Below are 72,089 nucleotides of genomic sequence, written 5' to 3' on the forward strand. Positions count from 1 at the left end.
ATCTTGGTAAGTTCATACATTTTCACATATACTTTATTAATAATAATAATAATTAACAGACAACACCAAAACAGTTGAAATGTTACAAATAATCGCCAAAATGTTGGAATGGTGATAATAATCATAATAAACTTTATTTATATAGCAAATTTCAAAACACAGTTACAAGGTGCGTTACAATAAAAATATATATTTAAAACAAAAAGAGAATAAAAGAAACTAAAAGCCATAAAACTAAACACACTATAAAACACAAAGAGAGTAAAATGAAATTAAATGTCATAAAACATCAATGAAAACAATGAAAAGTAAGGTTTTTAAAAGTAATTTAAAAGACAAGACAGAGTTTGCAGCCCTGATCTCCTCAGGCAGGTCATTCTGCAGTCTTGGGGCCTAACTGCAAAGGTTCTATCACCTGTGAGTAGAAATCTAGATATAGGAACAACCAGGGATGATATAGCCGAGGATCTCAGGAAGCGGGAAGGGACATAGGGCATTAACAGATCTGCTTAATAGCTTGGGGCAAGGTCTCTCAGGACTTTGTAGGTAATCAATAATATCTTAAAATCAATTCTGAAAACAACAGGTAGCCAGTGTAATGAAGCCAGGATCGGTGTGATGTGATCATGTTTCTTGAGTGAAAATCCTGGCAGCAGAGTTTTAGATGAGCTGGAGACGGGAGAAGGATTTTTTTACTGATGCCAGAGAGTAAGGAATTACAGCAGTCTAATCGACTAGTTATGAAGGCAGTTTGGTGGATGACAGTTTTATGTTATCCACCAAACTGATTTTGATAGAAAGAAATGGTCTAATCCTTGAAATGTTTCTGAGATGATGAAAGCAGGATTGTACCGTTGAATTAACATCTTTGTCTAAGCTGAGGCTTTGATCAAAAATGACACAAAGATTTCTACAATCCTGAGTTGTTGAATGGGATAGAGAGCCAAGACTGTTTGATATTTGCGTATTTACACTGTCATGACCTATGATCAATATCTCTGTCTTATCAGCATTTAGCTGCACGAAATTTTGTGACATCCACTTGTGTCATGAAGGCAGTTTAGCAGGTTGACAGTGTTCTGATCTTGTTTGCAGAGTCACAGCTTAGGTAGATCTGAGTATCGTCTGCGTAAAAATAGAAGCAGATATTATGTCTATGTATCAAGTGGCCAAGAGGGAGCATGTAAATGGAAGAGGATTGGACCAAGCACTGAGCCCTATGGCACCCCACAGTGAACCCCTGTCGCGGCTGACCTGGCATCAGTGATGCAGACGTGAAACAGCTGTCTGATTGATAGGGGGAAAAAAGTGGAAAGGGGAATTTTTATTTAATCACAAAATAAAAGAAAGAAAGAAAGAAAGAAAGAAAAAGGCAAAACAAAGAGTGACATTTTAAATGTAATAATTTCATTAATTATACTTTATTTGACAGTACAAAACAAAGTCATACAGTCATAAACACCACAAGGCACAGTACAGCAGCACAGGCATACAATTTGGGACACAATTAACCCTTCAGTGTGTAACATGTACCACAATGTGAAAACAAGTCATTGCTAACCAGTTGGAAAAATGTTTTATTCTGATTAAACAGAACTGATTAAACAGAAAGTTCATGAGAAGAAAGTTTATATGGATTTTCCAGGTAATTCTCATCAAGATCCTTAAGGCTAATATATATCAACTTCACAGTAACAAAGCAATAATCTATATATTATATATATATATATATATATATATATATATGTGTGTACATATATAATCTTGTTAGTCTTGTTATTCAATATCATACAGTACAATACGATACAAGCCCCTCTACATTACATTTACTTACACAGATATTTAACTTAAATTACTTCATATATTACATTACACACTATTCATTTGCAGTTCAATAAAAATGAGCTTTTTAAACAGTCTTTAAATACTGAATAAGATTCTGTAAACTGTAAAATTAAAGCTTTATGCTTTCTGCAAATGTGATAGTCATAGCTTTCAAATAACCACCTGAAACTTTGTGGGAAAAACACACAACAAATCTTCACTTAAACAAAAATGAAAAAAGAATGTGCATTGGCACTCATTTGTTATAACGGGAAAGAGTGATTAACCTATGATAAAGTTAACAATCAAGTGGTCTATTGATTAAAAGAAAGAAATTCCCTTGGCAAAATATTCTCATGTGAGAGTAGTAGCAGTATCTGAATTTCTGAGTTAATATTAGTCTTTGGTTGATTAGATCAGCAGTGTGGCTGATGATGTTGTTTTTGTAAGTGATATATTTTTGGAAGTTGTCCAGTCTAGGACAAGATTTAAGTCTGATTACAGGCAGGTTCAGTTTTAGTATTTTTTTTACAATATATTCATACCCATGTAATGAAATGAACCAACATTTGATAACACTACCCAACTGCACTACTGGTCATATTGTGTTTTTGTTGGTCCATCCAACATAACTAAAGACAAGAACATGGTAAGCAGAAGTGACTTTTATTTTCAGACAATCAATTCTATTGATTTGTAACTGATGAGTCATTTTTGTTTATTAAAAAATTGGACCCACCTCAGTGAGAAAGCTCAGGTAATGTACATTCAGAGATAGTTTAAGTTTATTCAAATCATGTTATTTTGGTCTGTTGATGTAGCAACTGTTCTTTCCTGGAAATTGTTTTGATGTAAACAAAAGTAGTTGTCTTTTTCTCGAAGTCTGCAGGAATTGTGTGTATTATAACAGTATTTAAGAAGAGCAAGTAAATAAATAAATATTATAAACAAGATATGGACTGGGATTCAATAAAACCTGTGGCATTCATTACATGTCTGACTGCTAAAAAAAAATTAATTTTTTTTTTAATCAGTTTTAATCAAGAATGACACATTGGAAAGCAAAGAAGCCACCTTAACCTTAATTCCAAAACCAACTGCATTTTGGAAATAAACTCTTCCACAAGTGTGTAACTTAACATCTCCACCCCATGCACATAAACAAAATGTGGAATCTTTTTAATTGCACATCTTACCTCAAAGAAATACCATGCCATTTTGAGTTTTACTATGCATTATGCACTTGACACAATGTAAAGTAAACCATTGATTCTTTCACCTGTGGCTTTTCATTGCTCATTCTTATGAATGGGTTATGCCAGCAATTCTAAGAACATTTCTCATACTGTATCAAGTGCAAAGTAAAAATAACTGACAGGCTAAAACTTGCATGGTATTACCTTCAGGAAGCATATTTATGGAGAAAGCAATGTTACGGAGCCCCCTAAAGATCATGTCAAGAATTTTTTTGAGGACTACTTTTGCATTCCCTTGCAAAATATTTAGCATTCCCTTGCAATATATTTTGTGTTTGTGCTTTTCTTCTTCCATTCCTTCTGAGCCGTATGTCTATTTGGAATGGAAGGTAGTCTGGAGATTCTCAAGTTAATGCATTTAGCATTGTTTATGGACACCTCGCCTTATATGATGTCCACTGCAAATAAGTTATCAGATAGAACATTATCAAACTTCTGGGTATGGGAACTGTATGTATAAGAAACATCAGTTATTGCTTCACATGTATGAGCAACAAGCCTTCTACCAAAACCTGTTTCAGCATTGAAGGTTACTTTAATTTGTTTTGTGCAAAGAACAGAGGACCCAGTGCCAAAATGCAAAAAGCTTTCCAACTTGCGTTGGTCTGCATTCCTGATGTATCTCTGCAAGTGGTTCAATGTTGTCTGTACATATTCTGTGACGGAACCACAGACTCAGTTTGCAGCATTTCAGTGACCTTCTTGTTTGTTGCTTTTATTGACTAATACAGCACATTAGCTTTATGAGGTAGATTCAACTGCACATCTGTAATTCCTCCTCTGGAGACGTCCCCATTTTCTTAGTGAAACCCCTCTGGGGTAAAGAACAGTACAGAGTACACTAACTGTTCACCAATGAAACTAACAGCACCCTGCAGATTAACATACTGCTTTCTTCTGGAGAGACCTCTTGATCTAAGAATTCGTTTAATTTACTTTCACTAATTACATAGGCCTAACCATCCATGCCTATTGAGCAGTAGTACTATATCAGCATACTTAATGCCCAGTTCAAAGAAAAATTCAATAAGCTGATATACTGTTGTGTTGTGCTAGGAGCAGCTTAGCAGAAATAGACATATGGCTCTGAAGGAATGGAAGAAGAAAAGCATTGTGAGGCAACGCAAAAGTATTGCGAGAGAACACAAAATTTATTGCGAGAAAATGCAAAATATTGCGAGGTAACGCAAAACATATTGCGAGGGAATGCAAAAGTATTCCTCAAAAAAATTCTTGACGTGACCTTTAGGGTGCTCCGTAGAATGCCACATTACCTGTTTGATTGAATCCCATTCACCAGTGTCAACACAATGGTGGAGAGGGTCAATACACACAGCTTCAAACACCACTGTTGAAATTAAAGAACATTACATTTCCTATGGGTTTTTTGTCGGCACTTTTAAACTGCTCCCACCACCACCACATCATCGTGATCAATTTAAATGGCTATTTCTTTCTTCTTCTTAACTCTTCAGACCTTTGCTGTGCATGCATTCATCCACCCATTCTTTCTCTCTTTCTCTCTCTCTCTCACTCTTTCACTCTCTCTCTCTTTCTCTCTCTCTCTCTTTGTATTTTTCAGACCACCAACCAGTGATGCAGCTGTGGGGAAAATGGAATATGCACATGAAATAAAACACCATTTTATTCTAATGTACTACTCATAATGGTTGAGTTAATTGAAATAAGCTAAAAATATAGTAAGTAAGTAATATCATTCATATGAATATTTGTCTAAATCCTGCAGACATGTGACGTTTCAGTAGACAACAGCAACAAACAATTCTGAGGATACGATAAAAATAAATCATAATTAAGTCAGCACTTACTGTGAACTGCCGAACCTCCCCATTGTCTACCAAATGATGCTCTGTCTCTGGGGTGATGGCATAAGCCAGTCTCTGTTTCAGCAGAATGGGAGAAGAGCAAAAAAGTTCTAAATTAAATATTTAAAAAATAATTCTTGATCTTTAATGAAATGTCCTTGTCATGACAAAGCTTACTAAAGATGAAAGATTAACATTTATACTGGAAATTACAATAACTCCCCTCACTTCATTTTTGCCAAGATGTCATAGCTCTGACTTACATCGCAAAACTTTCCAGGCAGTGTGCAGAGTTTGTATATGGCGTAGAGAGGTACCATGGTCATTGAGGAAATGGCCAGACACCACCCGACCATGTTAGCCCATGGAGGAAACATGTAGGAGCCGTAGTTTGGAGGGTTGAACGTGGCAAAGCTCACCACCACCATAAACTATAGAAGAAAATTATTTGAATACAAAAGACTTAAGAAACCATCAGTTCAAAAGAAATGCACTGTTAATTTCAAGTCATCTTAAAGCTAATTAATTCAGTGGTTCAATAGAAGTTTCTGATACAGGATGTTAGCAATGGGATTTTTATTAGCAGTAAAAAAAAAAAGGCAATATTTCTGTTAAGAAGTGGTGGGTGTGTTGAATGCCAAGCCATATGTTCCAACTATCCTTAAATCACCCATCTCAGCCTCCTGGGGAAATACATTGCAAAAATACAAGCATAAACAGGCGCAGACAACAATCTGACTCATTGCCAAAATTCAGAATCTTACCTTAAATCCTCTCCTTCCCTCAAATCAGGGGTTGAAGAGAATTTCTTGATCATGTCTATGTGTCATGTATGGACAAGGAGTGTTTTCCTAAATGTATCTTTTGGCCAGAGCCAAAGCAGCTCAGGCATTTAGTAAGAATGGCCGTTACGATGTGTCTTCTTTTATACCAGAGATATAGCTGTGTATGTGTACTCAGGACGCACTAGAGGAGTTACATTAAATCCTAAGAGCACTTGAGGAGATGCTGAAAAAAGTTGTTGGGGGAAAAAACTGGGCTGTTTGTCTTTTCCTCACTTTAACCATTGGACTGATAGATTATCAGATACAATATACAGTGGTTAAAAAATTACTTTTTTAATGTCTGCCTAAAAGTAAAAAATAATGAGAAAGGTTCCAGTAAGTACAAGGGAGACTGGAGTCATAGTGAAAAATCTGCTGATTTCTTTTGGCTTTCACTTTCTACATGTTGTGTATGAGCCATAAGCATATATTGGTGAGGTGAAACTCAGACTCAATGCTTTTATCTTGCTATCTATTTTTAACTTGTCTTGGTTAGGGTACCAATGTACAATACATCTGTGCACTGACTCACTAGGAGAAAGCAGGGGCTGACAAACTTCCAGCACAGCCTCCAGTACATGCCTGGTCGCTGGCCAATCATCTCCTCAATGTCATCACTGAATCGGTCCACTCCTGAAACGCATGGAAATACTTGATATTATTTCCAAGAAATGGTTAAATACAGCCTTTGCTAAAATTGTCAAAGGCACATACGGTTTACAGTCCTTGTCTTTGCTGCTAGGTACATTAATTCTATTTGAGAACATCAGGTATTGAAAATATATTCAAGGCAGTAGGTGCTTTTAAATATGGTCCCCATGCATAAGTTGAAATCAAAAGGTGGCCATGCAGAAACCCATAGACTCTCATAGACCTGGCAGTACATTTTTGTCTCTTGCCTTCCTGCCTGGGAGGCATCTCTCGCTGCAGAGGAATATATCCAGACTGAAGACCAGGTATTCAGCACAGCTAAATGTACTTATGTAGTGGACAGCAAAACGGAAGACCACAGTAGCCATGGGTCAAGGGTTCCTGTCAGCAGTTATGAGGATGGGAAAAAAGGCCCACTGAAGCCTTAGGCTTGATTTATATGGCTTGCCAAGGTCGGGACCCACCAAAGTGGGGCAATATGATGACCCCACCGCCAGGGGCCTGGTTAGTATTTAGCCCTTTATGGATCTCTCAACAGTCAGGTTCAGTAGACATGAGACAAGAAACTCAATACAGAAGTTCAGGTCAACCGTTTTCCCTGACCTTAAGATTGTTTCTATAATATTTTGTGTTTCAAAATGGGGGTGAGTTTTTCACACTCTACAAAGAGTCAGTTTTCCTTGTTTTCCGTTGGTGGTGCTGTAGCCGAAAATAAATAAATATATCCACCATAAAGTAGTTGCTCTTTAGCTATTAATTTACAAAAAAAAAAAAAAACAAGAAGGAAGGAAGGAAAAGGAGGAAAACCCAAATGGCTAACTCCACAGTAATTATTTACAGAACCATAGGGGGTCACTAATCAGCTCATCAGGTTGAATTTGAGGCATAAACAAACAACATGTAGTATAAAGAGGTTATTTACTCCTACAGAACTAAAGTATTTCTTTCAAGTTGTGCTGAAACATGTCATTCACTCTCATTTCATGCAGAGATAAACAATAATTTATAAAGATTTGGTGTGGTGGAAGAATTAGATCTAAAAAAGAGTTGTGTAAAATTGAGTGTCAACAGAATTTGGACATCTGGAGAGAAACTGACTTTGAGCTCCCCACCACTTGCCACCCACAACAATCTACAACCTAGCTATTAGACAGCTGACTCCTGTCCATGACAAATGGGAATTGCCTGTTCCTCAGCTGCAATTTTCTTTATGTGGTGGCTCACCACTGCTAAATGAACACAGAGGTAGCACTGGCACCGGTCAAAACTCATGTCATTAAACCTCACTGAGCTCTTATGAGTACCACAGCTACAGTATGTCCTTGTACCTTAACATTACATACATGCAAGAGACTGAAGAGGGCAAAACCGTTGAAACCGTGAGAATAGTCTCTCTAGCTGCACCATCCTTATGTCTAATAGAACAATGTTGTATTGAGACACAGCACACCTATACCAAAAGATTTCTCATCAAACCCTTAATATAGCATCAGCTTTGCTGACCATGAAAACATGAATCATCTGTTTTTTCTTCCTCTTTTCTTCTGTCCCTCTTTCTCACCATAAAACCATGCGATGCCGATGGCTTCAATAAGCACTCCAAAGAGAATCGATGTTCCTGCCGCAAAGTGGTCGAGCAGAGTGAACACATACATCCCACCCTGGAGAGAGAGAAAAAAAATAACAAACGTAAAATAATGTAATTGTGTTATTATATTAAGTTTTTTCATACAGGTTACAGTAAGAACAAAGAGAAAAAAAGTAAATTCTAATGATTCACTTCATTGCATTTGCAGAGTTGTCCTTTGATCAGTAGGATGGTGTTACAACCAGAGTTTGTGGAAATGATAAATGTATGGAATTGCTGCAGTCTAACCAAAGGGCAAAGATGAATATTAACAATCACACAAAAAAGACCAACATGCAGCAACAGACAGTATGATACTTACATTTGTAACACAGAAGAGGGATATGAGGAAGGTAGCAACGACGATGAAGAGGGTGAACAGCTCTCTGTGCTTGTGGAGGAATTTAAACTCATCAATCAGCCCCGTGATCACTGATTCCATCCCACCCATCTACAACAGAAGACACAAGCGATGAAGTTCCAAAACTAATCAAAAATCGCTAAATGAAAATTTTACGTTTCACATTTTGTCCAATGAATGTCTGAAAAGCATTTCATTCAACATTACAGTACATCAACTAAAATACCCACAATCACCAGAAATAATGCAGCAACAACACAACCTATCTGACACAAATTATATCACAAGTAAGGCAAAGGCACATGTCACCTGGCTGAAATAACAGGTGTGTATGTGAGTGTGTATGTGTGGGTGCATACTCACAGCACTGTCAATGCCCAGTGTCAACAGCATAATGAAGAAGATAACCGCCCACACTGATGACCCAGGTAATGTTGCAATGGCTTCTGGGTAAATGACAAACACCAAACCAGCACCTAAGGAATAAGAAGGGAATGTAGAAAACAGCACAAACACAAATTAGCGTTTGGAGCATTTAACATGGAAGCAAACATAAAAGCAGCCTCCAAAATGGATAGCTAAATAGCTAAATGCATAGTTAAAGAGTAGATATAACATACATGTTCTGAAAAAAAAAATCAGGAGAATAAAGTATGTTATATTAGGGAAGAGTTTGTCCAACATGTTTAATTTTAATCGACTTGTAAGCAACAGTTCCACTAACAGCATTGGTGACATTTGAATCCAATCATTGGGTTCATGTTGGTTTTCTTCATTGATTACAGTGCTGGCAGCTAAAGATAGCTCATCTTAAATATCGTTAACTCATGGAATAATTAAAGAATGCACATGATTCTGCTTCTACTGAACTTTAACAAACTGATTGAGCTCCAAATTTACTTCAAATTTATAAAAAGACAGGTAAGCGGGAAAACTAATATATTTTTTGAAAACTTTGTTTCTCATCATTCATCAAATGGCTTAACTTGACGATAGTGTCTACCTCCAAATATCTACACCATATAAACACCATATTACAAACAAAGACAAATAATACCATACCGTCTCTGGCAACTTTGTCCAGGGCTACATTGTGCTTGTGAGACATGTACCCAAGGAAGGAGAAGACCACAAAGCCGGAGAAGAAACTGGTTAAAGAGTTGATGGAGCTGGTAATGATGGCGTCTCTGGAACAATAAAATCAAATAAGATGAAAAAACAACAGTCCAGAATGAGAGTGTAAAATAAATTGACAGTTCATCAGTCAGTCATCAGCCATTACAAAGTTAAAGCAACACAATTGACCAGCCAGTCAATTACAGAGTATGTCAGGGGGGGTCAAGGCCCGTTTCCTCTTGGCATCCCAGCTCTTTTCCTTGTGTTTTCTTGTGTTTTTGAGTTCCTACCCCAGTATTTGGACTTTCTGACTGAATTGTTTGGACTACAGATTATTTACCTGTTGCCTTTGGATGTGTTTGGCTGATTTGGACTGCCTTTTGGATTTGATCTCTGCCTGCGTCAGTAAGCCTGTCAGCCTTTTTGTTCTCCAATAAATCAATGAACTTTACCAGCTCTGCCTCTGTACCTGCGTCTGGGTGCAACCCCTTGTATTCCCAGTGTGCCCTCGACTGGAAAACCCTCGACAGTGGTCAGTGTTTTGCCTGTTACGTGACAGACTAGTCGTCCTCCTGCCTTCTATTGGAGTAGAGTTAAACTTGCCTTAATTGCAAAAATGATTTAGTAAGTGGAGAAAATTAACAAATAAATGAGTTGGTCAGTGTTGAAAAAGGACAAAACCTCGGTGCGTGAAAGGGAAAGAACATTGTCCTAAAAATAATTTACAACCCTTCATTACTTTTAAGTCAGACATTTTTGGCATTTTATATATTTCCAGTGATTTGGTGTTACGCTCAAGGAGGAATCAAGGTGGACAGTGTCATGTGTCAGTTATCAGAAACATTAAAAAAAAAAGAGATAAAAGCCACCTGCGGGATGGTGATGATTTTCAAAGCGTGCGACAGTTTTGATTGGTGTTACGGCTGTCTGTTGCACAGCATGGTGTCAAAGACATCGCAGGTTTCAAGGAGCTTCAAAGGTTATTGTAATTCACCTGCTTATGTTGCGTGCACATATTTGTGTGTGTGTGGAGAAGAAACTCCCCGTCCTGTGTCTTTACCTGTAACAGTTGTTGCTGAATTTGTTGTAGCTGGAAAAGGCAATTAGCACACCAAACCCCACTCCCAGAGAGAAACAAATCTGTGTTGCTGCCTCAATCCAGACCTGGGGACCGACAGAACAAGCACACTTGTGTGAAGCGGCAAACAAAAGGCACAGGAGAGGGAAAAAAGCCATTATTAGGGATAATTGCAGGAAACTCATTCAACGGCAGTAGATGAAAGACGCTAGTGAATACGGGGGGTAATTTTGCAAATTACTGCTCCATGCATCTATCTAATCTAATTCTCCAATTGCTGCCATGCATCTCTCGTTCTCTCTCCTTCTTGCTTTCTCTCTCATTCTCCATAACTGAGTCCTTCAGTCCTGCATGCTTACTTATTGAGCTCTTAGTGCCTGCTATTAAGATAAATAAGATATTGTTGTAAGATGTGATAGCTGGTTTTACAGTTAAGGAAAATATTTGAAAAAAGGTTCCACAAACAATTTTCTCAATTTTTTTTTATGCCTTGAGGAAATGCCTCTCTAACGGAACTTAACATTGTAAGTAAGGCAAGACAAGTTTATTTGTATATCACATTTCAACAAGGCAATTTAAAGTGCTTTACATAAAAGCAACATAGGGCAATATAAAAATACCTTTAAATACAATTAGAGTTAAATAGAAAATATAAACAAGATAAAACAGAAGAGTAAAAGTTGCAGTGTACGAAATGAATCATTACTTGATTTGAAAAAAGGCAACAACAAACAGAAACTTCTTCAGCCTTGAAGTACCGTAGTGTGTGCTGTTTGTTGTGTCACCCAAGCATACTCTCTCACAGCTGCCTTTATTTCTGTCTTTTAAATTTAGTTTAGTTTAACTCTCTCCTATCTTCTTACAGTTCTCCGTTCCTATTTGTTTTGTTCCATGCTCATTGTTGTTGCGGTTTGCCCGGTATGGGATACATCTTTTTCTTGAGCATGTAATTGTGAAACACTTAGTGCACAATCAAAGTTGAAAATAACTTGTCAATATTGCCTTTGTTTCTCTTTAGGAGTAACTCCTTGTTGATAGCAAAGCCCTGACCACAGATTGTTATCTGCTTACAATGAAGACTGTTTGCAACCCTAAAAGAAGTGTGAATGCAGAAGTTTAACTCTAAAGATCACTGTTGATACTGATTTGTCACTGTTACCTAGTTCAATGACTTAATGTTAACATACAGTACTTACTGTATGTACTGTATGTTAGTACATACAGTACTTACTTTCTATTACTGTTACTGGTATGTAATGTGCATATGTCATGATGTAATGTTATGATGTGCCACTGTAAGCCTAGCTTGGCACATTAGCATTATATAGTCAATCGAAAATGTTCCTAGATACAAGCCTTTTTAGAGAAACCCCACTTTGTCAGTTTTCAGGTTTCTTTACACATTGTAAACACAAGTGCTAATGTTGAAGAAAATTAAACTAAAACTCCAAATGTCATTCCTTCAAAGTGTCTTTCACGCACAGTTACCTCCCTGTGCCTCCTTTTCCTCTTCTTCTGTACCCCCACCTCTCTCACCTCACTCCTGTCACCCCTCTCTCCCGCCGACACTCACCTTGGCGTCACAGAGTCTCAGGAAGTCCACAGAGAGGTAGGCCTTAATGCCATCGATAGCTCCGGGCAGAGTGACTCCGCGGAGCAGCAGCACAGTCAAGACCACGTAGGGCATCGTGGCTGTGATCCACACAACCTGAAAGGGTTGCACAAGGTACACACAGATACACACCAGCACATTTACACAGAAAGAAGGCAACACACACAGATTCAAAGTCAGATTGACACATACGCATGCATGCCTGAGAATGAAAATGCACATACACATTTATTTATACACTCAAACAGTGGTCTTGAACTGCTTAGTCGATTTTAAAACTGGACTTGAAGACACAGCATTTCCTTATAACACATAGCCTTGAAGTAATGCCATAGCTTACATGGAGTTATGACTCACTGAAAGATTCTTTGGTAGGAGTTATAGTACTTTCTGGTTTTCACAAGAAACATGGCAACTGTGTCATTTCCTACCTTGCCGGAGGTCTTGACTCCCTTCCAGAGGCTGAAGTAGAGCAGAACAATCACTACAGCTAGACAGGAAGTCAGCTGCCAGCGTGGACGGCCTAGATCATCAATCCCATTACTGTCCTGGATGTGGAGCACCCCACGTCTAGGGAAAGAGAATATCCTGATCTTCACGATCACCCGGGTCACCATTTACACTGTACGTAAGCTCTTGTATTCAACACATTTTCACCTTCGAAGAACTCACTTGGCAGAAGCCTGAAGTGAAGGGAGCAGTTCAGGAATATTGTGAGAACTGTATCAAATCACAGAGAACTAGCCTAAGAACCTGTTACCAAAAACCTCTGATCACTTTACCTGTTTTTTAGTCCAAATCCTTCAGAAGGCCTGTGCTTAACACTAAGTGCCACAGCTACAGATACTCCCCTCTTGGTTCATGTTTCATGACCATAGCTATACAACAGATGCACAAGAGACTAAAGGTAAGTGGCAGTGCCTCTGTCTATCCCGTCCAAATGGTAATGGAAGGATGTTTCATTAGACTAGAAACAAATTTGGAAATAAACAGCTGAATCCTGTGTTTCAAATGTTGACATACAGTATAAGGCATACAATACATGACACATATGTTGTCCCTGAGGAACATTCAGTACAGTAGGCAACAGAGTCTAGGGCTTATTCTTTGACCCCATGTGTGGCCAGCAGTCAAACGGATGCTGGATATTGTCCTGGAAAACATGGAGTACCACCCATTTCCCCATTGCACTGTGCTCCAATAAAAGAAGCATAGTATGAAATCTGGCCAGATAAGATGGTACATGAAGTGTTGGCACAACTGTTGCTAATGCTGCAAAATTTTTCATTATAGTAAAGTAAAAGGTCTCAAAGATCATGACAGCCTGCCAAGATGGGAAAACTGCATTTCCAGTGAAAGGTAACAGCTTTGAAAGTGTACTTTTATATTGCATTCTGTAAAGTTGAATGACATGTGTCACCTAAAAGACTATAATATTGTTGATGCCTTGATTCAGATCATTTCAGAGACAGCCTAAGATGAGCCAGTGTTCAACTGATGTGGTCAAATTGTCTGCAGGTGGTTCTGTGTAAATAACACACTTCCATTTAAAGTAGCATGGATGCAATGCCTCAACTGTCACAACAGAACAACCCATCACTTGTTGGAACAGGAGACACCTGGTCGGCTTCACGGGGAGGGAGTCTATATCAGCTAAATGCAGCCAGATTGCGGATCCATTTTGAGGAAAATATACCTGATGTTCATTTTTGAATATTTTATAATTTCTTTAGTTATTCATAATTAGATATTCTAAGACATTACTAAATGTAGACAAACGGCAGATAGTGATTACAGTAACTGTGACAGATAGTGATTACAGTTAATCTGTAGACTGACAGCATCGAGCCAACTCCACACCACACCACACCATTACACAGAACTACTAGTCGATTACTAGACGATTTGCTGCTTTGCATCAAACTTTTTTTCTTGTGCACTTCCTGCAGTGGAAATGTGTAGATGCTATACAGTAAAGCTTATGTTCAGTCAAAGCAAAACACAAATGTTTTACTAGTTGGATATATACATAAAGTATGTTTGCCTTTAACTGCAGTGACTTTAAAGTTTCCATATTTGCTGTAGGTTAAAAGACCTCAACAAAAGAGAGAGATTTTAGTTTTAATTTGAAAGCATTAACATAGTTCTGCTTCACTTGATTTTGGATATTATTGTTCTAAAGACATTTTACTGGTAGATGTTATATCCTTATAATTACTACACTGAATACAATTGAAATTCAGTTAGATTTATAGAAATTTTCACATTGTTGTAGAACCACCCTACAAATAGCGCTAAGTTGTCGTATAAGCTTGACTATAACATGCCTAAGTATTTTCAAGAGCATGGCGAGGCTCCTAACTGACTATTGATCTATGTAATTGTATTTTTTTATTTTTAGAACTAACTCTATCAAACAAATATTAATGGGTAAATGTTAGAGCATTAGTTCAGGCCAACTTACTCAAAGTACTCCTGAGCAGGGGTGGCCTTGTAAATATCACTGACTGAGCTGTTGTCAGCCCAGTCGGAGCAGTTCGGACTGTTCCAAGTGTTATTGCAGTGGACCCATGGTAGCTCGCTGGTGAACGAGGAGAAGAGGTAGAACAGCGCCCAGGAGATGATGACATTATAGTAGAAACCAACGTAGAGGGAAATGAGGATCACTGTAAAGCCTACACCTGTTAGGGGGACACAAATTATTAATATTTATAGGCATTAAAGACAGAGATGCAGAGATAGAAAGAGAGGGAAATTGGCTAAGCTCACTGCACAAATTAACACCTGAGACATTGAAATGGATCACCTCAGTGGAATCTAACATCCCACATGCCCATCAGTGCCTTAGCCCTTCTACGTTGCTCCTGAATTACAGAGTAGTGCTTTTAATTGCTGACTTACATGGCTGCAAAGATGTCCAGTGGTGGAAAGTATCCAAGTACATTTACTCAAGTACTGTTATTTCTATGCAATTCTGCAGGCGCTGAACAAAAATTGCAACAGCACCGGTTTGCGTCTGGCCGGTGACCTTTGTTGCGTGTGTCATTCTGCATCTATCTCTTTTTCTCAGCATTTTCTGTAATTTTTCTACTGTTTTTAATTTTTCTACTGTTGGCTATCAAATACAGGCATAAAACATACCCAAAAACAAATAATTATTAACTTTGCAGATGGTTACATTTAAATAATTGTTTGAGGTCAAATGGGGTACAATTATCCAATATTTCACAGAAAAGGTAAAAAAGAAATTTCAGCATTAATTAGATTTTTCCTCTTTCATTACACAACCCCTCAAAATGATCTTGTGACCCTTTAAGGGTCTGTATATAAAGTAGTTAAAAAAGCTAAACCTTGACCAGCTACAATAGTAAACTGCTGATTACACACTGATATATCAGTAACACTAGTAGCTGATCAAGAAATTGTTTATTGTCTTGCTCAAGGGACCAAACCTCTGGCTTCTCTTGGATGGTGACTACAGAGTCACCTTTTCACACTTTCATGCAACACACACCCTTTAGCATTCTGTATGTTTTTATCATGCACCATACAGTGAACCAAACCCTTGGCAGTGGCAGTGCTAATCTTAGGTTTTTACAAAATGCTCTTATTTGTCTTAAGCTAATAATAATAATGAGTTGTAGGTATTTTGTCAGGAAGAACCCATTGTGAATCAGTAGAAAAAGTAGTATGTACCATACACAGATCAAACTTGCTGTACTGAACAGTGACTGCATTCTGACAGATCCCACCACCAAAGCACACACAAGAGAGCACAATCTCTCGCTCAGTATGAGTACAGTAGCCTATGATACATGCCTGCGGTCTCACACAAAGCAACATGACTTCTAAAGATTGCCTCTTCATGCCTTAATTATCAACACATCTACCCTTTCTATAAATCTGAAACAGTGTCCACTCTTCTAAGGCTGAATTTAATTGTTAACCTTTGCCAAGAGGCATGACCACAAGTGTGCCTTATTGATTCCTTTGTAATGTGGATGTGATATTTGTCCAGGGAGCGATGCCTCTTATTAGCGCCACATGCGGCCATGTTATCTCTCCATCTCTCTCCGTCTCCCGTTCTCAGTTGTTTTCTTCAAATGCATTGATCCTGAGAGGAAACCAGCTTGTTGATCAGAATAATTACTGTCAATATGGGCATGTGTATGTGTGTGTTTGAATAATTACTGTTATCCCCCCGCTGAGAGACAGAGAGAGAGAGTGAAGCGTGTGATTAGAACGTCAACCTACTCAGTGTGGTCCCTGATAGACGGCACATGTTCACACACAGGAGGCACACCCTCAGAGGCACACACACAAAAACATATGAAGGAGCATGCATGCACTGTGGGCCACCTTCAGGCCAACAAGGACATGATGTAACAAAAGACAGCGGTATGGCATCATACTCTGAATCAACAGATGGTCTGCTGGTTATAATGGTATTTGAGGTTGTATTTCTGTTGCATCTTTATATTCATAGTGATGTGTTAAATATGGATTTAAGTGAAACTATAACTTTGAAAAATTATTTTAAAATGAAAAATAATTAATATCAGAGCAGGGCATACAGTACAAATACAGATATGGATAAAAACACACAAATCACAGTTTGTAAATTGTATAAAAACCATAAAAAGTTGCACCAAGCAGAGTATATTATTATATTTCCAAACAATGACTTTGCCCAGAAACGTGACTTGGTCTTAATGTTTGTTTCTCCATTAGTGTACGTTTGGATGGCATTCTCCTAAACTGCGCATTGCTTATCGATGTGTTGAAAAGTACCCCTACAGAGTGTCAGCCAGTGTTCCCCGCCATTATTTGACAGAAGGATTTGGACAATCAGGACAAGAGTCTAAAAGCCCAATTTTCATTTGCTTTCCATCTGAGTGCCAACAGAACTTGATGTTATGGGGAGGATAAACAATGCCTGTCGCTTCTCAACACAGAGACAAGTAGACAAAAGAGATTGGCATGTGGACAGACAAGCAGACAGAAAGACGTGTAGATATTAAAGCAAGTATATCATCAGACAGACAGGCGTGTAGGCAGATGGACAAACAGCCTCATATATTGACAGAAAGATTTAATATACATGTGCAATATGTGTCATATGATGCATCACTTCCAACCTTTAAATATGGGACAGATCTTCCAGACCCCCGCTGCCCCCTCTCTGTTGTACTGTCCCAGAGCCAGCTCCATGTAGAAGAGAGGCATGCCTGCTATCACCATGAAGAACAGGTATGGCACCAGGAACGCACCTGCACACAAAGACACAGGTAAAACTTTTGAAGTTTTTTGAAGAGTTACATTTCCAAAATGGTATACACATACAATTCAGGAGAAAATAAAACATTTTCTGATCACATATCAATTCTAAAAGTTACCATTTTGTAATTGAATTTAGTGATATTTGTTAGCTAATTAGTTGAATATGCAATTTCATTTTATATTATTTTGAGCATAATTATGCAAACTTAACCCTACAACACATGGTAAAGACTTGCATTCATTGTCCATCAAGGCCTCACCCAAATATAATGTTTTCATTGGTTTCATTCTCTTATTTGACACCAAATGCAAATCATTAGATGTCATGGTTGATGCAAGAGCCCACTGATGAGACACTCCAAGCAGAGTGGTGTCGGCTGTGACTATACCTTTCATTGCATTACTACTCTATGTTAAACGGCCTCTGTGAAACTGGTAAGGTCCTTTTTTTAGATTATGCATAACAGCCTACGCAAGATTTAAGGAGATATTATAATCGACCACAAATGATTGGATTACATAGCACAGTCACAGAGTAGGGAATATGGTGATTATCAACACTCTTAAAAATAGTTTGGGCTCGGGCACCTTGGATTATATATATATATATAATTTGGGCTAATTGCCTGAAATTAAACTCTGTAATATTTTCCCTTAATACAGGTACGATAATATGCAGGATTTGGGGATGTATAGTCAGCCTTGACTATGGCTACAGTATCATTTATAGCTCTTAGATGTAATGAGAGCTCTATGTTAAACAGCCGTAATTAGTGACAGTGATTGTTAGAGCTAATCTATTCGGAGCAGCTGTGGTGGTTTTTCCCCTATTTTGATCTCTGTAAAGGGTTGAAAAAAAATCTCAAACAACAACCTGTGAGCACAAGGAGCTGAAACACACGCACAATATCACACACATACACACACATCTGCATACATGTGCATGCACATGCATCCACGTATAGCACACGCAGGTAAAAAAAACAACAATAAGCAAGCGTGTATGAATAAATTCCACCTTCATTTCACCTTCTTCTCTCTTTTTTTTCTCCCCGTCTTTCCTTTCAACACAACCACGCACACACTCCACCATCAACCCTTCAAGTACTTCCTTCACTAATCTCACAGGAGAGGAGATCTTATTCTCTCACATGAAACACACCCTACCTTCTTCCTTCACTTCCTTACTCCCTTTTCTATCCACCTTCTGGTAGACCGTTTACACATGGGACAACATCAGCGTCCTCCCCTCACTCCGTTAATCCATCTCACCTCCTCCATTCTTATAGCAGAGGTAGGGGAATCTCCAGACATTGGCGAGGTCCACGGCGAATCCGATCACAGACAGGAGGAAGTCGATTTTCTTCCCCCAGGTCTCCCTCTCCTCCTCCCCACTAGGGTTGGTCTGAGAAGGAGTCGGAGCCACTAAGGTGGTTGAGGTGAACTGAACCCCATTCTGCTCCTTCACCAGGATCAGCTCCACCTAAAGAGTCAGAAGTCACAGAGTTAATAATCAGTCAGACGCAATAGGTGTTACTAAGGTACACACACACACAGACACACACATGCATTTACATTCATTATTTTTTTATATTCAATTCAGTTCAATTGAATTCAATTTGTGCAATGAGATAACTTCTGTTATGAAATGGAGCTCTGTAAATAAAATTGAATTGAACTGAACTTTGACTGTATATTTATCTCCTAAAGGTCACACAGTAACGTTCAGTCATGTTAACTTACATTTACCATGCATTATCTCTGTAACATCTTGCACATATGTAGATGTAAAGAAAGACAGATGAAGTAGATAGGTATGATAAAACGCCAAATACAGCAGACAGATCACATTTACATGAACAAACACGTACATGTCATTTAAAGACTGAGCACGGGGTGAACCAGTCTCTTTTAGTCTCACACTCATTTTATTATTCTGTCACTTCCCACACATGACAGACAGTGACAGTCACCCTCATTTCATCAATGCTTCATGCACGAGCTGAGGATTTATATTTTGCCCTCTGAGTAAGTTAAGTAAATTGTAAATCATAGAAACTCTGCTCTAGAAGTCATTAAGTCCATTTTACTTTGTAGAAAATTTGGCTGCCATTACCATTATGGTTATTTTCCCCAACCCAACACTTTTTAGGTCTGCATAAACTGAGCCAGACAGACCAAGTTAGAGAGAAATGCACTTGCACCATGCTGTGATTCAATTAGGTTTTCTTAATCAGACTGAATGCCATGCCATTAATCCACTACAGTTGTGTCAGATCTGCATTGACCTCTTTGGGGCCCATGATGTTGGAGGTGGGTTTTTCCGGGGCTACAACTGAGGACATCTGGCCGACAGGGACTCTCTCTGTCAGCATGGAGGGGTGCACAGCCTTTGGGAGCGGAATGCCGGTGGTTGTGGAAAAGGAAGGAAGGTAGATGCAGCTGAAGATTCTTGAGTGCAGAGTGACAAAAGCATAAGATGGAACTTTATTATTCCCTGTTTGTGAAATTGGGTTATCACTGCAAACATAACAGGGTTCAACACAATAGTGGGACAAAACCTCTGCAATAAAAACTGCAGTAAAAAATACCTTTTAAACACTGAAGCAATGCAATATGAAAAATTATGGTGTTTTACAAAACCATGTTAAACAGACTGTATGGGAGGGAAATACATAAAGAGTATGGGTCGTTACATATATTAATTAATATTTAATTTCAAGCTTATAGAAATACAGAAAGAGCAAGAGGAGAGTGGAGAAAGGCAACAGAGTGATGGGATCCAGACTGAGAGTAACAAGAGGGGGCGTGGGGGAGCGTCTCTACAAGGCCATCACAGCGTGCTCATTTCATTTTACACTTGTTGAACGCCATTTTGCTCACAGATTTTGCTCAGTGTCTACTAACCCTGTCTCACCACAACATGTTGTCCACCAGATTTAGTTCAAATTTCCATTTATAATTTTTCACTAAAATCATCTTTATTAGAAAAACTATCAGTATTAGGCCCAGTTATTTCTTAAATATAAGGAAGTGATCATAAAAAAAAACATGTTTTAAATTTCTTCAATAGAAAATGTATTTTGTGTGTAAAAGGCAATTTTTTGGGCTGTAACAGAGCTGTAGTTTTCATTGAGACTGAGTCTAAAAATTGTTGTTGAAAACTGAGCATCCATCTGCTCTTGTAAAGGTCATTTTTAACATTAAACAGTTGTAAAAACCCAATCTCTCAATCTATCATATTTTAAACCTTTGTTACTCCACTATATTGCTAAAAATGTTTATGGCAAATTCAATCATTAATTCTGTAAATTTCCTCTCACCGTAAGGCAACAGAGGAAACCATAGGTTACAGCCAAATGCTGTATTATTACAAATAAAATGACTCTTCAAATATGCAACACGTTACAACAGAAGAAACATTTTCCAAGAAATAAAACACTCACCTTTGAAAAATCAATTCTTTGAAAGCTGCTCCAGTTGTCAGTTTGGACAATTTAATTCCAATTGTGCTGATGTTCTTCAGTGCGCAGCAAACTGATGCTGACCATATTTATGCAGATTGTCCTTGATAAGTTAGACTCGGTCCCAGACTGAAGCAAAAATGTTTAGAGAAACAAAAAGAGTAAAAGAGTAAGAGACAGAGTCACAGTAAGACAGGAGATGAGGATAAAGACAGGATCTGGTAATCTATGAAGAGTTGTAGAAAGCCCTCCCACACTCCTTGGCTCCAGTGACAGACACACAGAGCCCAGAGTACCCTGTGGTCTGGTATCGAGATCTGTCTGCGATACCTCTTGTATGAGAAACAATCAACAACTCCCCCCATCCCAACACACACACACACACACACACACACACACACACACACACACCATCACCGTCACTCTACTCCCTCCCTTCTCACCCGAGCTTTGTCTGTTCCTCCTCCTCTCTATCTTCTCACCTGATTGAAGCATTTTTCCTGGATGACTTTACTTTCTGTGTAGAGGTAAAACTGTGGGGTAAACACAGGATACAAAAAAAAGTATATATATCTTACATCTTCCCTATGGAAAACTATGGTAAACAGTGTTTGTTATCTTGTATTTTTTTCCTAAAATCCTTTTGAAATTCTAATCCAAAATCCAATTTTTTTTTTTATTACTTTGATTGCTTTCTGGATTTCGATTCAAACATATGAAAATATATCAAACGTAATTGAAACAAGGTTATAATATCTTATTCAAAACATTATATTTGATTAATTATCTTATTGATTTGAGTGGAGGTCTTGATTCTGCATCCATTCTACTGTCAATCCTGTGGGTGGTACAATTGTGGGACACCTGTGGCCATTGTGTTTAAGTGATTCAACTAACATGTGTAACTGTGGCAGTGTTGGCAGTAAACTAGTGCTAACTCCTCAATAAATAATCAAAGCAGTAAGATGTTGTTTGTGATGGTTATGCCTTCAGCCATAAATGGTGCAAGAAAAGATGAGAAATCAAGTAAATTAAAGCCCCTGAAAACTTGGTTTGAAGTTTTCTCAATGACATTAAATGTTTATGACTAAATTAGCAGCAATCAAAGTTAAAGAAAAAAAAAAAAAACTTCCTTAGGTATTAATCAACAGTGAAAAAAAATCTGCCTCATCAGGACTGTGTGAGTGTGGTTTGCTCGGATTTGTGAACTGGTAACATAAGCAAACAACCCAACAACTGTCATCACATTCTACTTCAAATATTGCTAAATCCTGATTGGTTCATGGGAGTAAGTGACATCAACTTTTTTCCAACCAAACAATAAGTTGTCACGGCCTTTAAATCCACTTGTTCATTTTGCTCTAAAACTTTTAAGTCCCTCCCTGCCGTTCTCCATAAAACCAGTTGCCCTTTTTCTTTTCCTCTCTCCTTGCTCCACCTCATAATAGACCCCGATGACCCACCTACCCACCCTGTCAATAGGCAGAAATCTCATTACCTGTAATGTACGACAGGCCTAAACACAATCAGCCCTGACACCCAGACCTCTCCCATTCAAAGTCAACCAAAACAGGACCGGGATATAAAATAACACAATCAGCCTGCGCCCAACGGACAGATTTATGACCCTCATGTCCAGAATGACAGCTTGTTGTTTGCAAGCCAATCGTAATGATCAATCGGCCACTAATCCCAAACACCAACACTGCAACCACCACAACGCACACACCTTTAAAGTGCAATCATCACTCAAGCCTCGGGCCTCATATCAGAAATTGTTGGGTCGATGTAAGCTGCGCTGGATGTATGAGGTTTCCGATGGAGCTCGAACAAAGATGAGTTGAACATAATCGAGTGTCTTGTTTTCATAAATGCAACAGCTGAGACCCAGAGAGAAGAAGGGAGGTGGAGGCGGGGGGAAGAACAGGAGACGGGTAATGCAGAGGAGGAAGGGGGACAGGAGAGGGCTGAGTATGAGGGGAAATGAAGAGGAAGGGCAAACAAGTGGTGGCAAAAAGGGGATGGAAAAATGAGGGTCCTGAAAAAGAAGTGACAAGCAGATACAATACATGCTATCTGACAACAACAATGTTCCACCTTGCCCTGGAAATGTATTTTCCATTCTAAGAAGTTCTGTTCTGCTCTATTCGAGATGTTAGAACTGGATCTTAAAAGGCAGAAAATATCCTTTGAGAACCAGTGTAGAACCACAAGCTTTTCTTCCACCGGTCTTGCTTTGTCTGAGGCCTGTCTGCTTACTCCTCAAAAAAAAACAAAAAAAAAAACACAAAAGAGGAATGAGGACAAATTCTTTGTCTATTAAGTCCAGTCATGACCATAACTACTGATTCCAGACAATGAAAACTTTGCCCCTAAACACAGGCTACCATATTACCTGTTAAGCAACACAGTGGGGACTCTATATGGAGTCTCATTCAGTAATAAATGATGCATAATAAGATCTGCAATAGAGAATAGTCCTTGATTACAAGAAAACATTTCATTAGTAAGTGCTCACTTTAAACATTCACTTTATTGTCTGGGGAGTTAATGAGAAAACACCACAAGCACTTTGCTTCAAGTTACATACCAAGAATGAGAGCAGCTAAGCCTGTTATACACAAGGGTATCAGTAATCCTTACATACACTTAGAGTTGTTGATTTCAGTTGACTGACTAAGGGTCTACCGCCATGCTAGCAGCTCTGTGAGGCTGTACACAGCAGTGCTTTGAGCTAAGTGCCACTAGTATGGCAACATGCTCACAATGACAATGCTAACATGCTGATGTTCAGTAGGAATAATGTTTCACCATCTTAGTTTAGCGTGTCAGCATTCAAACATTTTCGCGCTAAACACAAAGTGGCTGAGGTTGATGGGAATCTCTTTAGTTTTGCAGGTATTTTGTCATAAACCAAAGAATTGGAAATGAATGATGGCCTAGAGGAAAAGTCAGGTGATGACCGAAGTCATTTAGGATACATTGTCTGGGAACCATGAATGCCTGTGCAAAATGTACTGACTAGCCATCCAACAGTTGTTGAGATATTTCAGTCTGGACTAATACAAAGTTTAGAATATTGTGCCACAAAGTCTGCCAATCAGTCAGTCAATCTAATGTTAATGACATGGATTCCTGCTGTCATGGTCTCGCTAATACCACTTGCACCATGCATCTCCTGAAATAGGAATTATGTGCAACACAGATATTTGGAAAACGTAGTTATATGAAAAACTTCAATACAGTATAACTGATGCAATTGCACTCAACACTCAACTGCATGGCCACTATGTTACCTCAAGAGGGAGACATTTATGCTATAAGCCAGCAGGTGAGGAAGGGGATTTGTTTGATAGCAGCATCACATCCTGTCCTTAAGACCTTTCACTGCCTGAGGGGATGCAGAATAACTTTGGTTTTAAGCAGTAAGATCACTGCTACATGATATGGATATGGCCATCAATGGCAGTCAAGACAAATTTCAACTCAATGAAGAATGATTGGTTTAAGTTGAATACTTGCATCAAGTGCAATCTAAGCACTTTCATTAATATTACACTTTGACCACACTACAGAAAATCTAATTTAAATTTGAGCAGCATGGGGTCATTTTCTTGCAATGTTGTGGTAAAACTCCTCATACAACACACTCACACAACACATTCTAGCTCTATATCATGCTACCAAACAAACACACTTTTAATTATCATTGCGACAGTGACACAACAGCGTGTTAACGTTTTTTTAATTCGATCCAAGAGTCACATTAACAAGTTATATCATAGCAGTCCTGAAGAGACAAATTCAAAGTAGCTTGCAGTAATGACTCTTCATCATCAAAATGCATTAATAAAATAAAACCTGTTGAGTATAGAAAAAGACATGAAGTAAAGCCACAGAGAAAACAGAGTTCAGTTTCTTGGTCCACAGACAATGAGCCATCAGAAAGATTCTATCGCTCTGTCCGAGTACACAAGTCTTTCGTCCTAGGCTCACTGCTGGACAAACTGCGGTAAGCAGGCAGCAGTAGCATACATACAAGTTTATCTCTTGCAGGTTTATATTTTCTCAGACTGACAACAAGTAGAAAAATTGAGATTCTCCTCTACTGAGGTATTTGAAATAAAGGGAAGTGAAACAAGTGTGAAAAGAAATCGAACCAGTATTTTCATACAGCGCCAATGTGGAATTGTTCTTAATGTAACTATTGAATATATAAATGTACATATTTGACTTGCTGATGAAATATATCCTTTAGACCTTCAAATGGACATTTATGTTTAAAATAAACAAACAAAACTGCATGAGGAGTTACTGTGGCTCAATACATTTCATTCTGGGTCAGGTATTGAATATCAATTCTTTGTTTCAGTTGTAATTCATAAATCAGATTCCCCACCTATGTACAAAAACAGTATGGTTTCTCTTGTACATACAGAGTGAATTGTGTAATTAACCACTTGTAAAATCACATGACTTAGGAGCACATTTAATACTTATCCATTCCACGGTGCAAACTGTTTTTTGTCCTTCAAATCTATAGGTTGTGGCTAAGTCCTGCACATTTGAAGCTACAAAATTTCCACAATCCTGATATAAAAGGAGAAAAGTAGGTCTAAAAAGTGGGTTTAAACTAACCAAACTCTTTCTTACAGTACAAAAACAAATGTGGGGCAAGGGGTAGCTTCCTTTAATGTGTGATTCTAAATTTCCTCTGTGCTCCCATTATTGCAGCAAATGAACAAATGTAAAAAAAACTATACACATTAACAAAACTGAGCTACAATACTGTTACCTACAAACTTAACATGCTTTACAGCAATGTGGTATTTCTTTAAAAAATAAAGAAAATAATCTAAAGTGCAAGCACAAATACGCATAATTTAAAAAATACTAAGGGGGGAAATACTCAGACTGTGATTTAACATATGTTAGTTTATATGTGCGTCTGGAGTGTTTGTGTGGTGCGGCCCGTCATGTGGTGGCAGACATCACCTCAAGGCCTGACACACTCACACTTTGCTTATTTCAACCTGCACACCTTAAGCATAAAACAGTCAATGGAGAGAGGATTCTAACAGGATAAAAATTTGAAAACCATGATTTCTTCGTAAAATATCCACTGGAGATCAGCGCTTTGAGTAGCTTCTGATTGTGACAAGATTGTCTATACATTCTCTTTTTTTAGCATAAAAATTCTATAGATTCAAGGCTATCGGTTTCCATAAGAAATCTGCATTTTGTTTCTAAGCAGTCATAAGTAATAATAATAGTAATATAACAACAATAAAACTTTACACTGTTTAGGAGGAATACAGCACAAAACAATTGCAGTATTATACAAAGGGAAAAAGAAATGTGGCTCATTTTTCACCATCAATACAATCTGCAGAGGAGAGAAGATCACAGATCTTTGTCATGGCAGTGAAAATAAAAATCATTCATATACGTATATCAAAAATTCACAAAATGTCCTGCATTTGGAATATTCAAAATACATATCAGAACTCTTCAAAAGCATACATCTTGAGAAGGCTTAAGAGATGTGAAATATTGCTTCACTGAAAGCTATAACGGGGATACTTGTATAGTATGCATGGTTATGAATGTGGTGGGAATGTGAGGCTCACCGACAGAAACAAAAAAAAAAAAAACCCAAAACATTAAGTTGTAAAATCCTTATGTGATATCCATAACTAAAAATGAACAGAATCAAACCATGAACCCAGGTACAACTGGCTACAAACAGATTCTAATGCATTTCATCTGTTCAGGATAGGTATTCCCTTTAACAAATAGTTGCCATAAAATGGCATGACCTAAAGCACTGTACAATTTGAGAGAAGTTGCAGCATAATCTACCTTTCATTTTGTGTTTTTTTTTAAGCATTAGGTCATTTTGTGTGCTTCCAGAGACAGAAAGAATATGAAAACCAGCCAATTAATTGTTGGCAAATGATTGAAATGAGCATCATTGTGTGTGAAATGTTTTGTCAACACGTCCAAAAGTTGATTGTAATTTCAAGTTTGTTGAATTAAGATCAGACATCAAAGAACAGAGTAATGGACAAATCAAAAAAATGTTAGGGGAGAATTTCTTTCCCATATTAATCAAGGTAACTGGGTCCTAAAACCAATCATTTAAAGACCACTAAAGACTAATGAACAGCTCTACTATTGGCCTGATTTGAGATAAAATGTGTAGTCTTAAATATCCCTTCATTTTAATTCAATATGAAATATGTTTAATGATGTTAAACACATTTTATGGTACTAAGAAGTAATTAAAACACATTCAGCAACAAATATTTTTGTGCCAGTTATACCACCATTAGCGAAAACTTATAAACAGGGCATACATATGACCACAGGTGGATATTTTCCAATTCCAGTCTGGTCCCTCAAATGTGATTAGATGCAAAGGTGCTTGGATCTCTTTTAAAACATGATTGTTAGTGAATAAAAACATCACAGTTTCTCCCATGCACATCTGAAACATAGCATGAATGTCAAATTTACAGGTGACTAAGGGGGCAATGTTTAAGTGTTACATCCTTCCAACACATACTGGAACAGACTGAGGAATAACATGCTGTGAAAAGGGTAGGAATGATTAAAAATGTAGCAGTGTACAGCAGAAAGGGAAGTAGTCTGACCTTGCCTTTAGAATACCCAACAAAGCCACCTAACTGAATGTGCTTTCACTGGCCACACATTGTGACTTTCCCCCCTTTATAGCCATTACACTGACTGAGAAGGACAGTACAAACAAGACAGGTGACATTAAATCACCCAATGCATTTTTGGTCCACGTTTTGTAATTTCAACAACAACAAAAAAAAAAAAAAAAAAAAAAAAATAGACACTTGAATTTGCCAACCTGAAAGAAATAACATTGGTGAAGTTAATGTGAATGAGGAATAACTGGGCAGAAAAGTACTGATGTAAGAAAAAAAAGCAATGCACATAACCCAGTGAGCGTCAAAAATGATGACATCATACAATTTTTCATTTTTGTCACTAAACCCTGAGCTAAATCAAATATCATTGTATATACAGTGCATCCGGAAAGTATTCAAAGCTCTTCACTTTCTCCACATTGTTGTTACAGCCTTATTCCAAAATGCATTAAATTCATTATTTTGCGCGTACAATACCCCGTAATGACAACGTGAAAGAAGTTTGCTTGAAATCTTTGCAAATTTATATAAAAAAACCCACAAACAAACAAAAATAAATCACATATAAATAAGTATTCACAGCCTTTGCTCAATACTTTGTTGAAGCAAATTTTGCACCAATTACAGCCTCAAGTTTTTTTTTTTTTTTTGAGTATGATGCTACAAGCTTTGCACACCTATTTTTAGGCAGTTTCTCCCATTCTTCTTTGCAGGACCTTCAGGAGCCTGATGAAGCTCCATCAGGCTGGATGGGGAGCATCAGTGCACAGCCATTTTCAGATCTCTCCAGAGATGTTCAGTCGGGTTCAAGTCTGGGCTCTGGCTGGGCCACTCAAGAATATTCACAGAGTTGTCCCAGACAGTTGTCCAGAGCACTCTGGAGCCGGTTTTCATCAAGGAAGTTCTCTGTACATTGCTGCATTCATCTTTCCCTCAATCCTGACTAGTCTCCCAGTTCCTGCCGTTGAAAAACATCCCCACAGCATAATGCTGCCACTACCATGCTGAGGTGATGAGCGCTGCCTGGTTTCCTCCAGACATGACGCTTGCCATTCAGGCCAAAGAGTTCAATCTTTGTTTCAGCAGACCAGAGAATTTTGTTTCTCATGGTCTTAGAGTCCTTCAGGTGCCTTTTGGCAAACTCCAGGCGGGCTGTCACGTGCCTTTTACTGAGGAGTGGCTTCCGTCTGGCCACTCTACCATACAGGCCTGATTGGTGGAGTGCTGCAGAGATGGTTGTTCTTCTGGAAGGTTCTCCTCTCTCCACAGAGAAACGCTGGAGCTCTGTCAGAGTGACCATCGGGTTCTTGGTCGCCTCCCTGACTAAGGCCCTTCTCCCCGATTGCTCAGTTTGGCCGGGCGGCAAGCTCTAGGAAGAGTCCTGGTGGTTCCAAACTTCTTCCATTTACAGATGATGGAGGCCACTGTGCTCATTGGGACCTTCAATGCTGCAGAAATTTTTCTGTACCCTTTCTCAGATGTGTGCCTCAATACAATCCTGTCTCAGAGATCTACAGACAATTCCTTGGACTTCATGGCTTGGTTTGTGCTCTGACATGCACTGTTAACTGTGGGACCTTATATAGACAGGTGTGTGCCTTTCCAAATCATGTCCAATCAACTGAATTTACCACAGGTCAACTCCAATCAAGTTGTAGAAACATCTCAAGGATGATCAGTGGAAACAGGATGCACCTGAGCTCAATTGAGTGTCATGGCAAAGGCTGTGAATACTTATGTACATGTGATTTTTTCGTTTATTTTTAATAACTTTGCAAAGATTTCAAAACAAAACTTCTTTCACGTTGTCATTATGGGGTATTGTTTGTAGAATTTTGAAGAAAATAATGAATTTAATCCATTTTGGAATAAGGCTGTATCATAACAAAATGTGGAAAAGGTGAAGTGCTGTGAATACTTTCCGGATGCACTGCATAACAGGCTCATAGCAATTATAGCCGTCAACTCACAGAGACCTGAGTTCACCTCAAATGTGGCTGCTGTAGCTAAACACTTAGAGTAGTCACAATTGTCACTGGTACTCTCAGGCATTCCTTCTTTAGATAAATAATCCTCAGTACTGCTCAAAATGACATGAGCCCATGCATTCTGCACTTTCAGTTAAAAAGGCAGCTACCATTAAAGAGAGAAAATACATAACAGTTACAAATAAAAGAGAATCGAACACTGATTTCACTAAGAATTAGGTATCTTCACTGTTTTTTTTCTTGCTTCCCTCATGTTAAAAACATGCACAGTTAGTACTATGTTGGAGGGAAAAGCAAAAAAATAAATAAATAAAACATTTGCTCCAGGATTTTTTTATAAATGCTTGCCCTTCAAGTATTCAAGCATTGTTTCTGAAACAGCCATTGTTTGGCATTTTGACAATCCTTGCTATGAAAAAATAAAAAAAAGGAATTTATAACAAAATAAACAGGCTGAAAAAAACCTCAGGAATTTCATGGACACAATACTAATAAAAAAGGGTAAGGTAAACTTCTTCATTTTTGTAGTTGTGGTTACTGAAATGTAGTCCCTTACTGTTCAAACAAGTTACTAACTAACAAGTAACTAACCTCCGCCCACCCACACACAACACCCTCTCACCAGGAGAGGTGTTAGTTTGCTCCCACTACATTTTTAAACCCTTTTAGTTGTGTTTCTTGAGCAGTCCATCTATTGTGCCATGGTCATTGGGGCTGAAGTCAGGGCAGATACCATTGGCTGTTTTGGTGGTGGCAGTGCCTTGCAGGTTCGGGGAAGACAGGCTGGGCTTTGTTTGGTGACCATGGCAGGGACTGCTGTGGAGTCCTGCGTTTTCCATGTACAGGTACTCCTCAGCAAAGTCTGGGTGCTGCTCCACAAAGCTTCTGAACTTGTCTGTGGAAAGACCACAAGAGGGCGCCAGAAACAAAGGCAACATGAAAACAAAGGCTTAAAATTGCCCAGAAACAGACTGCACATAAACTGAAGTGGCCTGGTTGTTGAATCTACTGCTCCTCGTGGGGTGAGTGAAAAAAGCCAGGAAAGAAGACTACTACTGTGATGACCAAGCAAATTTCAAAACAAAGATTCGATTAAGAAATATTTAGGTCAATAAGTGATCAGGGATGGTTTATTTTATTAGGTCTCTTACCAAATGTGATCTTCCCCGTGTCTTTAGCATCGATGGCAGTAAACAGACGTGACACGCTGAGGTGAGTCACTCCTAAAGCCGTCTTCAGGATAACTGCCAACTCCATCTCTGTGATGGCACCGTCCTCCTCTGCCTCAAACATCTGGCGAAAATACAATGGGAAAAAAATGCAGATGTCATCTCAATGACTTTAGTCATTCCACTCTGGCAGGGTTGTTAGGTTAGGAGCCAGTTAAACTGTTAAGTGGGTTCCCCTTTTTCTGAAATAACTGGTGGTATTACAAATAATAAATATGTACTCAATAGCTTTAGTGAACCCTAAGGTCACAAAAATTCAACTCAACATCAAGAGGTATGAGAAGCAATTCAAGTGAAAACATGAAGATGACTCAAACTCAAGCTATTTGGTTTTATGCAACCACAAGAGATTGGTTGCAACAGATTGGTTGCAATGATAACCCATGATTGCACATTTCATGTGACGATGTCTGATGTTATGAAATGCAGATTTGAGCATGGACATGGGGAAGAAAATTTGTGTAAACAGTGTAAACACGTGTCAGTAAGCTACACACTAATGATGGAAAGAACAATTTCATTACTCTGCAATGCAAAACTCAAGACGAAGACATAAGTGGCATTTAAACATAGCGAATGTCGTGCTGATCCTAAGCGAGCACAGACAACTCTATTCTGCCTGGTGGTTAAATAAGCACAAAGCTTGAAAAATAACATACCTTGAAGGCCAATTTCATTGTTTCCAGAGTTTTGGCAGGTCTGCATACGACAGATAAGGCTATCACATATTCTCTGATATCCATACAGTTATCGTCATGCTGGAAAAGCAGGAGAAACACGTTACAAAAGATGAAGACAGAGGGTGTGAGCAAGACTACTTATTTATTTCACAGAAGTGGCTGCGGGTGATTGTTTTTTAGGTCATGAACACATTGCAGCAATAAAACCTTTATTGTTTGTTTGGGTACTATACTGCAAACGTATCCACAAATGAAAAGCAAGGTACTGTGATTAGTTCCAAAAAAGCATCTGGTGTTCAATCCAGCTTCCTGTCTTAACAGTGTTTTTATAGAAGCACTGTGTTAACTGACTGCTTTGAGTTCATTCATGCCCTAAATTGGAGCACATATTGCTTACTTCATACATATCATATCTAGTCATATAGTGTAACTATATTACTGTATTGCAGTTCTATATTTGCAGTGAATACAAGTATGACAAAATGTGGCCAATGAGGGAGACTGGAGAGCTATATTGGTTGTTAGCAAAAAATCTCCACAGTCTTTACCTCATCAAAAAGAGCGAACATGTCTCGCAGCATGTCTGAAACTGGCATATCGAGGAACTGAGCAAAGTCATCCAAGTCCAGCTTCCGCCCCTCCAGCTTCCTGGCTCTGTTCCCATACTCCTGCAGAACCTTCTCAGTGTTCCGGGGTTTCAACCTGTGACAGCAAGTTTCTGTTAATTAATAACTTGGCCATAGTGTGAACAAGGAATTAAAGCCACAATCAGAAAAAGAAAGAAAGAACATACAAAACATTAAAACAATACAGTCAGTACAACAGAGACACTGTGTTCATTTTTTCAAGACTGTACAATGGAGTTACATCATGTTGTTGGGCTGCATTATATTGAACTGTTTGCAGTATTTTGTCCAACTATTAACATTTTTCCCTCCCCTCTTTTCTATCCCTCTCCTCTTCTCTCCCCTGCATTGTCAGTGGTCCTTGTCATTGCCAATTGTCAGACCGGGGAGGGAGTAAACAGTCACATGCCTCCTCCAATACACACAGCGCTGCCAGTTTTCACCAAGAAACCGTACCGTGTGTGGAGATCACACTACCTACCTCCAGATCCCCTCCTGTGCAGGTACCTTACCAACTAGTGGGAGTCATTAGCGCAGCGACAAGGACACAATCCCCAACTGCCCTCCCACCTGTGCATACGACCAGTTACATTTGCTGGAATGCACAACCATGCTGAAGATACCATTGCCAGAATTTTGATCTGGGTCCCCGCGATGTTAGGTGAGTATTTTGCCCCTGTCTCCCCCTTTTGCCCCTTACTTGGTTCTCTTTGATGGGAGGCATTGCATTGGAAGGTTTAAGTGACTCACCCCAGTCTCCTGATGAGCTTGGCATACTCCAGCAGACAGGTGTCGACTGGCAGTTTCAGCTGGCCTTCTGCCATGGCCAGCTGGCAGTCTTCAAATGAATAATCTGTGATGGGTACCCCCAGGGCTCTGGGCACAGCAGAGGAGAGGAGACAATGACGGGACATCAGTATGGGCAAATCGATAAACTTTGCTTAAGGCTTGAAAGGCCAATGTAGTAGCTGATACGGCTACTTGGATGTTGAGAACAATGAGTACAGTGTTTTTTTTGTCCATCTGCAGAACTTAAATTTCCCATCCCAGGCTTAAAGCAGTGAAGCACAGAGTGTGGAAGTGTACGAGAACACGGGTAGTAAGTACAGCCTGTGTAACCTGAGCACTAGGGTTGGGCCGATGTAAAAATTCTCAAACCGGTTTGATATTAAGCCAAATACTGGACCGGTAATACCTAATTGTACCACTAGGTGAACGAGCGTTTCTATTTTCGGCGCAGCTTTCCTAGCCTTTACAGCACTGGTTTGAAACTCACAGACCAATTGCATACGCTGTAAATCATCTCACGTGATGCTACTCAGCCAATCAAATCTGTGTATTCTGATAAGCATTGCAACAAGAGCCGGAGAAATAAGTGAGTCAGAAAAAAGTAATTTCACATGCCGTGAAACAAACAAAAAAATATTATGTTAATCACGTTGCTATATTGCTTATTACTAATGCAATACAAGTTGAATTTAGCGCCATTGGCACAGGTTGCTGATGTAGGCTACTTTTTAATTTGCCAGATCATCTCATAATGACATATGCCAGTTCAGTCGGGTCGCATAAAATCAAACCGGTTTAAGCTATGCTGACCATAACAGCAAAACTGGAAACCGATCCAACTCTACTAAGCATTGCATAAAATAGTTCATATGGATAGCAACGTTGGGTGGTACAGAATTTGAATAATGTTTCAGGTGTCATACTCAAAACGGATGACATGATCTTACTAATCTTCAAACAGAATGTATGTACAAATGTTTATAAAATGTGTATATCTAATATTTCTCATGTACCACAATGAAACAGTAAAGCATTTGTGGTTGAGGGGCAAGACTGTGCCACTCATATCTACCTGTACAACCCGTTCACCCCTTTCAGACCAAAACCATACAATGACCTGTGTAAAACTCTGGCCCCATCCTGTTCCCTGGTCAAATAACAGGCCTTCCCTTGTTTGTTGCTCTATGTGAAACATGTATTAAACAAACAGTCTATGCAAGTGATGAGCTCTATGTCTCCTCTAAATGCTAAATCAGTCAGAGGAAAAATAATGTATGTTGCGTTTGTTGTTTATCAGTAAATCACAACCAAAATAAATTAGGTATAAAGTAGTGATGCTCAACTTTGCTTTTTGTACATTCAAAGGATGACCACATATATGAACAATACATTTTAACTTACTTGGCCATGACACGTCTCACATTGATAGCAAAGAGAGCAGGGTTCTTTTTCTCCTCCTCTGAGGGTGCGTAGATTGGAAGAAACTGCAGAGAGAGACGACAATTATGAATTAGTCAATTTGTAGACATCATGAGAGATTTTTTTCCCCATTGTATGGACATTTTATTAAAAGTATGTATTTACAAAAATATAATATATTTATATAGTATTGTGAACAATAATTACCTCGATCACAAACTCGTTGTGCAACTGGCAGAGTGTCAGCCACAAGATTTCAAACCTGGATAATAACAGAACATCAACAACAACAATAAACAAATACAAACACAAAGAGCCTTGATTGGGATCACTTTTTCCTCACATTTTTGCATATTACAGTTTTTACAATTTCTAGTTTCGCATAATTACTCAGATCTTTAATTCATTACTTTTAAAACCAAAACTGCAAGTGTTTGTATAGATCTGCCCAGCTGAGCAGGGAACAACCCACTATAATGATGGAAGACGAACCAAAACAGGACATTGTATTCTGAGGACGCTACAGAGAGAGATAATAAGGGCAGCCTCTCTCCTCCAGCCATAACTAATCTGCTTCCAGTCTATTTGAGATCTCATTGCGGAGATTCTGGTTCAGACCACAATGTTCATTTCCAAAATAGTAGCCTGCACTTGAGTTGTAGAATGTAATCAATGACAACCTTTTACTATGATACGCGATAGTGGCTGTAATTTAAGAATCATACATTGTGCTTTGGTAAAAAAACTAATAACAATAAATACATTTAAAAAAACATAAATAGTTCATTTTCTTGAGAAGAACTGAGACAGACACTTCCACTAAGCCTACAGAAAACATTAATTAATTTATATTCAATTTGTTTTTGGATGTTGAATGAGTGAATGAATTACCACCATTCATTATTCATCATATAATTTTTTATCAATAATTTAGGTAATAACTGTTGTCTGGAAGAAAACAGCATTACCATATAAGTAGTAGTAGTAGTAATAATATAGTTCAGACATTTTCTGTATATTTAAGCTTACGTAGGAGTTTATTAAAGTCTGGCTTTTAATTAAAAAAACCAGAATGTAGATACATTTTCTACTGTATCTTAACAGCAAGGAGAAGCTGAAGCACACCATATGTGAAATAAAGCAATAGTGCACTTACGCTCCAGGCCCTTGCCACGTCCATGTGATTGTGTCCTGTAAGAAGTGTATGAAGCAAAGACATTATTAGACAGATTGAAATAAAAACTTGCATTTTTAGACCAATTGTTAACTTTCTTCCTGCAGTTGTTCCTGCGCTAAATAGGAGCGCAAACCTTTCATGCTCATTTGCATGCCAAAAAAGCAGATTACTGTGAAATCAGGTTAAGGCAAGAAATCAGTTCCCATGTACTGCCTTAGACTGACTACTGAAAAACACTGGTTTAAATGCAGTTTAAATAATTAGATTCCTCAGCTACCCCCAATAAAAAATGTATACGGATTTCAAAATCCCAGCTCCGAACTGACATGGCCTAGACTCAGGTCTCCACAACAGAAATTGACTTAAGTTATCCAGGTTATTCTTAATCCTTTAAATCTAAAAAGAAAAACATGCGTTCCTGTTTACTTGGAGATTTCTGAAATCAGGTTATTTCAAAAACTGGGAAATACTGGAGTCACTAAAGTGCATGTAAATACACCTACTTAGCAAAATATGTTTTTATTCTTAAAGCTAGGGTAGGTAACAGAGAAACTAGCAAGAGACAGCTAGATGAAAGTATCCAACCGAAAAAATCCCATCCCCTCCCTTCAGGCCTTCTTCCAAAGCCACTCCCCCAAAACACATTTTCATGCACAATGATGGATAGATACAGATACCGGATTTTTTCAGAGCGTTTCATTTATTGATTGCTGTCAGGATGTAGAATTTCCAAAAAATATAATACATTACCTAACCTAGCTTTAAGATGTGTGTGAAACAGTGACTCCACTGATTTCAATAGCCTAACCACAGTTTCAGGACTGGCACCGCTGCAGTTTTTCAACTACATTTGTGATTTCTGCAGCTGACCTCATCTAAGCACTACCTTCCTTCAGTAGAAGACGGTGCAGGTTTGCTGGATTTATAAGATCCTCAAACAATTCCTTCTCACAATGTCCTCAGTTAAACTTGGTTTTCGACAGCCTCACTAACAACAAGCCTGAGCAATGCCTTGGACTAGCCCTCTGAGTCATATCATGATTACCCAGATTCCCAGTCAGGCTATCAGAAAGTTGCTCTGCACACTTCACTGGATTTTTCTCATAACCAGACTTAAACGACTTCAGCTAAATCAGCCTCTTTGGGCTGCCAGTAGTTGTCTACTGAATCAAGAGTCCATCATTCTACACAGAATGTCAGGCACAAATGAGTGTAGTTGACAAACTCAGCCTCATCTGAGCATCCAGAATTTGTGGCCTTTTGGCTAGCACAAAGTTTCTGAAACTTCAACAGGGCAAACTCATGTTTTCTCAATTAAAGCTTTACCTATATATAATTATTGCCATGGGCTGTTTTTGAAACACGATGGGAAGCAAATCTGAATCATAAACTAAATAAACAAATGTAAATTATTGATTCATGAATAAAACAAAATAATACAGTCACTCAAAATTGCTGCTGTGGCCATGTGATGTTGTATCTACATAACTACTATACTCAACTGCTGCAGTGGAGCGTTGCAAGTGAGCCAGCACAGGCTTTCAGTGAACAAAGCACTATGCAGCCAGTGTGTCTAGTGTGACTTCCGATGGCACTAATTGTGCTTTTACAGATTAATTATTTGCTACAAACCCAAACTGTTGTTGACATGGAAATACTAAGGCACTTATTTTAGTTTTTAAATTTAGAGTCAGCCTATTTACCAATAGCCATTGTTTTCTTCCTATCACCCGACCATAGTAGCGAAACCCTTTATTGTACCATTGCCAGCATATGGAAAACCACTCGTGCCAGGTGCTGAAAGAAAGGAGCGAGCTTTTAACTCTCTCAAGCTCTAATTTTTCAATTGTTGTGAACAACCAAGCTCAACACTACAAATGCCTTCCAGGAGAGTCTGAAAATGTGCACCGTTATCCTCATATTCAAACAACATTGTACCTCCCCTCTCTCTGACGGTCAGCTTTTCACTCTGCTTTTGAGTGTGGCTTCTCTGAATAGGTATAAAACACTTTGGATTGCCGACAAGGTCAGACAACACATCATACATTCTGTTTGAGCATAACCCATCCCTCAGAGCTTATTCAAAAAATTAGACAATATGACAATGACACCATGTGTCAATGAAGGAGGATCCGACAGTACTGTATGGGATTCTGCTGAATTTGCAAAATGCTTCTGCATTACTCAGAACATTTTCTCCTTCACGGATACTATATATAACTGCAATATCTTTCTTCTCACCATGTGACCGACAAGATCTTTACCTACCCACTGAGTGAGAATCTGGTAAGATGCCAAGCAGGCTACAGGGCATGCATAGTACACATACAGACACAAACAATAAAGCCCATGTAAAAGGCTCACAGAACTAACACAGAGCACTAACATTTTAGTATTGCAGGCCCTTTATATAATATAATCACAATACTGACTGCCGGAATTAGGTTTTGACTTATACTTTGTATAACATGCACCCCTGCATGTTGATACAGCTGGGATACCTGGTGCATACTCTTAGTACTCTTAAGTGTTCAGATTGTATTATAGGCTACTATCTGCTAAATAAAAGTAAGAACAGACTATAGAAGATTGTTGATGGGGATCAGTGGGCAGGTGTTGTGCCACTGATTAATCTTTATGGAAACCAGTGTTTGAACAATCATGTTTGTCATTTTCAGTTAGCCTGTGAATAAGGAGTGATGAATAGGTGTTGAGTCATTCCCAATATATCCCCTCTCTGTTTGATGTTACATACTTTGAGATCCTTGGCATGTACTGTGAGATCCTCGAGCAGAGGTCTTTTGTCTGTTCCAGAGACCCGGCTGAAAACTAAAGGGGACAGAGTGTTTGCAGTCAGGGCCCCCGAGGCTCTGGAACAGCCTGCCCAAGGAAATCAGGTTGGCTGAGTCAGTGATGTCTTTTAAGTCCCTTCTTAAAAACATACTTTTATCGGAGAACCTTTCCTGATTTTACTTGAGTTTTAATTTTCTTTAAACTGTCGTTTACTTACTGTTGTTGCAATGTAATGTTTTTCTTGTTTTTTGTTTTCTTTTAAAACCAGATGGTTTTATGACTTGTGTTTTATTTTGCTGCCATTGTGAAGCACTTTGTAACATAGATTTTGAAAAGTGCTCTATAAATAAAGATTATTATTATTATTATTATTATTATAATAGAGTTTCACTATAAAACAAATATTATTTGAAAACAATCACGTGATTTTTTTTCTACAAACAATTGTGTCATAAACATGTGTTACTAACATATCCATAAGCAATCTTACCAGTTTATTAGGGTAACGAATTACCACAGGCTGCACTGGTACAGTTGGGATGAAGGCCCCTGCAAGAATTTTTTCAAGAAGAAAAAACCCCCATAAAGGATGCATTTTAATTTGACATACCTGCATAAACAATAAATTGGGTTGAGAACAAAATTGAGCACACAAATTAGAATATGAATGGTATGTTTAAAAAAGTGCACCCAATAATGAAATTTTACTGTCAGCCAAAAGCACCAGTGTAATAAATTCAGAAATATAAATGCACTTATTTGGTGATTTAAACATTAGCCAATAAAGTGCCAAATACCTATTTGTTATTTGTATACCAGAGATGTTTGTCTTACAGGAAATCACAGTGACAAGTCTCGGTCTCAATGTCAGGTTACATGGCTAGATTTAAACTTCCACATCAAAATTCAAACCTTAGGAATGCGAACAATGATTTTAGTTCTAATTCCTCAACAATTAAGACCACACACCACACTTCAAGCTAAATTGGACATTAATTCAATGTGTAATTTCATTCAAATAATAAGTTAATATGCCCACTAGGTTGAGTATGAAATATCAGTGCATGCTATGAATAAACAACTGGCAGCATGACTTCAAAGGAAGAAAAAAAACAAACAAAAGAGAGGAAAGCTGAGTAAGAGGAAAAAAGATGATGGAAGAGCTTTACCTGGCTTAAAGGTGATTAGACATGATCTATTGGTGCATGTTCCTTCTGGAAAAATCATGATCTGTAGGAAAGGAGGACTGGTTTACATATTACAAAAAACAGTGGCCATATTCTAAACCATAAGGACAGCATTTTGAAAATGTCACAAGTATTAGCTTGCATTATATTTCAAGTAGCTGTAAGTGCAGTTAGTTGTGTACAATGTTTTATGCAATGCTGGATTTTACTGGTAAAATGCTCATTGTTCTGTGGCCTGTAGCTTTGTCCTTTTCAGGGATTCTTTTTCAAGCATTTGCTTGGTATCTCACTATGGGGTATGCCCCCCATACCTCACTCATGCTATTAGGGAACCAGGGTTACAGTTGTAACCTTAACAGTGTTGTGTGTTTTACTAATAACATAGTGCCTTTGTTTTTAAATTGACTTGGTTTCATAAAAACTAGTGAGCACATCAAAATTTAAAAATGTCTAAGATGATTGTTGCTTGATATTGTTGTCCCATGTTTGGCATAGATGTTGTAAAAAATATAAAATAAAGCCAGTTAATGTTAAAATCAGGTGCTGTTGTGTTTATGTGTGCCTACAAATGCATACACAAGTTTTTTTCTAAGTGTGCAGAAGAATTTCCATCCATTTACCTGAGGCCATTCCCCCCCAGAGTGGGCTCTGCGTTTGATCTCCTCCACAGTCTTCTTTCTGGAGTCCTGGTCTGACCGTGATACAAACACTGGCCTGATGTACTTAATCAAAGCTACAAGCAAAAGAGAAAGCAGAGAAAGAGTAGATAAAATACATACGAATACAGAAACAGTTATTCTTTTTATTTCCTTTGACAGCTAAGCAACTAAAAAGCTTCTCTGCATGATCTGGGGAACTCAGACCTTTTCACGTAAGCCGGTAATACAGGCAATATCTGTATTGCCTTAAGCAATAAATATTTTCGCAATGAACATTATGATCACAACTTTAAAACAATCCAATACATTCAGAAGCAAACACAAACAAACAAACACTTGACACACTGTAACGGCTAAGAAAAGCTGGCCAGGGAAGAGTGCAAAGCTCCTCTTTACATCAACCACCACTCTAATGGTGTCCTTAAACAAAGCACTTAAATCCAAATCACTCGGCAACAGAGCTGCACAGTGGTGAAGAGTGAAAGAATGTGGTTGTATTGAAACATTCCTGTGTTAATGTGACATTTATATAACTGTAAAGCACTGTTGAATAAACAGCTTGTTATCTGGATACATACCAGAAACCACTGCTGGTAAGGGCAAAATATTAGCCAAACATTTTTACTTTTCAGTTTCAATATAACATTTTCAATACTGTACTGTACTGGTAATGGAAAGGTAAGAGGTGATATTCATGGGCAATGGTTTATTATGGAAGTTGTATTGGACAGCTTAAAACAAAATATATCTTCACATAAAGACTGGAAGCAGAGGTAAGAAGTCAATCTAACCTCATCCCATCCCCATATGTGGAACAAATTAATCAAAAGTGTCTTATTTAGATGCTGTATCTTCTGTATTTAAACACATGGTCACATGTTCCTTGATGCTGGTTGAGTCAGATGAGTCTCACATGTTGATCACAAATGCAAGAAAGGTCTGGCTTCCCTCTCTGATTACAGGCTAGGAATAAGGTAGTTCCAGCTACAATGTTGACAATGCAGTCAGGGTTTTGGAGGCCAATGAGGTGATATAAGAAATCCAAGTGATACAGCAAAACAATAGCAGCAGTAGAGTTTGGAACTGCTGGCTGGGCTGATGATCAGTTATTAAAAATTCAAAACTCAAATTGGTAATTTTACAAATACTGTCAACGCTCGAACGCAAACATGATGGAGCATCAACAGACTAAATATCAGCTAAATGTGCTTATGTAAATTCAGCTATATTGTAGGGCTGGGCGATAATTCAATGTCATCTTTTCTAAATTTATAGTGGAACTGCATCAAAATGATATGATCGTGTGTTGTTTTATAAAATCTAATGATATGAGCCATTGGATTTTTGTTTTGGATGTGTAAAAAGTTTCAGTGTAATGGATTTTTACACATTTGCAATATCATGATTGATACAGATACATGACAAACATATTTATATTGTGATATTGATTTAAATCACCACCCAGTTAAACTGAAAAGGTCAGATCAGACCGTTTGATTTCGAACTCAGTGTTTGAAATCACCTAACACACAAGAGTACATTCACCACTATACAACTTCCGTTTTTCTCAAGATCAATGCGACAGCCTGACAAAAGTTCTCTAACTGTGACACCCCTATGGTTAATGTCACTTCCCATAGCATAGCCATTTGACTGTGTCAAATGAAGAAAACCATCTTAAGGGTCAGACAGAGTAATGCAATGAACACAAAGTTGGAATAGTATGAGAGGAGACCTAAGCTCAGTGATATTTGCATAGTATAAAATCTGCATGGCAACGATTGAGGGTGTCTCTAGCATTTGAGACATGTAAGCATAGCTGAACTACAAAGGAAAAGTGTACAAGGACATGAAAAAGGAACTGTGATCAGACAAAGACTGAGTTTAAATATTCTAGATTAGATTTGCAAGGTATTTGTAGATGCTGTAAGCATTTTCCTGTACATCCCATCTTAATCGACAAATAGAAATTAGCAAAAGCAATGTTTCTGGAAGCCCTGAGACAGAGAGTCAAAAAGAAAGAGGGAGACACAACAAGTTAAGGAGAATGAGGGTAACATAAGATGAGGAAAGAAGAGAGTGGGGACATGAGAAGAAGACACTGATTCCAACTGTAAGCTGTCAGCCGACAGGAAGGGATTAGGGCTCTAGCTAGTACCCTGAGAGACACTCTACACACGTCATTGTGGCTGATCAGGTCTTAATACTTATTCTGGAATCCATTTGCTTGGCTCCTACTGCAAGACCAACAGGACTAGTCAAACTAAAGTTGAACAGACTCATTAGTGGATAACCTTTTGACATTTTCAGCCCAACAGCCCCTAAAACAAAATGAATCCTGAAATTGTAAGATGTATCCATTGTTTATACTCCGTAGGTTTCTTCAAAACATAATCTTAGCTGATGGCATGTTGTTGACAACAATGACAATTTGCCAATGACCAAATTCGTCTAAATCCTGCAATACAAGCAGGCTGCAGTAACTTGTCAAGCTTCACTCAGTCTGGAGTTAACAAAGTGACTAATTACTGACCTAGTAGGCAGAGTAGGAGGAGGAGAAAGGAAGGCTAAAATAACACACAACTAAGCCTTTTACTGTATGTCCTGCTGCTGCTGAACAAATGCCTAAACTGGCAACTACAACAAGGTAACTGAACTTGCAAGCTAGTTAATAGGATCTGCTGTTATACTAGTGTGTGTACTGACTGCAACTGAGCAAGGCCTACTTGACTTCTGCATGTGGCATAGTGTGGTGCACAGACAATAACTCCAGTTAGCTATCTGAATGGTCCTGCTGCTTGGTGGGATCCATTACTGGCAGTGGTTTGATTGATTGATTGGTTGATTTTATTTATGGATTAGAAGACTCAGAAAAAAAAGCCAAAAGGATTACATATTAAAGTGACAACACTTATTTCCAACATGGTCCCAACATGTTAGAAGACAACAAAAACACAAAGAAGCACAAGCCATTCAACATAAAAACTAAACGACACAATCCTGAAATCCAAATACGCGTTGCCACAATTTGGTGATACCACAACTACTGACAAATGTCACAATAAAGTCTTCCTTTAACAGTTTAGTGGCAACAACGGGAGGGGGATGATTTCATTTGGGATACCACTTTCTCTAACATTATAAATTGATTGGTAGGAACTGAGTCAAAGATGCAGGTTGAAACAAGATATGCAGAGACCATGAGGTTCAGGTAAGACTTCTGTTCACATGCTCTCCACTTTCCTGACATAATGAACCAAACTCTCTCCCCTCAACCCCTTCAGTCATTTCTGGGTCAGGTTCAAAATTGGGGCTGGTGGGCCAGCTAACAATTTTGTCAATCATATCAAATAAAATCATTGATGGTTATTATTGGCAATTATGTCTGATACGCTAATCTTTAATCTTTAGATCCATAGCATTAAGTATCTTAAAGGATGTTGTGAGTTACTTTTGAGTTATTTGGCTTTCCCAGTCCGAGTGTGATCATTTATCCGGAGGAGATAATTTGATTTCTCCTGTGTCATGGATGTCAAGCATGATTTTATGAGTTTAACAACGTCATCAGGACTATGTAACAACACTGCAGAACTGAAGGTTGAAAAATCATAATGTTTTACAGAATTTACTAGCTGAGTCAATATAAATAAAAGGTTTTATTTTTGGCAATAACGTCTGCTTCCACTGCAGCAAGGCATGTATACGTGTTTACACATTTCCTGGTATACCACTGCTGTGAACATTAGCCAAGCTGTACTTGGCTTCAACTCATGTAAAATAAATAAATTAAAAAAATTCTGCAAAGTCAATTGGGCAATCCCCTCTCTTTACTGATACAGCAGCAAAATCATAGAAATTGTTCTGACCTGCCCAAACACTGGCCTGATGTACTTAATCAGGTTTGCACATCACAACACAAGAAAACATACTGTACATACTTAACCTTCCCTAAAACCAACATGTGGCTGAACAAGTTTGGGTAATAACTTTCTCCCTCCTTATATCATCTGTTCTCTACCTCACAATATAGGTCATAGAGGTAACAATGACAGCAATATAACCTTGTATGTTTTTGTTACTTACTGCCCCAGAGAGGTATATCCTTGCTCTCAGCCTTCATGACAATTGAGGCCATTGTCATTGTGACTGGAATGGCATCAAAGTACGAAGAGTGGGGTGCCAGAGTGAGGATGGGTGCTTCTGCAGGCAATGCTCTTCGCCCTTTCACGGTCATCCAATGGAAACCTCCCGCAAACCACATGACCCGCATGATGATCTTCAGAATTATGTCCACCAGTCTGGAAACAAGATCAGACATATGACATCAGTTATTTAAATTGCAGATGGGGACTAATCTCCAACACTGGATAATATGATGGATGCATAGATGCACGTGTGGGATTGATAACAGTGTTGTTGATGAGTGGTTTGCATGCTCAAGCCCAACGGGACATATTGTAAACCTGTATTCTAAACTATTCCTACTCATATCCATATCTTGGTTGCTAACCACATGTGTCTTTTTTCTGCATTTCACCTATTTCCCTACTTGACCCTGACTCTCACCAACTTACCCACACATTTAAATTACAAGCATCATCTATACCCAAGTCTCCTATAAAAATATGACATTATTCACTTGCACGTTCATTAACCTTTAAGATGGTATTTTTTATCTTTCGTTTGAGACAAGTGTTTAAGAGGTGGAGACCTGTAGCTGCTGTGGAAGGTTCTTGGACAGACTATTACACAATCAGGGAGTATGGAGCACAAGGCCGAGACAGAGGGTCGAACAACTGAACTGTCAAAGCTCAAGTATGACTCGGAATAAAATGAGGTACATCAAATTGTGATTTTTTTTAACCTAAAACTGGAACTTTGACGTGTTAGACATTTCAGCTCCCTTGTCATAGCTGCATTCTTACAACCACTATTGATACATTAATTGTCAAACTGTTTTTAGTAGTCTAGTAACCATATCAGTAAGTGGCCCATTGCACAAAAAAGGCAAAAATAAAAAATCCTACAATATAGTGTTACTGTTTGAAGTGATGAGAAGTAGTATATTTGAGCCATGAGATTGCCTATTCATACTGAATGCAGCATTGTTGATTGTATGGCTAACTACCCATAGTGTTCTACCATTGCTGGTGTCCAATGTCAAAATATTACATTTTTTGTAACAATTACAGTGCTTCCTCAAATACAAAATTCACCTTCAAACAAACAGACACACATATGCATAATAAAGCACCCACCTCCTCCAGAGGCACTGGGGTTCGACGGTGGTCTCTGAGCGCCCTACTGAGGCCAGGAAGGCAAAAGGCCAAGCCAGCAGCATCATGAATGCAGCCATGAGCAGACGGATGGGGAACAGTGTGACTGTCATTAATGCAATCTGTATGAGTCAGATCGAGAAATATAGGAGAAAAGGAAAAGGGTTAAAGAAATAGATACAATAATATACATTTTGTCAGTCATCTTGGTACTGTTAGTCTCAGTTTGACTTTAGTCTAAGCAGTATTAAGTAGTTATTGATATTAACTACTAATTCATTTACTTCACAATAAATGCTTTTTAATGTTAAGTATTAACTGTGCAGCCAAATTTACCAAAAGTTTACTCTAAAAATAGATTGACATGTTTGGTACTTTTTGTCTGGAGGGAAAAACATACACTAGCTGATTTTATTACATCTTTAACAAAGCACAATAAAAGAAAGCCCATCAATGATGGCTTCATCTTATGAAAGGCAATGAACTATTAGGAACTGGTGTAAAGAAAAGAAAAACAGTGCAAGTAGTTTAACTTCTAACATGTAATGAAGCTGAGAGAGGCCCTTTCCCTTGTGTACCTGTCCTACACAGAAGGCTTGCAGCATGGCCTCTGATCACAGTGGTCACCTGCAGCTCAGCAATACAAAACACCAGCACTCCAACATGAAGAGCTGTGTGTGTTACACATACTAGACAATTTAAATGAGATGGTGTGTCTGCCCTCAGGTCACTATATAGCCCTTATGTATACGTATACTTCCTATAGCCACATACGCTAACATTATCATGTGAATGTTACATATGCTGCATATGTTTTTCATTCTTGAAGGCTCGGCCACTTCATTGACTGGGTCCAATGGTGACTGTTTACAGCTTTTTATGACTCCCTGATGGCAGCACTTATCTTCCGTCAATATTTGTCTTGACAGCAACCCACTACTGGGGAGCATGAAGTCTATCTGCGCTATCTTATCAAGGGAGAGTTGTTGTCAATTTAAATCAATCAATTTAAAGCTTGCTTGTTAAACTACTGACAACAATAAGCAGCAGACACATTTTGGAGACTAGCTGGGGAGTAGTTAGTCTTAAAGTAACATTTTTTACTTTTTCCCCAAAACATACAAAATACTACCACTGTTATCGCAGTGACACACCACCCTAGTTTCTGTCTCTTTTCATAGTCCTCCAAACTGTTTACTTTCCCAAGATCCTCTTAAGACACATAAAAATTAATTATACATGTCTGCCACACATAGTTCTCTTTTTATACAAATATGAAGTATAGAGTTTTGCACAAACAACTGAGTAAGTACTAGTACTTTTTTTCCTATAATAAAAGGGGCCTTGCCGGGAATGCTTGAGAGCCAATGTATAATGCATTTGTTAAAAGATTGTTCAGACCCAAAGCATGAGAATGCATGAATGTCACTAAGAATTAGAGATAAGAACAAAGGCAATGCTACAAAAGCAGAGAGGTTGTTTGGGAGTTAGAGTGAACTCAGGCATTGCACTACAAGGCATCTTTAAATTCATGCAATAAGGCTTGTCACAGTCTTAAAAGTGAATGAGAAAACAAAATAAGCATTCATCTGGACTGATGCAACTTAAGGCATTGTAACAATACAGTAAAATGTGCAAAATTAACTTGGGCTTCTTGGTATCAAAATCACAGGACAGTCTGATACAGCACAACTCTGCATTGACAGTGTAGACAATTGTAGGTATTATTGAAGTCAACTGTGAACCAGATGTTACCAGTATGTTGTGGTTATCTCCACACCGATGAAAAAGATGCTGCAAGGTCAAAACCAGTCTGCATTTTTAACCACTAATATGCAACAAAAGGTTAGGAGAGTAGACCATGTGTGTGTGAAAATAAGAATCTGTTTCAATGGCAGTTTCACACTAACCTCCAACTAGACAAAAGGCATATGCGTTAATTCTGAAGTGTTAGGTTAGAGAGGGACTACACCGTGTTAATTCTGAATGCATTGTCACACCAAGAGGACTTCAAAGCCTGTGGCCCATCATGTAGCTGATAGCCATTCATCCTACTTATTTTTCTGTTTTTCTGTGTTATCAGATCTAGGTCTATATGTTTTTCCAATGACAAACATGCAACCATGGTCACAAATCATGGTTTCCATGAGGTTTTATTGACTTTTCTTGACTAAATGCACACTGAAACAGGAAGTTAAACTGACATAGAGCTTGAACTGTAACATTTTAGTGGTAGTAGAGACATGTGTATGAGCTTCCTGTTTTCAAAATGCAGATGTTGCACTCTTACAAGTCTCAACAATTTCCTCACTGGATTGTGTTTAAGGTCGGGGAGTGGCTAAGAGTTTATTTTCTCAAACTCATTGGTAAGGTTGTTTTGTGTGTCAGCGGAGCATAAAAACAAAATAATACTTCAATAATTATTAGTGCACTGTCTTTATAACCATATGTTATGTGGTATGATACATGATATGGATTTAAGTTATGCGCTGTAGCAGATTTTCCAAATACACGAGCATGTAGAAAACAAAACTGTGGAACCATCCCCCATTCTGGCCACTTAAAAGGGAAATCATCCATATTTTATTGTGTCTTTGAATAGAATGATCATAATTTGTGGGGAGGGGCTTACAAGAGTTACTGATCAATGCCAGACACTTCACTGTTATCGGGCATGTTGCTTCAGGTATGGGTGAGAAGATGAAAAATAGTAATATATCCATGAGTTCGAAAGGCTTATAAGATGAAAAATACAGCAAAATAGAAAAGACAAGTTCATAGTGGAGACCTTTTAGGCTTTACTTTAACCACACCCTCAGGTTTCAATGACAATATACTGTAAATTGGTTATTGACACAATACTGGGAGTGTTTGAACCTTTTCAACCCCGGTACTTAAATTGAGCAAACAGCAACTTAAAATTCTGTCTGATAAATATCAGAATCAGAATATGTATGCCTACTCTTGCGAGGAACACATCACTTGCCCACTTCTGATGCCAATCCACAGAAATACTGATCTATGTAGTGTGGGAATAAGCTATTGACTCATTGCTGCTTTGGCAGGATCAAAACAGATTTAGGTCTTTGTGGGGTTCCCCAATAAATCATACAAGGAATATAAATTAGGCGTGTCAAAGCAAAGCTGGGAATTAAATTAACTTTAACATTAGCAGCTTGCCCTCTGACACCTTACAAACTTTTAGGGTTTAAGGCTAGATTACTGGAAACTGGAATGTTTGCTGATACACCTAAATCAGTAACAAAAACACTGCAATATTTTCTCACATTAGGTCTATGCCAATCAGCTCTGTAGATCAATTAATTAGCTCGTCAAGGTGCAAAACTGCAAGAGCATCTTTATATAGATTGAGAGGTCAGAGTACTGAATAACATTATAGCCTACTAATGAGTTTCTACAAGTCTCCATATTTCCACCAAGATTTGGGGCAAGTGACTAATGTGGCTATTAGTCAGACATATTCACCTTATTATGCCCCCTTTTCTGGACTGCAACACCCTATGTAACAAAAATAACTAAAAGTCACAGGTTATCAAAGAAGTGAAAGGTCTCCAGTTCCTCTAACCTGTATGGTCTGCTGCACAAACTCTTGTACTGTGAGCAACAATGCCAATTTGGCTTGTTGGTTTTTTATTCAGCTACAGCCTATTAGCTTTCAGGCCTTTAGCCTGCACTTACAGGCAGTAATGTAGCTTTATGGCCTAATAACAAGCATACTCTCATAGCCTGGGTTAATCTCAATCAAACTCATCTGGTCCTGTTACAATTGGTTACCTCTTCTAGTGGGCACTATGGAGGGTTTTACAAATATAATATAGCCAAAAATTATTTAATTATCTTTACAATAATTGTGGCACTGGTGAAACAGTCATATGTCATCTCATGCCATTCAGTTACAGTCTGTCACTTGGCACCATACTTTTACAATAGAAAACGGGCACATACTACAATAACTTTTCTCTTCAAACCCATAAACTAATTCTGTGAGTTTATCTGTCTGTCGGCTAGTCAACTGATAGACAGTAGCAGTCGTCAGATTAATCGGGTTGATCTTTGGCATTTTGAGATAATTGGCATCAGCCAATGCCTGCGCTCATGAGGCCGATTTAAAGAAAAAATGTCTGCAGACACATCTGCATTAGCACAGTCAAAATCAAACATTATTTGGCTAATTTTAATGTGTACGTATAATATACAGTATAGCTATATACTATATAACGTGTGCAGCAAATGAGCTTTCACAGCAATCAATCGTCAATGGTCTAAATAAATAAGCTACGTTTATTGCTCCATTAAAAACTTCCTTTACTTTATTATGTTAGCCTTATAGGACAAACCAGAAAACCCACCTATCCCCTTGGCTTTGATCCACCTTCAGTCTCTAAGAGTCAGAAGGAAAGGAATGTGCCTGAACCTCCTTAGGTCGCTATTCTTACTTATAACAAGATACGCTCTAATACCTGCTATGCCAGAGTAGCGCCATTCATAAAACTGAGGCTCCCCCATTAGACTGAACTCTGTTACTGAAAATACCTCACAGCTGTGTCCCTATTCCACTACTTTATGGTCACCATTTTGGCGGTTAATAATACAAGAAATGAATGTGCTTTACTGTTTTGTACCTATAGGAAATAATACAATAGACATGCACTGACGGATGTCAATCAAACTGCAATTTTGGAAAGCTGCTGCCAAAGAAAAACTGCTGCCAAGAGAAGGCAAAATCGGTTTCCCTATGATTCAGTGCATTTATTTTTTAATTATTTGTTTAACAAACAATTTTAGAATGCATGTTGTTGTTTTTTTTTATTCTTCTTATTTTTCTAGTGTGAATGTACTACATACTCAAATATGATAAGTAGTAGTATATAGTGTTCGACAGGGACACAGCTGTACAAAACTACAGTATGTCTCATTGAACCAGGATCTATTCACTCAATGCACTGATTAATGTTAACCCATGGGTCAGGGTGGACACACACACTTCTCTAAGTATTTAAGCTATTCAGAGAGATTATATGAGGTGAACTACAAAAGGGCCCACATGTGCCTCCAAATTTAAATTGCTGTCTTGTAATATCTCTGCAGGCTGCATCCCAAAGATACCTCGTCACAGTTTTTGAGCAGTGACGCTCAAAAATATAAAACCTGTGGCTGGAAGCTTGAAGTAGCCTGTAAGTTAACACCTTTTTGCAGAGAAACCTGAATGCTCTAACGTTAAATCTGATTATCAACAGAAATTTAATCAGGCAACTAATCTATTTCAAACGAGATAGGCAAACACGTAAGAACTTCAACAGCTGAGGAAAATATAACTAGCTTGAAGATGGGGAGAAAAATGAACATGACTGTCAGTTTTCCATCCCATTCTCCACCCTCCACATCCACACGTGTTGGTTTCTGGTTAAGTTGGACGCACCATGATGACCAACAAAGCAAGAAAAAATGCAAGGGAAACTAGAAAACGGTACAGTGTTTAAAATAAATGTCGTATTTAATCGTTACCGCAAAAACATGAAATCTTGGTAAAAGCTACCAAACAACATGCTCGTTTGTAATAGCTTTGATAATAGTTAAAGAGCAACAAGCTAGGCCCATCCTGGACAGACGGCCATGCTCAAATAGCTGTATTTCATTTTCGTGGATTGTTAGCGGATTCCTGGGATTTTCATGTTTCATGCTCATGTGTGAAATACGTGTCGTTGCTGCAGCTAAACAACCCTTTTTTTTAAAGACTCTCAGCCCTTTACAGCAGCATTAGGTTGAGGCAGACAGAAGGGAGAAAGCAAAATGTATGTAGCTGCTGCTAGCTGGCTGGCTAACACTAACGTTAGCTCAGCTGACTACATCCAATGAGAAGAACGTGATGGTGACTGAATAGCCACTGTGTCGTACTAAGGTGTTAATGTTCTACAAACTACTAAAACAGCATGCTAACGTATATGTACAATAGTAAACATTTTGTATGCAAACGTGATTTTACCTTTGCCTTTTCCAGAGGGGTGAATTTCAAGACGTGCACAAAAGGGTTTCTGAACGGAGGAGCTTGGTCCATCTTCTTTCCATCTCCTTCCATCGCACATTGTCTGTTGCTCGGCAACCTCATTCTTACAAGAAGTAAGGTTAGTCGAGGTTGCAGCTATATTCTTAATATTCAAAACAGAAAAGTGATTCTGTCAGAAAGGAAGACTCTATATGCAAAACGCAGTTCCCAGCCTATCTGTCTTGCACGGTGGCTAATTGGCAGTGCGGGGTTATTACAGTTATCTTCCTTTCCCGGACAGCATGGAGGGATAATGGTTAGCTCAAGGATTAGCTGGGGATATTTGAAGTCGCCGATATCTTTCTGCCTACAGTGCGCAGGACGCCTTCCTCCACACCGTGTTCCCCAACCAGTCCGCTAGCTCTAGATGCTAACACAGCCACGATTCCGCTTCTGACTGTGCGCATGCGCAGGACACATCCTTCGTATCCTAATCATTGTGCCTAGCACGATGTGATGATGCCTTCAAAACTGTCCAACACATCGTAATTTCAATATTACAGCATAGATGTGCAATACTTTTTAATTGGAGGGCATGGACAACATATAAGCAACTCATGTACAAAGAAGGCTAAGGAAAACCCATACAATAGCCCTACAACAAACACGTTTGCAAAGCTTGTGTATGAAATACTGTATTTTGAGACTGTTGCCGTGTGAGTTGTTGTTGTTGTTTTTTATCAAAACAAATAAATAATGTCTCAATGGAAATGTAACCCAAATTGGACTATAAGCTTCAAAACATTAGGAATTCTTGCAGTGCTCTGTTGTGTTATAGTGAACAGATGATGCTTTGATTTTGTATTTTGCCCATAGTCTGACACAGCAGACACAGCATGGTAAAAATAAATAACATTTAAAATTCTACCTGTGTTGCTGCTGGTTGTTGTCATGTTTACCATATCCAGCATTGCTGCAACTGGCAAATGCTGATTTGTAAATTTGTGAATTTCTGAGATTTTTATTTTTGCAATTTGTATTCCCAATGAATACTAGGGGATGTGTCCATTTCTATTATTCTCTGTTTGAATTTCCCCACATTGTTGCACATACTTAGTACATAGTTTATCTCTATTGTAATTGGAAGATTTAATAACAGACTACTGGAACAAAATATTGTGTGTTGCTGCAATAAAGAGTTTCCCCTCAGGGATCAATAAAGTATTTCTGATTCTGAATACAGCATATGTATCTCTGCTATTTATTTCTGAAATACAGCAGACTGTATTAAGCAAACAGACTGTTTTTACAGGCCCCAATTCCTTTCAGAAATTGAAAACAGGAACTAACCATTGCTACAACTTGTGTGTGTGTGTGCATGCACAAATCCACAGTAAATACAACTGTAGCTTGGCACTATGTTTAATTACATTGTTCCATCTCTGGATAAGATCTAATTATCAATATTTTTGGTCAATATTCGATCAGTGATGCGTGTTGGAATGGGTGTAGAAGACAAAGTCAGAAGTCTGTGTTTGCAGGAATGTAAATATAATCTATCTATCTATCTATCTATCTATCTATCTATCTATCTATCTATCTATCTATCTATCTATCTATCTATCTATCTATCTAGTAGAGCACTCTGGTGGCTAAGGCTGCTAATGAGGAGGCAGTACCGCCTGCTTTTCTTATAACAAAAGAAACGATTATACTTATTATTAGCAAACTAGAATTGGTGTCCATCTCTTCATGTAGCCGAAGAGTGGGAGTCATAGAAGTTGGTGTTTATTATTGGACGGCCCAGTTAAAAATGTACTGTAAAGTGGGTTGTATGGCCACAAGAGCTGTATCTTTTCTTTTTGTGTGTGTGTGTGTGTGTGTGTGTGCATGAGTGGGTGTAATGCTCTGAGTGCAGTCAATGGTTCTGTGAAATGATTCACAACAGCCAGATATGACATTACATCATACATCATATCTTTATAGATGGTATATATTTATAGATGGTCTATATGTCATCACTGCATAATTGTGAGGAACTATAAATTTCATATTGATGCTACAAGTTAACAGCCTATGATTTTACTCATAAATGGTAATATACAGTATGTCTATTCAGTATGTTTGTAAAAGTCCAAATATTTAGCTTATTTTTATCTGAATGAATAAAAATACAGGTCACTTTAATTGATACGGGCAGAATTTTTACAGAATGGGCACCATATAGGCATTGCTTTGAGTGGTGAAGTTATAGCCTTTGTGAAAACCACTATTTTTTTAATTGCTTAATGAAACCCAAAAACTTTGAGGGCATTTGACTTTGATATTGAATATATGTTTCACAGCAAAATATGATACTGAACTGGTGGATTATCCCTAAAACGTGTATGTATTTGAAAATATGGAAGCATTCAACACTGGTTATATGGAAGATAATTAATCACTATGTAGGGCATTTGACAATTTTGCACTCATCTTATACAGAGGTCTGATATATACATTTTGGCACATTACTTACATTCAGTATTGTTTCAAGTTAATAGCTCTTCATAACTGATTATATGCTTCCCTCTAGTGGTGAAAACCTCACAGTACATTCAGGGGTACTGTATTTCAGAATAAAAACTACTGAAACATTACACCCCCTCAATCATAGGGGTACACACACACATGCGCTCTTGTGGACCAACATTTTTACCCACTCCTCCACTACATGAAGAGCTGGACACCAATTCTAGTCCACTAATAATAGGTTCCTTTTATTCTAAGCAAAGCAGGCACTACTGCCACCTTATTAGCAGCCATAGACACCAGTATATAGATAAGGTTTATCAAAAACATGAACAACTGAATTTAAAGCATCCAGCCGGAAAATAATTTTGATGGCCTTTTCAAGGGATAAGAATAATGACTCATAACATACTGAGACAAAACATCCATTCCTTGAGTGGAATGTAACATTAACATCAGCAGTGACCTCTTTTTCATCATTATCTGTTGATTCTTCAAATTACTTTAGGTCTCAATCATAACATCCAGCTTTATTGACTGCCTTTTAAATCATGCCAAGTTCAGTTGTCATTCACAGTTGTGAGGGGGTGGGGGATATGCGCTGTGAAGGAAGTGTTGCAAGTGTAAATGTATGACTGTAACAGGATGTGAGTACAGAAAATTAGAATGTTCTGTGTTTATATAGGATGTCATTAAAACTCAATATGATAAAACACATTTATTTCAGACGAAAGCTGTCAATTGGTAAATTTTCAACAGACCACAAAAGCCTGGTTGTCCCCAAAGGAGTATCTCTCTGACATCACATTTTATTTGGCTATTTTTTCTTTAGTCCACTGTCCGAGTATGTGATGAAGTGCTCATTATACTGAAATACTATAGTTCAGTAGGACTGTTTGAAATCATGTAGGACTTTTTTGAAATAACAGTTTTTGGAAGACCAAGCTGATACAAATTATATGTGCTGTTGAGAAAACTAAAAGCAGGATTTATCTTTACCACAGTGCTTTACTCTATTGCTTATAAACTGAATTGTGCATGCACAGCATTTTCTAAAGTCCATTCGCAAACCTATTGATTGGACTACATGTTCATATAGGTACTCAAGCATGTGTTGTGAACAAATGTGCTGTATTTTGGAAGGTGTACTTTATTTATCACACTTGATTTCTCCTCATCCTCTCAGAAATCATGTTTTTGCTTACGGTTTTTGTAATTGCAAGTATGTCAAGATCAGCCAGTCAAACATACACATGTGCAAAAACACGCGGCATGCACATTTTGCAGGCACAGAAACAAACACACACACACACACACACACACACACACACACACCATTCAACTTCATATTTTAATTTGGATGTAGAACATGTAGTCAAAGTTCCCCGTGGGCTGACCATATCAGGTCGTGACATTTGCATTTGACAGGAATCACATCAGACAGGGTTAATACTGGAGAAGATGGAGGGATAAAAAGAGGAAAAAAAATAGTGGAAAAGGTTTCCTCCATCCCTCCTCCATCCCCTTCTCTCTCTCTTTCCATCCTTCTATCCCATAGCTGAGGTGCTTAAATTAAAAAGGAAGAAATGCAATTTAAAGACATGGGGTAAACAATCACAAAACACTTGTTTCTGGAGGAGACACAATTTCCTGGTGCCTTGTCCAATTTCTTATGGCCTGGAGGGCTGCCGCATGCGTTTTAACACCTGGTTCTACACCGCTGATTAAAATTGTAATGCCAGTGTTGAATCAATCCATATGACATTTTGGAAATACACAAGTATCAGGACATTTTATATATACAGCATTTTTTCTATTGTTTTCATTTTGAAACAGAAAGGTGCAAGGTGGTGACTCACACTGGGTGTCACTGCTATGCCTTCCAACTGTTTGAAGGGAAAAAAGGAAGTTTCAATATCCTAAACAAGTATAAATATGTCACTATCATTGCTGTACATCGTATTTAAGCAAAAGCCACATGTACGGTGTACTGCAAAACCTAAATGGGACAATTATTGATGTATTTATGTGGTTTTGTCAGTATTACTGTGGTGATCATCATTAAAAGTGGCCTAAGATTTATTGCTTTAGGAAAAGTCAGGGGAGAATTTGGTGTACTTCCACTTCTCAGGGGGGCATCTGAATGATGCATAGCATCTTGGGCGCCCGCTATCACTGCCAATATGCCTTTAAATCCGGATCCAAAACCGAAACAGCCTCTTGTACTTGGCCAAATCAGCTCATGAAAACTGGCCATGAAGAAAATTTGAAGACCGAAAAGTCTTGCTGAAACAAAAGTAGAGGCAGAGCATAAGATAAAGACATACAGCAGATCATTACAGACAGATCAGGTTGAGAGCTGAAAGATAAATTAAGGGCAAAAATACAAATGAGAATGTTTTAGAGCAGCAATAACGAATGACAGGGAAAGGGAGGAGAGAGAATGTCCAGATTTTTGTACCACTATTATATCAGTATACCCCCTCAGGCCAAACATTTGAGGCAGAGTGACAGACGGACCGTTGTTTGCTTCACATCACAGTAATGTTTTACCAGCCTCTGCGCCCATGTCAATCAATGGCCAGCATGTTCTAAAACATATTCAACACACAAAGAGAACACTTTGGCTTGAGGAAATGGATTGTGTGCAAGATTGGCAGGGGACTCTCTGTATGTGTCAATCACCAAAGGTCCTTTGTTTTACCTCTGTCCCAAGCTTAAGAACAAAGATGTTTCCTTTTGTTTCATTTGTCTTTGTATGTGCTATATACACATGAATTTTCTGTTTTACATTTGGCTGTGGGAGAAAACACTTTTTTTATAAGATAAAAAAGCTCAAACAAAAGTATAATACTGTAGATTTATCCCAGAGAGGGATAGGTATTTATCCCAGGCAGGGGATTTTGTTCAACAGGTAAAAGCGGAATTCATAATACTAAGCTCTGTGCAGCACGCTTTTGTGAAAGCGCTAATCTACACATTTCATGATATGCTGATGATGAGTGCAGGATGAGGGGGGTAGAGGTGTGGAGATTGTTAGCGTTTGAAACCACAATTTCACACAACGGACATTTGAAATCTGAGAGAGCTGCCGGTCCCTCCTCTGGCATCGAATCTAAGCAGCTTCTCTCTGTTTTTTCTCATCTCTCTCCTCTGGTCTCTTGTCCTTTCTTCCTGTTTGGCCTCTCCAGGTGCTGCGCTATCTCACAGCTAACACAGGAATCCATGAGCCATGTACATCCACGGCCCTTTGAAAGAGGAAGCCACTTTGCCACTCATCTTGGAAAGCACCTTCCATCGTCCTCTGTGTTCCTCAGGGAGATGAAAGAGGCTCCTGCTAGAAGAGCGGGTTTTGTAACTAAAGCCACACACTGGGCAGGACAGCCAGTTGTAAGACAAGAAAGATCTTTGTGGCGAACACAAGTGCTTGGCTGTACTCTTGCATGCCTGTCTATCAGCGTCACTTTGCCGGCTGGACACCTGTACAACTGTAATTTTATACAGGCAAAAACAAAGACATACTACACAGGGGGCGTGTAAAGAGGGATTATATTATTATATTATACAGGCGTGAGTTTGTGTGTGTTTTCATGTAAAGAATTCAGCAAGTGGTGCTGGGTGCCCTCTTCTGAAGGGTAATGTTTGATGGGAAAAATCATCACTCTCCATCTCAAAAGAGTCAGCCTTTCAGCAAGAGACTGATATACTGAACAAACGAATGTGACATTTGACACTTATTAAAAATGGTGCTGGAATATTCAAGAGGTGGCCTTTGACCTTGAGAGAAGGCTGGGCTGTGACTGGTTTGAGCACTGAGTGACTGAATGACTGAGAATTTTGGATTCTCAACTTGCTTTGATCTTCTCCGTGTAAGCTTCACTTTCAGTGGTGTTCTCAAGCTTCTTGAAAGAAGGTAAAAGAAAGAGAGATAGAAAGAAAAAAAGGCTGAAGGTTGAATAAACAGAGGAGGGACAATAAATAGAGACAAAAGCCTGTTTGGGAATGAAAGGGGAGGTCATGGCTTTGGAATGTGACTGGATGATAGAGAGCAGGAAGAGGAAACAGATAAACAGTTGCATGCTGCCCTTGCACACACACACACATACGCACAATACAGATACCCATGTCCTGCTGTGCTATCATCAAGGGTCGAGTGTTAGTTGACAGAAACCACTGATCTGCCTCAGTGCTAAAACCGTGATAATGCACTAGGACATCAGTGACCCGTGTCTGTGTGTGTATTTGTGTGATAGTGTGTGTATGAGAGTGAAAAAGAGATGCACATAAAACCCAAGGCTTTGCTTTAAAAGGGAATACATGGGCTACAGGCTGATCACTTATATAGTAAGTTCTTTCATCTTATTAATTCTTTCACGTGATTTCTACTATAATTGGAATGCTCACTTGATCTCGCACCAGACTGTCATGATGCACTGGTTGAGAGCCAGATCTCTCAACAATCATCACTCTGGTTTCTGAAGTATGAAATAACACTGCCAACATAATGGTGTGGCAGGTGTTGTGCTTTATAATTTAGTAGGAATAATCCATTATGTATATGATTTGGCTTAAATGATACTCAAGGCACACCCATCACAGTAGTTCACATCTCCTGTTATGGACCCAACCAGAATGGTTAACCCAAGGACGGACAGTCCTGATCATGAATGATCCCCAGAAACGAACCTTCCTCTGCACAACATGGAAGCTCCTATCAGGCATCATAGTGGCTAAAATGAGTAGGCAAATGGCTCTATACATGGACATGGCCCAGAAGGGAATTGGTAGTAACAACAGGGGAGCCAAGCACCAGCTACTGGTCGATAGAGCAGTCACTCGAGACTGCAAGACAAGGCAGACCAACCTGTGCACCGCCTGGATTGACCACAAGAAAGCCTACGACTCAATGTCACATACATGGATATTGGAATGCTTGGAAATGTACAAGATCAACAGGACACTAAGAGCCTTCATCAAGAACTCAATGGGGCTTTGAAAAACAAGTCTAGAAGCCAACTCAAAGCCACTTGCACAAGTCACCATCAAGTGCAAAAAATACCAAGGTGATGCACTATCCTCGCTGTTGTTCTGCATAGGCCTGAACCCCCTCAGCCAGATCATCACAAAGAGTGACTACGGATACCGGTTACGAAGTGAAACAACCATCAGTCACCTTCTCTACTTGGATGACATCAAGCTGTATGCCAGGAATGAGCGAGACATCAACTCACTGATCCACACTACCAGGATCTACAGCAACGACATTGGAATGTCATTCAGATTAGACAAGTGTGGTTGGATGGTATCAAAAAGAGGGAAAATAATCAGAACCCAGGGGGCTGAACTACCAGAAGTCAACAATGCAGATGTTCAGGACAGCTACAAATACCTTGAGATCCCACAGGCAAACAGAAACCACGAGGAGGCAGCAAGGAAGTCAGCCACAGCCAGATACCTACACAGAGTAAGGCAGGTCCTGAAAAGTCAGCTGAATGGGAAGAACAAGATTCAAGCCATCAATACATATGCCCTGCCATTCATCAGATACCCTGCTGGTATAATATACTGGCCAAAGGAGGAGATAGAGGACACTGATATCAAGACAAGGAAGCTCCTCACAATGCATGGAGGGTTTCACCCCAAATCCAGCACCCTGAGACTATACACTAAGCGGAACGAAGGAGGCCAAGGATTGGTGAGAACCACTGGACAGAACCACTGTCCAGGATGAAACAACAAAGATCCAGGAGTACATCAGGAAGATGGCCCCTAATGATGAACGGCTAAGTGAATACCTCAGGCAGCAGAAACCCGAGGATAAAGACGAGGATAAACCATCATGGAGAGACAAGCCCCTGCACGGCATGATGACAGATAGAAGAAGTGGCTGATATCAAAAAATCCTACCAGTGACTGGAAAAGGCTGGACTAAAGGACAGCACAGAAGCACAAATTATGGCAGCCCAAGAACAGGCACTCAGTACAAGATCAATAGAGGCTGGGGTCTACCACACCAGACAGGACCCCAGGTGCAGACTGTGCACACATGCCCCTGAGACAGTTCAGCACATAACAGCAGGGTGTAGGATGCAGGCAGGAACAGCGTTCATGGAACAGCATTACCAAGTGGTGGGCATAGTGTACAGGAACATCGCCATGAGTATGGGCTGGAAGTACCAAGGTCAAAATGGAAGACTGCTCCTAAGGGCCTTGAGAATGACCAAGCTAAGATCATGTGGGACTTCCAGATCCAGACTGACAAACTGGTGATGGCTAACCAACCAGTCATCGTGTTGATCGACAAACAGCAGAAGAAGGCAGTGGTAATAGATGTAGCAATCCCAAGCGACAGCAACATCAAGAAGAAGGAACATGAGAAGCTTGAAAAATACCAATGGCTGAAAGAGGAGCTAGAAAAGATGTGGAGAGTAAAAGCAACAGAGGTGCCTGTGATAATCAGAACACTGGGGGGTGTGACCCCCAAACTGGGAGAGTGGCTCCAGCAGATTCCAGGTACAACATCTGAAGTCTGTGTCCAGAAAAGTGCAGTTCTAGGAACAGCTAAGATACTGCGCAGAACCCTCAAACTCCCAGGCCTCTGGTAGAGGACCTGAGCTTGAGGATGACACATACCACCCCATGGGGGTTGAGAGAGGGATTATATATATCTTTCTACCTTAGACTAAGCACTTTACACTTGCCTCTTATTCACCCATTCACACAAACACACCCTGATAGCGGTGGAGTAGCCATGCAAGATGCTGGCCTGCCCACTGGGAGCAAATTTGGGTTCAGTGTTTTGCCCAAGGTATAAATGCATTAAACTGATCATATTGAATGGCAGGTTTACACTCACTTCCAGCTATCAGAATAAAATCAGCGTTCATATTAAATAACAGGATCTAACTTATGTTAAATTCATTTTAAACAGGGCACCACTCCTTTACCAGGAGAAAATTTTGATAATAATTAATAAATTAATTAATTAATTAATAATCAGTTTAGTCTCGATCTGAAGTTGCTACAGAATTCTTGTCTCGGGACAGTGACCGGAATATTTCATAAACAATAACCAACGTTTTATAAATGTTTATTTAACTACTAACTAAACACACAGGACAATAACTACTAGACTACACAAACAACTATACTATTAGACACACAAATGAATGGATTAAAGCAACCATGAATCAATGATATGAACACAGCGATGAATAATTAACAAGTGAATGAATGACCATGTGACTCAATTTGCAGTGAATGGTTATTTTGGTTACCTATATTAACTTGTGTAAACACAGGTACAATACAATAGTTACCAATTAAATAGACACCATTCAGAAACTGAGAAATTATGGAAAGTCAATGGATATTATTATTAAGAATTATTTATCACCATCATATCTATGTTGATGGAAGATCCTAATTTTTATCTACGTTTTCTAATTATAACTATTAAGCGAAAGCATCAAACCCCAATGTCACAGAAAAGTATCTGTTGTTTCACCTGAGTTTTGGCTGAGCAGTGCAGGTGTTGCCCTGGAGGGAAGAGGAGAGGAGAAGTAGTGCCATTTCTCTGGGGCACCCGGTGGCGATCGGTGCCGGATGAAACCCACTGAGTTCCATGTTTCAGGACGTGCTGTCGGTCCCACGGGGCTGGCCTGAGTCAGATCTATTCATCCATGGCTGACGTGGCGTGAGCGTCTGTTGGATATCTGCATTTTCCCAATATGCTCTGTGTGCCTGTGGTCCCTCCACAGCTCAGTTGAGGCCTGTTGGGCCTCAGGATTCAGTCAGGCGTTGTCACATTCAGAGATCCATTTTTGATCTGCGGAATTGGAGAGCAGCGGAGAAGAGATGTAAGAAGTCAGAATGAGCGAGGACAATAAGTTTCCTCTTGTCTTAAAGTCTTCTGTAACAGGGGGCAGGGTTGTTTGTCTTCAAGGAGCGAGACTTCCCTGCACTCCCACCATATCTTATCATAATTCTTTCTGATGGATTAATAAAGTTTTAAATTTAAGTCTCCCATGTTAAAGCTTTGTCTTATCAGTTGTTGGAAGGCACCACACACTTTTATGAATAAAACGGGATATTGTCCACCTAGTAATTAACATACAGTGTTAATTAAATGTCAACATCAGGTTCCACACTCTTCTTATATTGTTACTTAATGTAACACATTGATTAATACATTCTGCACGGCAAAGTCGTTTTCTTTATTCCTTTAGTCTTAAAGTTTCACAAGTCTTGGTTTTTTACTTGATGAACACCAGAGATCATGAGATGTTTCTTAAAAAAGGGTGGTGTCAGGTTGTGTTATGCATGGTCAGGGAGAGTAAGTTGTAATTCAGTTAAACTGGTTTAGCTTTGGCTCAATTACATGACACAGTAGAGGACCAACACAAACATTATATCAACAGACAGGGCAAATGTCAAGCAGACAAGGCTGGGCAGAGGAGAGAGAGAATCAGAAAGAGAAACAGAGGGTGAATTATTTTCTTGACAAGCAGATTGAAAAGATGTAGGCAACAACAAAAATACCCCTATTTGATAAGAACAAGTGGTCAGGGAATGCGGGAATGGAAGAAGCGTGGGGGGCATGGTAGGATGAATTTGCAGTCGTGAAAGGCTGATGTCACATTTATGTGTGAAATGTTATTGGTAAGTTTTTTTGGGAAATATCCTTCCGTTTCTCCACATCTGTCAACACTGCAACAAATGTGTTCTTTTTTCCCTCTCTCTATCTCTCTCTGACTCTCTTGTCATGTCTGTTCTGTAAGGCAGATGCTGTTTAGTCTTATTGACCATCTATGGTGATGACAAAGATATCAAAGCAATGGGATTTTGATTTCACGCTCTCTTTTCCTGTTAGACTTTTCTGTCTCTTTCCCTTGGTCATTTCCTCTTCTTCTCCAGGGTATAGTTCATATCTCTATGGTGGTGGTGACAACCCAGAGTTTAGAGATTATGATTGTTGGGTAGCCAGTTCTAATTCTCAAACTTGAAAATCAGCCACCATTTCATTGGTCTTTATATGTTTATTTTAATGATCACTTCTGTCAAGTGTTGTTGATTTAGTGCATCATCTAAAGATGAGCTTTGGAGTTCTTTTGTTTTGTGACATCTTCACATTGTGTATTTGTTTTACACTTGAGATACATATGATATGTTTTATAGTTCTGCTAGTTTTGCAACATATTTTTGTACAAGGTAGTTTTAGACCTTATGTTTTGTAAATTACCAAGTATATGGCATATACAAAATAGGCAACATATACAGTTAGCATATGGTACATATTTAATGTGTTACAAGACAAAAATAAACATGTATAATATTGTAGGACATCTGAATGAAAAAGGTCATAGTTAAGTAACTGCTCATTTTGCATCATGTATGGTTCAAATAAGATTTTTGTGGTTAAAATGTTTTTGTTAACTGCACCTAGCCTAACTATGATTTTGGTTCTATTTTATACCCATGTGGGTAAAGATGTAAAAAGTAATAAGATAACTAGTAAAATATGTCATACAGGATTATCTTTTTGTTGCAGTACTTGCTGTGAGCAAATGGAGGAGCTCTAGTGATGTTCTTTTGACCACTTGGGAAGACCACTGGGAGGACCGCAAGACAAACATCGTGTCTGTGTGTGTGTGAACATCATCATCTGCATGAATATGTGTATAAGCCTCCTTACTGTATGTGTACATGGTTTACTACTGCATGTACAGTATGTGTGTATACCCCTGCACAAATATACACATGCATTTGTGCACATGATTTTGTTTTGTGTGTCTCAGCATGGAGGCCAAGTGTGGTTTTATGCGTATGTCAGAATGAATGTAGTCAAAATGAAAAAAAGTTCTATCTGCTTTATGACATGCAATCTGGTTATGCCAGTTTTGCAGAAGCATATGGTAGACTAACCCTATCCTGAAAGTTATATGTGATTGGCTGCACTTTATTTGAATTATACAATGTTAACAATTTAATCACAAACATGTCTCTTGACTTTAGAAAAAAAGATCACCTATAGGTAACAACGACATACATACACAGCCACAAGTAGCAACTGGCAGCATCAGACAAGTTTGTATTTTGACTTTACCGATTTGCATAGGCTGCTGCATCAAAAATACATATTTGAAATTTCATGAAACTAGGAGTGCTTAATAGGTGACCATGCATGTATACCAAAAGTGGACATAAAATTGGATATATTGGGTGACTTTAAAAATTTTAGAAAAGTCCAATTGTCAGAAATCAGTATGAATGAAACTAGGAGTGCTTAATAGGTGACCATGCATGTATACCAAAAGTGGACATAAAATTGGATATATTGGGTGACTTTAAAAATTTTAGAAAAGTCCAATTGTCAGAAATCAGTATGAATTTAATATGGATTACATTGGGAAGGAAAAGGAAATTTTGGTATTGGTCAGTAAGTAAAAATGGTTGTAATGGTGTCTGGAAAGTCAGGACAATTCTGTTGCTTGCGAAGTTAGCAAGATTTTGAAACTATCAGTAAAGTTTGGCTGTTGTGGGTCTTTTGTTTGAAGGTATCTGGATGATGAAGAAGATGAAAAAAAATATCAGGGTCCTAGAGTTTAGAAGAAACCAAAGATTGGAGACATCGCAAACCTGACAATCTTACCTAACCTGCACTAATATGCCACACAATGCTACCAACCTTAGACTTTTCACAATTTACTTTTACACCTCAATAGAAATTTGGGACAGTTTAGCGTTTGACATTAATTCAGTAGGTATCTGCTTTTACCAAGCATAAGTGATCCTCCACTTCTCAGAACAAAAATTACTTAGAAAGTTAAATCCAGGAAAATAATTAAACCGTATAAACTGCATGAGTCTAACTCTTCTTGCATGTAATAGAGTAATTTATGTAGTAGTATACTTATAGCTCAAATTATGTGTGCCTAGCATAATTGAGAAAAAAGAGAAATGCATTTGCCCATCATAAAATAATTAAATGAAGGAGAAAAAACTCAAAACAGGCGGCAATTTAACAAAGACATACTACAGAGGAAAGACGTGAAGGTCTAGTGTGCATTTGACTTGGGGTGATACGTTCCATAACTTGGAATTATGAGGGAAAAAAAAAGATTATGCTTGCAAAGCCTCTCACAAGTGTTTTGTAAAGGGAAAAATAAAATGTATGAGAGGATTCTATGTAGTTTTGAAGAGTAATATAATTTTCCAATGTGGCTGCATACAATGACATTCAACAGGAGAAAGATTATCGAGCAGAAACATCCTTTCTCTACATCTAAAACCCAGCTGTCTCGCAGCCATTACATGGTGTTAAAACTGTCCCAGCACAATGGTTGACATTGGTCTTGCAGCAAAGAAAACAATGGCCCTACATGCTCCTATCAAACTCTTACTTAAATCCCCCCTTTTACCCTGCTTTCATTCTGTGTCATTCTGCCTTGTATCTGGCCAGGACTTACAAGTCTCCGGCTGTGACATAAGGGATTCCATGTTGTCCACTCCTAACAGATTACACAAGGACGTAAGACAAAAGAACAGCAACACAGCCTGTGCATTTATTTGCCTTGGTAAAGAGAGAGAGAGCGAAGGAAGGGAGTCGAGAGGGTGACGGGAGAGGGAGAAAAGGAGAGAGTAAGGGTGAAAAAGAGAGTGTAAGAAAAAAGAGAAAGAAATAGTTATTTATGGGTATAGATATTTATGGACTCAAGACCAGAGAGAAAAAATGCTAAAAGAAAAAGGAGGAAAAGAACGAAGAAAAAGGGAAGCATTTCTTTTTAGTCTCTCTGGTTATCGCTGGTCCAGGCCAGCATCTTTATTCTACCAGGAGAAAATGTTAATCATCAATCTCAGGCTGCATGCTACGTCTCTGTTTAATAGCTGATAGGGAGTCTCCACAGGCTGCTTTGCTGCTTTGTTTAAAATGACATATAATGGGACTGAGTCTTATCAGTGTCTCAATGCATTCTCTCTTTCCCAGTCTCTCTCTTTACTTCTCTCGCTCTCTCTCTCTCTGGGATTTTGGTCCAGCTAGTGTAAAGGAATAAGGAATAGTAAGCCACGATTGATTTTGAGCCAGGGATAACTTAATCCATCAATTTAACATGAAATGAATATGCAAAAATTAGGGGGGGGGCATCGGCCAACCTCTTCAACAATGACAAAAGAGGAGGACAAATAAATGAAAGGGAAGAGAGAGAGAGAGAGAGAGAGAGAGAGAGAGAGAGAGAGAGAGAGAGAGAGAGAGAGAGAAATAACGGATGGGGATGGCTTTGACATTATTAGTCACTACCTCCGAAAACTATACTCTCATCTTCAAGGCAAATCCATCATGAGATGTTTTGGTTTTAACCATATTTCAAAATGACAAATAAGATGTACTGGAGCCAAATCACCATCACAATTCATTATTGCATGCACAAATAAATCTACTGATGAAAATACATCACAATTGTAACATCATTGAATCAACAGACCTGTAAGGGAAACCCTTACAATGCCTTGTATGTAGGACTACTTCATTACCAGACCCAGGTCTGCTGGGATATATGTCGGTGAAAGATTGTGGTATCGGTTAATTATTAGATGTTGAAAAAGACAACACTGACTTGTACCATGTAGAGTTTTTGACCACTAGTAACACTATGGAGCATTGTTTTTTATGTGTGGGTCACTGTTTTGTTTGTTCTTGTGCATGCGCACGAGGACACACGCAAGGAGTGGACATGATACGCATTCTTGCAAACATTTAAGAAAAAGCTGCTTTGTTAATGTTTTATGAAGGAAATGCATCCAACAAATTGGTTAGACATCAAGGATACACACAATGAAACCTTATATGTGGGATACAGGGCCAAATGCCAGTCTCCTGGCACAGTGTCCTGTGCTTTGTACGCCCTACCCTTCACCTTTTTGAGTCTTTTTTTCAAACTGGCGCTTCTTGCTTTTGGTGATTTTTTTGTCACCATTGGTTGTAAATGGACATTGCCCTGTCTCTACTTCTCTGCCATCACTGGACTGACACCCCAAATAGCTGTAACATTTCTGTATCTGTTCAGCCATGGTTGCTTTTGCTACATATGCTACTGTAAAAGTTCTTCTTTTATACTGTCTGTATTCCAAAGACACTAACGTAGCTGTGAAATGCATCACTTCCTGTGGTGAAGAGGACTTTCTTTGTGAAAGACCAACCTGACACAATGTTACAGAATAACAATTGTGGAAGCTTTGTTGTGTCTGCTAGTGATGGATAAGTACAAAACAGACATTAAGTTATAGAAATAAGTTGCAGCTACAGTGGAGGAGGATGGTGGAAATAACATCCCTTAACCATGTTTTGGTATATGAGGGTAGGGAAGGGGGCACATGCAATTTTGTGATTAAATTATGACAATTATAACAATACAATGCACAGACTTAAAAGGAAGAAACAGACAGTGATACATCTGGTATTAAACTGAGAGGTTAGAGTATTGATTATATAATCTTAATTGATGAAAGGTGTCTGATTATCCTATTAAATCCTGTTTAGAAACTGCTGTGGTATATTTATGAAGCTTTGATGTGTCTGCATACTGTGTGTGTGTGTATGTGTGTGTGTGTGAGACAAAGAGAGCGAGGGAGAAGGACAGAGATAGACCCACATACCCTCCAAAAAGGTGTCAATCAATTTGTGAGAATAGTACAGATGTTTCTTTCCAAATCATTCCATGTAACTTCTACAACCTCCACCCACAGAGCTTAAGATGGGAGTTATTCATCTTCTATAAATCTGTAAACTGGCTATTGGGTTCTATGGCAATTCTCACCCTCAGAAAGTCCCAGTTTTTTATTGCATGCTTCCTGCATTACTGTGAAACCGCTACTTCAGATAAATCATGTTTACAATAAAGCACAAACATTAAGTTATTGCATGTCCTTTTTTTGATGCTCTGTTGACACACTAGTGGATTTGATAATCTGATTATCCAGTTTATCTGTCTGGGATTTGAAAAAAACCTACTGCCAGGCTGGTCTTAACTGTCCTAAAGAAGTCAATGAACATTGGAGTAAGGCATTGTCACCTTTGTGTTTTTATTGAATTAACTGTATCTGTTTTCGCTGGCCTGAGAGCAACCTCATTCCTGTGAATCCTCACTTAAGGGCATTTTTCTTTATTGACTCTCTTTTCATTCTAGTTCCCAGAAAAAAACAGGCTGTATTTAAGTTCTCAAACTATGTATCACTTTTAAATTATTTAAGATTAATACATAATATAACAAATTAAATTCCTTTTTCCAGATATATCAGAACTTCATTTTAGTACCCTTATATTTAAGTTATTTAAGCACTGGGGCTTTTAAAAAGTTTGCAAATTTGAGTGCTGACCCTGCCTAAGTAATGACTTAAAATCAAAATCAAATAATCTAGCTCGATATTTCCATTTCCTCACCGTCATGCCCTTACAGATTGCTACTGTTTATGGTGGTTTCGGGTCAGCTGCTTGTCTGTCACATGATCAGGAAGGAAGAAAAACATTAACATTGAACATGGGCTGGAGCAGATGAAAGCTCTTGGCCTGACTGTCAGTTCTCTGAGGTGATGAGAGATGTCATTACTTATTCATGAGTCCTAAATGCAGAGCAGAGGAGATGGGCATGGCTGACCCTGAATCATAGGGGGTGGGTTACGTGTGTGTGTGTGTGTGGTGGGGGATATTAGATGAAAGCAGTGTGATTGAATCAAACTCAGTGCACCAGCTGTGATGTTGACTTTATCTACAGGGCCATCTAAGATAAACAAAGAGCATGTGTTCAATCTTTATTTATAAAATATGTTCTTTGGTGGGGTGCACGGTGGCAGAGCGGCTAAAGCGCCTGCCTCCCAATAAGGAGATCGTGGGTTCCAGACCAACATCACACAATCTCTCTGGGTGGAGTCTGCATGTCCTCCCGGTGTTACCGTGGGTTCTCTCCGGGTTCTCCGGCTTCCTCCCACCGTCCAAAGACATGCATGTGTAGGTTAATTGATAACTCTAAAATTGCCCGTATTGAATGAATGTGAGAGTGAATGGTTGTCTGTCCTTGTCTGTGTCTGTGTTAGCCCTGCGACGAGTTGGCCACTGTCCAGGGTGTACCCTGCCTAAGGCCCAAAGTCACTGGGATAGGCTCCAGTCACCCGCGACCCCTAACGGGACCAAGCGGTAGAAAATGGATGGATGTTCTTTGGTCATGCCCAAATACTCCAAGTTTTTGAAAAAGAGGAAGGCTTAGGCAAGGGGAGTTTGGAGTGTGTGTTATCTCTGGGGTTCTGTAAGGATATATTCAAGTTTGATTAGTGCTCTGGATACACTGTTAGTATACATCCATTTGTGGAAAAATCTGCTCACTACATCTTTACCCTGTTGGTGGTTTGACATGTTTTAGTCCATTACCAACAAATCACATATGCTTTATAGTACTGTTGACAATTTTTCAAAACACAGCAAAAGATTTCAGATTGAAGGGATGGTACTGGCCTGGAACTGGTATTGGAATCTGACTGGTTAGGTTCTTACTATGTTATTGTTGGTATTAATGAACAAAGAATGTGTAATTCAATGGGAAAGGAATTCTGAATCTTCAAAAAAGAAATCAAACTGTTCAAATTTAGCCAACCCTATCATCCTACAAGATTGCAGATATTGGACATTTCTCCAAAACCCACGACTATGTTCAATGACAATATACTGTATGAATAATGAATATATATTGTATATATATATATATATATATATATATATATATATATATATGTGTGTGTGTAAAATACTTGTGCATGGCAACTATGGTTTCAGGTTAGGAAAAGATTGTGGTTATGGTGACTGAACTATGGTGAAGGTATGGTTAGGCTAAGGAAACTAAAACACTTTACAACTTACAGTAGGAAAAGATTGTGGTTGATGTTAAAAAGAAAAGAAATATCAATTGCAGGTCTGTGATGAGACCCAAACTCAGGTCCCCTGCATGAAAGCCCATGCACAAAACACCCATCCACCACCCCTACTTTTACATTCTTATGTTCCACCTCACTACAGGGCACAGTGCTTCCCTCATTGGCACCGAATGTAGATGATAAGGTGCAGAATCGTCCCATGTGAATGTAGTTCCTTGGCATATTTGCAGAATTTTTGCTTAATTAATCTGCCATATGTGCAGCCATTATTATTACTTATATTTATGCCAGAAGTGGAGCCACTGTAGTGGAAAGTACAGTACAAAGTACACCACAGTAGTTAAAACATATCAAAATAGTTGATTTCAATATACATAGAATGCAACTGAATATAATATACAGTGTCATTAGTTGCTGTAGTTTAATAGAAGTTTGCTATCAAATAAAATGAACACTTTTCTGCTTCTAAATACTACATATAAAGTAGTAGATAAATGGCTTGGAATAGACTGAATGTAGTTTTTCATTCCCTTTGCCAGTGAACATGAGGAGACACCTGTTCATGTTTTCTCCTGACACTTTGTTAGAACTCGCCACTCCTCCTCCCTCCTCTGCTGAGTTGAGTTACAGTGGAATGCTTTGGACGAGATATTTTGAGTGAACAGCATCTTTTATAATCCATATCCAATTATCCATTGACTAAATTTTCTGCTGAATACAGCTCTTGTGTTCAGATCAGAGACCTGTACACAGCTGAGGGCGCTACTGTTTCAAAGCAGCTGGAAATGATCTGTCATCAGGGGGTGGATTGGGGGTGAAGATAATGGATGGGTATTATGGGTTGTATCTGAAAGCTTAGGAACATCATACACTCTTAACACATGTGCACACACATTTTGTGTGTTTCAAGAAGAACAGAGTTTGGAAACTCAAGCCAGACAGCTGAATTGGTACAATCTTACTTTGTTAACACACACCAAAATACAAATTAACAAAGTGAACACAACATAATATCCATGAATTATCACTTTGACTGTTACTACTGAGCCCATACCCAGCCCTCGCAAGTCCAGTGAGCAGTTTGCCCGATTTGATGGCCGTGGATAAAAAATGTAACTTAGTCCCAGGCTTGTAGCTAGACAGATGATAGCAGGTAAAAAACAGTGTTGCCCCATGTTCCCAACATGATTTACAAACTCTGTGCTCTGTTTTCTATCTACCAGACTCCCGAGCAAACAGGCCAAAGAGGTTGCACTACAGGAAATGAACTCAATATCACGTAACTATTTCTATTTGATAGAGCTGGGTGTAAAATATGCACAGCTGGACTCCGTGGGACAACCCCGCCACGCTATTATTGACTATTCATTTTTCCCTGCTTGTCATTGATGTATGTGGGCAAAGGAATAAGTAATGCATATGTTACCTATAGCATATATACACCTTTTTAAATATACATTGGCCAAGAAGTAAAAAGCTGCCCCAGTGATTTTTCTATAGTCCTTATCTGCATTTGCAGGTTGCCCAGATCCATCAATGTTTATGAAGCCAAGGCCAGTGTAATTCTCGCACATTTATCCAGCTGGAACACACACATGCGTGTAGACATGCACATGGAAACATTCAGACACAAGCACACACACTTAGAGGGACTTTTCCATTATGAATAATCTCTGGCATGGCCAGTATGTTTTTTCCCTCCTTTTCTTAATATCCAACCCAGACAAACATCTTGAATTATTTTCAGAGAAAAAAATTCCCAAATATTTTATAGTAGATAAGGTGAAGATATGGCTGAGGGAGGCTCCTGGCTGGGCGTCACTGGAAGATAACTAGGTTTTATTAATGACCTGACAGTGGAACAGGCTAAAGTAATTAGGCTCTTCCCTCTCTCCTTCTCTTCTGCCCTCCTTCCCTCTTTCCGCCTCGATAGAGGGGCGAGCAAATTTTGGCGATAGGTTGATAACCAAAGGGACACCAGCATCCTGTGGACAACACATACACACAAAAAGAGCAAAATGACTGAGTGGAGTAAAAAAGAGGGATGCCATTGATGTTATCGAAGTTCATTCGATTTGCTGCAGAGAAAGCAAGGCGCCTATCGGTTACATTCACCTGTGAATGGTTAATTGTCCAGCACATGCATATGGGCGAGTCATTAATAACATTTGACTAATGGTTTAATTCTCTCTCTCTCTCTCTCTCTCTCTCTCTCTCTCTCTCTCTCTCTCTCT

At 38.7% G+C, this 72,089-nt stretch overlaps 2 protein-coding genes across 2 annotated transcripts; both read right to left on the reverse strand.

Annotated features, from left to right (window-relative positions):
* Nucleotides 1-1,385: 1,385 nt before the first annotated feature.
* Nucleotides 1,386-21,213, reverse strand: slc6a3 (solute carrier family 6 member 3). Its single transcript, XM_044207883.1, has 16 exons — nt 20,902-21,213; nt 19,744-19,906; nt 18,728-18,938; nt 17,314-17,445; nt 14,640-14,856; nt 12,607-12,745; nt 12,137-12,271; nt 10,546-10,649; nt 9,432-9,556; nt 8,733-8,845; nt 8,331-8,459; nt 7,943-8,042; nt 6,263-6,363; nt 5,170-5,337; nt 4,910-4,981; nt 1,386-4,682 (listed from the first exon to the last, which is right to left on the reverse strand). The coding sequence occupies exons 2-16, from the start codon at nt 19,828-19,830 to the stop codon at nt 4,659-4,661; spliced, it is 1,857 nt and encodes a 618-aa protein (XP_044063818.1). The 5' UTR covers nt 19,831-19,906; nt 20,902-21,213; the 3' UTR covers nt 1,386-4,658.
* A 3,434-nt stretch (nt 21,214-24,647) lies between these two features.
* Nucleotides 24,648-52,106, reverse strand: LOC122881558 (lysophosphatidylcholine acyltransferase 1). Its single transcript, XM_044207885.1, has 14 exons — nt 51,427-52,106; nt 45,405-45,544; nt 44,230-44,444; nt 40,108-40,220; nt 39,470-39,530; nt 38,791-38,849; nt 35,487-35,521; nt 34,538-34,592; nt 34,313-34,395; nt 32,873-32,998; nt 32,045-32,198; nt 31,476-31,574; nt 30,739-30,880; nt 24,648-30,482 (listed from the first exon to the last, which is right to left on the reverse strand). The coding sequence occupies exons 1-14, from the start codon at nt 51,547-51,549 to the stop codon at nt 30,253-30,255; spliced, it is 1,635 nt and encodes a 544-aa protein (XP_044063820.1). The 5' UTR covers nt 51,550-52,106; the 3' UTR covers nt 24,648-30,252.
* Between the last annotated feature and the right edge of the window lie 19,983 nt (nt 52,107-72,089).

The sequence above is a fragment of the Siniperca chuatsi genome, linkage group LG9 (genome assembly GCF_020085105.1).
Source record: "Siniperca chuatsi isolate FFG_IHB_CAS linkage group LG9, ASM2008510v1, whole genome shotgun sequence".
Taxonomy (NCBI): domain Eukaryota; kingdom Metazoa; phylum Chordata; class Actinopteri; order Centrarchiformes; family Sinipercidae; genus Siniperca; species Siniperca chuatsi.

Coding starts and splice junctions, on each gene's coding strand:
- slc6a3 (XM_044207883.1), bottom strand. CDS start 19,830: ATGCTGACAGAGAGAGTCCCTGTCGGCCAGATGTCCTCAGTTGTAGCC. Junction 12,272..12,606: donor GAGTCAAGACCTCCGGCAAG/GTAGGAAATGAC, acceptor CAACCCTTTCAG/GTTGTGTGGATCACAGCCAC. Junction 8,460..8,732: donor CACTGGGCATTGACAGTGCT/GTGAGTATGCAC, acceptor CTTCTGTTGTAG/ATGGGTGGGATGGAATCAGT.
- LOC122881558 (XM_044207885.1), bottom strand. CDS start 51,549: ATGAGGTTGCCGAGCAACAGACAATGTGCGATGGAAGGAGATGGAAAG. Junction 39,531..40,107: donor CTGGGGGGGAATGGCCTCAG/GTAAATGGATGG, acceptor CCTTTCCTACAG/ATCATGATTTTTCCAGAAGG. Junction 34,396..34,537: donor ACAACGAGTTTGTGATCGAG/GTAATTATTGTT, acceptor CTCTCTCTGCAG/TTTCTTCCAATCTACGCACC.